This window comes from Acipenser ruthenus, chromosome 13 (genome assembly GCF_902713425.1).
Source record: "Acipenser ruthenus chromosome 13, fAciRut3.2 maternal haplotype, whole genome shotgun sequence".
In the NCBI taxonomy this organism is placed as follows: Eukaryota; Metazoa; Chordata; class Actinopteri; order Acipenseriformes; family Acipenseridae; genus Acipenser; species Acipenser ruthenus.
In genome coordinates, this window is record NC_081201.1 from 13,517,313 (window position 1) to 13,589,401 (window position 72,089).

Below are 72,089 nucleotides of genomic sequence, written 5' to 3' on the forward strand. Positions count from 1 at the left end.
TGAAATGTGTCTGTTTAGAAATTAGAAATTATTTTTACATCAGTTTTAATGTTGTACAATCAAAAAATACTTCGGAAAACTACTTCAGAGATAGTTGTTCAACTGCTCAAATAGTAGACACTGATGGGTAATTTACAAAACAATAAGCCAAAAACATTACTGTAGTCACTGTGATTTGTCTTCATGTTTTAATGTATTTATTCTTAAATGTGTATTGTTTTTTATTTTTACAGATTGACTCTTCAACTGTTCTGCTGATGGATGATGAAACTTTAGCGAGATACTTGCCTGCTCTAGGGGATAGAATGGCTTTGAAAAGTTATTGCACAAAACAAGCTGGCAGTAATTCACATGATGGAAAGTACACCAACCATGTGAGGAAAAACGTGCTTCTTGAAAAACTCAGGAAAAAAATGAAGTTAAAGCAATCATCAGCAGTCAGTTCTGATTCAAGTGATGATGAAAATCATTCACAACACAAGGTAGGAAAATCAATGGTTGGAAACAAATATGCTGCAAAAAGCAACAGGAAAATAGAGTTTGGCTGGATACATAATGGGAGACAAGTCCGTGTTCGTGGTGGGGGTGGTACTAGAAAAATCTCTGTCCCAAAGAACATGGACTGTGAGGGGTTGTTAAAGATCGGGAAAGATCTGTTTTTTCCTGATGGACAGTCAAAAAAAGGGAATGAAAAAGAGTTCATTTTTAAAATCTGTGATTTTAAAGAAAATGTGTTACCACTTGGTGTGACTGTAGGGGATGTGTATGAAAAAGTTAAAATGGGGATTGTTCGTTTCTACTTAGCATCTCTGGATCAAAATAGAGTTGAAACAACTGTGCAAGTGGTAGACAATGTCCCAGAAGAAAGGTCAAGTACTGTAGACTGCAATGTGCCTTTCGATGCTGCTGAGTCTGCACAAGTTCATCTTCCAGAAAAAGTCAGCATGCACCCAGTATCTGAAACATGTACCTCAAATTCTTCCAGAGATGTAAGAAGTGATTCACTGAAAGAAATGCCTGCCAATCACTGTTTTCTAACTGATTCTGCTGCCACTGAATGTGACATTGGCCTCTGCAGCTCTGGAAACATTATAACATCTGCTTTTGTGAGCGTTATATTTTCTTCTGATTCGGAGGTAGAGTTTTATCCATTCAATGTTGAAAGTGAAGTGTGTGATGACACTGTGCCTTGGGTGACACCAGGCATTTCCAATGAATACCAACCAGTTCCTACTTCCCTGAAGCCAATGCTTGAAACCAATAACCCTATTGTTTGTTCTACAGAAGAACACAGACCACCAAACTCACCTGTAAGACAAGAACAATTAATCACCTTCATCACCTCCTCAACACCTGCACCCAGCTCTGCTCTGCAACAGGTGCACCCACTGCCACCAAACTCAACACCTGCACCCAGCTCGCCTCCACTGCAGCTGTCAGATGTGTACTACGTAACTTTACACAGGGTAATCATAGTTCAAGATATGATAGCAGTGTTTAAAGATTCAAGCATTTTGAATGCTTCTCTGAAAATATCCTTTGCTGATGAAGCAGGTGCTGATGCGTCTGGTGTCTCGCGGGATGCATATGCTGCTTTTTGGGCCACTTTTATGCAGAACCGCGCTGAGTTGGTTATGCAGGAGAGCTGGAACGTGTTCCAGCACTGTGTCCGGAATATGGCAAAGAGGAATGGGAATCCTTGGGAAGAATACTAATTAAGAGATACATAGACCATTCCTATTTCCCAATTCAACTCTCACTTGCATTTGTTGTTGCTGTAGTCCATGGAGAGTCCAAAATTACTCTATTAAAATTACAATATTGATTGATTCTTTTTTGAGCTATATTGCTTCATTTGAGAAAGATGTAATAACTGCAGCAATGAATGGTAGCATTGGAGAAGATGATCATGATGAGTTGCTGGAAATTCTGTCTAGAATGGGTTGTCACACAGTTCCATCTCTCGATGACATGAAGGGCACAATTCTGCAAGTAGCCCATAAACAGCTGATACAAGAACCAAAATATGCCTTGGACATTATGTCCAATATAATCCGCAGCACTCTGCAAATGTTTCTAGCTGTAGTAGCATTGTATGAGGCCAAGAAGGTCACAGTAAAAGGAGTACTAAAACTTATTGAAGCCGAGGTTCAGAATGCAGCCCAGAACAAGACATTGAATTTCTTGAAGCAGTTCATCCGCTCTTTGCATGATGAACGACTCCAGAAATTCTTGCGCTTTGTGACGGGAGCAGATATTATGTGTGTTGAGAAAATTGAAGTGTAATTCACTACTCTGAGAGGTCTGGAGCGAAGGCCGATTGCACACACCTGTGGACCGCTTTTAGAGGTGCCATACACCTATAATTCCTATCCAGAATTTAGAAGTGAATTCCAGAATATTTTGGATGGTGATTGTCACAGAATGGACATAATGTGAATGCTTTAATTAAGGTGGCGTGTTCCATTTATAAAGTAGATCTGCAGAGACTTGTGTGCACTTTTTTCTGAGAACTTTACTTGGAATTCAAAAAGCCTATACCTGGATACATCTTCTTTAAGCAGATAGAGATGATGATGCTACAGTACATACATGTGAGTTGGTTAAGAACTGATGAAAGATATCTTAGAATTTTAGCAATTTAAATGCAGCTGATAAACACTGTAAAAGTGTGTTGTTAGAAGCAGCGTGCTGCCTTCTCTTAAAAAGTACCTTTATTGTGCTCATAATCTGCATAGTGCATCAACATTCCCCATTGTTAGCTTTGTTATGAGGAATTCTTCATCTGTGCATAGGAAAACAGTTATACATACAGGATGGATTTTTACAGAACCCCTGAACCACAGAGTGCAAAAGACTAATGGTCCGTATCATCTATATGTGATACCGTAGGTCGGTGGTGCACAACTCTGGCCCTCAAGATTCATTCCAGTCAGGGTTTTTTGTTTGTCAGTTCCTGAATGAGTTAATTGACCCCTAACAGGTATAATTAACTAATTTAGGATCTGCTTGGATTAAAGGTCTGAACTGGAATGGATCTCGAGGGCCAGAGTTGTGCACCACTGTCGTCGGTTCTCATGTGCACTTACATCTCATTACATTAACAGTTGAGTGGAAGATTATCAGTCCACCTCGGAACAAATCTATTCCAATTTAAGAAAGACAGGTGTTAAATTACACGTTATCGTTAAATTACATGGTATGGTTAAATTATGATGGCCTTCCATAGAACAATGTACTATAATGTACCTTATTCTATATACATTGTTCTGTTTTAAATTGGATTGGATATAACTGAAAATGTAAAAAGCATATTGAAAATGAGTTGTCAGCCATTTACATGTTAAAAGCAGGAAACACATATGTCTGGTTTCACAGACCCCAATAAGCACTAATCTTGCATTACCTCATGTTATTTTAGGTAAAGTAACCCAAGATTAGTGCCAATTGGGGTCTGTGAAACCAGCCGTTTATGTAGACTACGTTTCAGTTCATAGTAAGGTGCACTTTTTCACTGTGGTTCAAGGATTGTGTAGGTTGTTTGTACAACACACATATTTTGTGTTTTAATGATGACAGTTGTTGTGATTTAAGTCATCTAGATTTGTGTTGCCATTCTGGGTCCTGTTCACATGGATTAAAACAATAGTAGGCAATACAACATTTATTTAGTAAACATTTCACTATATATTCCTTTTTTTTAAAGGAATGTAGAATTGTTCTTGAAAATGGACAATGTTTAATTTATCACATTTAAGTCTTAAGTAGGGTACAGCTGTGTGAATAAGGGCTTATTGTGTGCCTTATGATGGTTTTATTTATTGTATTATTTTATTTTACAAATGTTTAAATCATTCATTTTCTCTGCCATAAGCATTTAGTAAATTTAGACATGTTTTTTCTTGGTTGTAATTTTTATTTGAAACCCTGCCGGAAGCTACATGTTTTGTAGTCCTTGCTATGATACTGGTTTATGTCAGAGTTCCTCAGGCCAGGGTATGCTACTTCAAATAAGAATTTAAATATATACATTTTTACATCCAACAGGACCAAAAGTTTGGGGTGGATTAGCAACTTTTCATTTCTTCCATTTCTAATACCAGTATCTGCCCCAATGTAAGGTGTATTTTAACTGTTTTTGAGATGTGTTTTAGAATGTGAAAGGGTTAAAATGAAGACAACAGCACCAACAAACTGGTAAAATGTTTTTTTTATATATACTTTTATTTAAAAATGAATGTCACATAAGTATGTTACAGATAACAGTTTTCTTCTGAAGGGCTGTATTTCTGAACATAAGTGGATCTTGAGTTAACAAAAGGGAAAAATCAGACTTACTGTATCATAATTTGGAGGGGGGTTTTCACTGAAGTTGTACTGTGTTTGTTATAAAAGGTGTTCTTTTACATTGCAAATAATAGATAAATGTACCCAACAGCAATTTATAATAATAATGATTAAAAAATACAGATGATAGTGTTTGGTCTGCTTTTAAAATTGATTAACAACAATTTATCACAGCATCTAGTTTTATTTGTGGTTTTGAATCTCAAGTGATCCATAAAACTTTTGTAAAGTAATTAATTTTTTTCCCTTCATTTTCACAGTCTTCAAGAAAAAAATATTTGTGAAAGCTGGTTTTACAAAAACTGATATCCTTACAAACAATTTGGTAAACATCTTCTCATTATTGTTAAATTGCTGTGAGTGGATCAGAAGTAATGTTTTAAAACAAATCACATTTTAAGTGTCCAATTGAAGTTCTAAAACCTTTTGTAAAGAAATACCTTTTACAAGCATACTATATATTATATATATATATATATATAATCTTAATCTTACTATATTTGGATTATAGTTTCACTTTAAAAGGGGTATACATTTTCTGTAATAAAAATCCTCCCTTCAGATTTCAAAGTGTACTTTGGCGTTTCTCAATAAATAAAAGTGTAGCTGAAAATAACATTGTCTCTTTTTATTTGTCAAATCTAATTTGTTTATACCTATGTCTCTATTAAACCATGAGTTGCCCTACGATAGCTATACATTCCAATGGAAACAAATGTTCTACTCAAGCTAACACATTGATTGGAGACATCACTTGTTTTATGTAATCTGAGATTTACAAAAGTACATTTTTCATGTTTTTTAACATTAAATATTAAAAACAATTAAGAAAAAATTTCATTTTCACAATCTTTTAAAAAAGAAATCAACAAACTAAATCACCACTCATCTTTGAGTAAACAGCTGAGATTTCTATCCACTGATCTTTTACAAAGTATCTAAAGAGGGCAATCCAATTCATTAACTGTTTTAAACCAGTTTAAATCACTTCTGGCATATAAGTCTATTGAAAAACCCATTAAAACTACCCTATTCCCATTCTGCATTGCAGTGTGGAAAGAGGCCATCGTTTTAGCAGCACAAGTCTCTGCAATTCTGGCTCTCAGTGGTGATTCAAACTTAGGTATAAAAAAATTGCACAAAAAAAAATATAAATTTAAATGAATAAAGACCAACAATGGGGAAGATTACAGCAAATTCCAAATTTCCTCTTTCAAAGTTATGTAGAGATGTGTGGCTTGGTCTATATCACCTGGTGGATCAAGTCCACGTTCAACCATCAAAAGGCTGCACAGTTCAAACACTGTTTTGCCGCAGGGATAGTTTTTCCTTGTGAGGCATTCTTCTTCACAATTCAAAATGTCATCGATGCTGCTGGGACAGAGATGATTAGCAACTCCATAGAGATGTGGAAGGGTGTACATTATGAGCGGTCGACCGTGAGGTATAGTTCGGTTTCGCTGAGCACGAATGGGATGGGTGTTCCAAATGTGGGCAACTGTGTTCAGTTCGTCCTGCAGCAAAATAAAATACCGGTATATGTTTTTGTTTAAAACCTTTTTTTTTTTAATCACTACATTTGCAAACATAGTATCCCACTGCCGTGGACCAAAGTACAATACATTTAAGCATTGTATAAAACACATTTATAAAACCATTAACCCGTTAAGTGCCATTGTCCTTATTTGAGGACAGGCTACTTTGTAACTGTTGTAGCGTTAACTCTCTTTACTTTATTACTGTCTAAATTTAACTGCACGCACACGCACACGCGCGCACACACACACAACTACTGTTTACACTAATCAAATCAATCAATCAATTAATGTTTATAACGCCTTTCATGGCAAGACTATAACAAAGCGCTTTACAGAAAACAAATATCAAAATAATAACAATATATCGGGGTAGGTGTAACCTAAAACAGTATGAGAAAAACACATGCTACAATATAGGATACACCCAGGATACTTCAACTATATTATTATTATTATTATTTATTTCTTAGCAGACGCCCTTATCCAGGGCGACTTACAATTGTTAGAAGATATCACATTATTTATTTATTTATTTATTTTTTACATACAATTACCCATTTATACAGTTGGGTTTTTGGTGGAGCAATCTAGGTAAAGTACCTTGCTCAAGGGTACAACAGCAGTGTCCCCCACTGGGGATTGAACCCACAACCCTCTAGTCAAGAGTCCAGAGCCCTAACCACTACTCCACACTGCTGCCCAGTGTGGAGTAGTATATGCTATGCTATTTTGGAATTTCACATATTTGGGGAAACATGTATCCTATTCCCAATGAAGAAGCCGTATTCTTTGCATTTAACTATGAACAAGGTGAAATAGAGTATTGTACGATGCATGATGTTTCTATTTTTATCAATGCAGAGCCCATTTAAATAGACTTGTGATACAACATCAGCACATTTCAGGACTATGAAATATTGTTATATTAGAACCATAAAAAACTATTACTAACCTGTAATAGTTTCATGAAACAAAACTGGATCAGAGACTTGTCAAGAAAATCCCCTGTGAACTGATCCTCTTCCTTCAACTCTTGGAAAAGGTTCATCCACAACTGGGCGTTTTCTTTCCTCACAAAACCCCAGAAACTTTCAATTCTTTGATTATGGTTACTTGAACCATATACAAAACTTCCGTGTCCAGCAAAACGATCAATGGCATAGCGACGGAGAAATCGCTGCATTTGTTCCACATGGATGTTTCCGTTCCACGATCTGCACAGACTCTTTTTGGACAGCCAGCTCTTGCTTTTACAAAAAATGTGCTGCTATTACTCTCGGGTCACTATTAGTTGAGTACACCTCAAGCCAGATGACACTACGTGAAAAGCCATCCACGCATTCATTTATACAGAGACCATAAGGCTTAAGCTTGTCGTAAGAATCAAGGTGCCACATAAAATTTGGACCAGGGTTATTGTATACTCGTCGCCTAAGCCTCCGATGACTTCGGTGCATCACACCAACTGGGTCAATAATTTTTAACAAAAGCCTTACGGTTTCTCGTTTCACAACAAACCCACGCTGTATGCATTTCAAATGCATTAACCGATATCCAAGGAGTTGTCCTGATATCTCGGTTTCCTCCACTATGTAAATCGCAACATCGACAATATCTGAGTAATGTTTTCGGCGATACAGTCTCTTCTTCTGCAGTGTTGCCTGGAGTGTTCTGAGGCTTACAGTAAGGCCATGTCCAATGGAAAGAAGTTCTAGAATTTCTCTTTGCTGAAGTCCTAAACTGAAGTACAGCGATGTCAGATTGTACAGTTCACCCGCCATCTTCACCAACCAGTTTAGTTACCACCTTTCGTTGTTATTAATCAGGCTGTAGAGACCGCTCCCACCTCCCTCACTCACTGTTACAGCACTGGATTGTAGCACTGCATTCTTGCACTAGCCACCTATATCCACCACTAAGAGATTACCACGTACGTATGTGAAACTTATCACGTACGTACGTGAAACTATCTCGTATGTACGTGAAACTATCACGTACGTACGTGAAACTATCTCGTACGTACGTGAAACTATCACGTACGTACGAGATAATCTGTGTGTGTTTTTTTTTTCATCTGCGGTTCAAAATCGCTTCCGTAGCGATTTTGTTTGTTTTCGCTGTGCTCATGGTGAGACGTAATTGTAAGTGACTCTGCAGCTTATGCATAGTTCACACACCCTAGTCTCTGTAAGTCGCCTTGGATACAGAGGCGGGTTTGTCAATTTTGTGGCCCCAATCAAAGCTCAGTTTAGGGGCCCCTCCTTCTCTACCTGTCATCACCATTTTAGCGTTACCACACACATCAGTGTCTGCCACAGTCCTATGTCATTATAAGGGTGGGCTACAGAACCGACAGTGCACTTGAACTAAGGTGTTCTCATGGAAGTTAAATAGGAGAGTGAAAGACATTTTCTTACCTTCTAGTAGCTCTTGCTGCAATCAGAATCTAACCATCCTGGCTTTGACTTCAGCAAAAGCTTTGATTATGTCCTCCATATTCAATGATCTCCGGACTCTCTGCTCAATAGAGATCATTGCTAAACCATTCAGTCTTTCCTGGGACATGGTTGACCGCAAGTACGTTTTAATCAGCTTCAATGAGGAGAAACTCCTCTCACCTGAGGCAACAGTGACGGGCAAAGTCAAGAGTAAAATGCAGGGCAATGCTCAAATTGCCATACAGCTCCAACAGATTCTCCTTGTAGATGTAATCCAGCATTTCTACTGGAGAAGAAATGTGACCTGGAAAAGCAATGACAGCTGCCCTCACTTCAAGGACCAAGTCCTGGCTGTCAATATCCCCTAGTGTCTGCTCCAGGTTCCTGCATGACTCCTCCAGTGTGTCTTCTTGAACGGCTTTCTTCATGTTATCTGCTGAATATAAAAATCCAAACAAAGAAAAAAATTGGTCCACCTGTGTGAACCTCTCACTGACACTATTCAGTGCCATATCAACCAGGGGAAGGAAAAAATCTTTCTTAAAGCGCTGTTCTGGTGTGAATTGAGTTTTCTCTGTGCCCTCATAGAGGAATTGGCGAGTTGTTCTTCTCTGTCTCTCCACTGGGAATGTCATGTCTATCTGCATTTTCTCAGCTATTTCTCTTGCATCTATTTGGGTTGAGGCAAGTCCACCATCCCTGTATTCCTGGAGAAACGGTTTAACACCATCAGTCTCCCTCTTCACTGTCTCAGTTGACACACTGGGGCTTTGCAGGAGTTTGCTGACGCGGTTTACCTGATACAACACATTGTACCAGATCACAACACAGAGAATGAAGCGCCATGTTGTCAGCTCCTTACACAGGCTCTGTGATGAAGACAATGTCTCCCCATCCTTCTTCTCTGTTGCTTGTTCACTGAGTGCAGTTAAAGCCTCCACCACTTCAGGCATTTGGTAGCGAAGTGCTTTCACACTGTCAATGCGGCACTCCCATCTTCTTGTTGACAGACTTTTCACTGTGAGCTTCACATGATTTTGTAGTATTGACCAGCGCTGTACTGAGGAGCTGAAGAGGTTGTAAAGGCACTGAAGATTGCCGAAAAAATTCACAGAGAGTACAGATGACTTGGCTGCATCAGCCACAACAAGGTTTAGTGTGTGACTGCTGCAGGGAACACACATTGCCTTATTGTTCAGTTCCAGCACTCTTTTCTGGACCCCCTGCTTGTGTCCCATCATATTACTTCCATTATCATAGGATTGCCCACGACAGTCTGCAATGTTCAATTTCAAGTGGTTCAGCTGCTCAAGGAGGGTATTGCACAAGCCTTTTCCTGTGGTGTCATCAACACTGATAAACCCAACAAAGTGCTCTGAGATGAAGGCCCCCACAGCTGACTCACGGTTCACAATGCGTAGCACCAGGGACAACTGTTCTGTGTGGCTGATGTCTGGGGTGCAGTCCATTATGACTGAAAAGTATTTGGCCATTATGGGGCTCAAAAAGTTTCTCTGAGTGTCCTCTTAATGCCTGGTTGTGTTCTGCTAAATGGCAAACAATGGCAATTATTCTACTTAACACAGCCCTCCAGTGCTGTACTTCCAGGTCCTGTAATTCCTGACTGGCACTATCAATGGTTTTGCCAGATTTCAGCCGTTCATCCAGCTCTGCATATTGGCACGGTGTGATTTGCCCTTTTCATGCTCGTTTCAAGTGGCTATGAAGATTTATCCATGATCGAAATCCACTGCTGCTAAAAGCATATCTGGTCCCTCTTTCAAACAGCTTGCAGCAGAAACAAAATACAGAATCACTGCTCACTGAGTAAACTAACCACTTACGATGTATTTTCTCTCCGTTTTTCATTTTCTTTTGGTAATTCTCTTCAGTAAAACGATGTGGGACGTTGTCATCGTTTTGTGGGAAGTCAAAATCCTTAATTTGAACTGCCCCCCTTATGATCAACTGACATTTATTTTGGTCGGTAAGCTTGTCTGGCCAAAGCGCTGGGTCGTCCGAGAGAATGACAGTTTCACTCACCACCGGGTCATGTTGTTGTGAGGATTCGGGCGAGGCCTCGGCAAGTTTTGCGGCAGATGGAGCTGCTTCCTCTGAGCTAGTCGCTGTAACGTTATCCGGTAGGTCTGTGCTAACGGTGCTGCTGCAACAAGCTGAGGTGGTAGCATCACGAGGAGGACAAACATTTCCCACCTCCTCCTCATCGGATGATTCCTTTGCAGTGTTACTAGTGAGCTTCTGCAAACTTTCCTGTTGAGTTTTTGATTCTTTTATCTTTTTCGTTTTTGAGCTCCGCTAGGATACGTGCGCTTCATTTTGCTTGATTTAACTGACTGAAGCTGGCCTAGTTACGGTAGCTCAAATGTGTCATGACGTGCGCTGAATGAAATTACCTTTTGTAAATATATAGAAGTGCAGACAGGGTGTGTGTGGTCTATGAAATCAAATGTGTATATTATTTTACTTCATCTGAGAAAATAAGGATTTTGTTGCAATTCAGGCAGTAATGTAACACTGCTACTAGGCAGCAGGGGGCCCCACGCAATTGCGTGGTTTGCGTGTTGGGAAACCACGCCCCTGCTTGGATAAAGGCGTCTGCTAAATAAGCAAATAATAATAATCACACTGATTTCACGTAAACACTCAAGACATTTGTCTTGATTAAAGTTAGCAAGACTCATTAACATTGAATGTAAACTTTAGTATTAGGTTGACTTTCGTGTTGACTTTTTGTTTCCATTTACTTTGAATGTCAAGTGTCTGCCCCTTTGTGTCCCAGTGCATTTATTTAGTTATTTCTTTCCATGTTTCTTTTGTTAAGGCTTTTTGTCCATGCGAATTGTTAAATAATAGTTCCATTTTTTTATGTAACTAACAGGTGCACAGTTCTGCAGATGCCATCGTTCGCTCTAATATTTGCCAACTACCGGCATTTCTATCTGTTCACTTGCCAGAAGGAAGTTCTAAATCATGAATTTCGGTGTTGCCAATCCATTTATATTCTCTACCTTCTCCTCCCTCCTAAACCATCCCCCCCTCCTCCTCCCTCCTCTATCTCCCCTGATGACTTTGCCTCCTTCTTCTCTTCTAAAATTTCAGATATCCGCAAACTCTTTAACACCTCTCCCTCCCCCGCACCCCCTCCCGCTCCAACTCCTACACCCATTGCAACCCCTACTAACTCACCCTCCTTCTCCACCTTCTTGCCCCTCTCAGACTCTGACCTCTCCTCCCTGCTCCAGGGTCACAAACCCACCACGTGTGCCTTGGACCCCCTCCCCACTCACCTCTTTCAAGCTGCTGCTCCTGCTCTACTCCCCTTCATCTCCTACCTCCTCAACACCTCTCTACTTTCTGGTATCTTCCCCTCTGCCTTCAAAAAAGCCTCTATCACTCCCCTCCTCAAAAAACCTACCCTCGACCCCACCTTCCTCCAGAGCTACCGTCCTGTCTCCCTCCTACCCTTCCTCTCCAAAACCCTCGAGCGGACTGTACACCGCCAGCTCTCTGCTTTCCTGTCCAACCACTCTCTGCTTGACCCTCTCCAATCTGGCTTCCGCTCTGCTCACTCTACTGAAACCGCCCTCCTGTCTGTCACCAACTCACTTAAATGTGCCCGAGCTGCCTCTCTCTCCTCTGTCCTAATTCTCCTCGACCTCTCTGCTGCCTTTGACACTGTTGATCACTCTACTCTACTATCATCTCTTGCTGACCTGGGGATCTCTGGCACTGCTCTGGCCTGGTTCTCCTCCTACCTCTCCAACCGCACTTACCAGGTAACCTGGCGTGGAGCAACCTCCACACCTCACCCTCTCTTAACTGGAGTCCCCCAAGGGTCAGTCTTGGGTCCTCTCCTGTTCTCTCTCTACACCCGCTCCCTGGCCCCCTCATCGCATCCTATGGTTTCTCATACCATTTCTATGCTGATGATGCTCAGATTTTCCTCTCCTTCCCCACCTCTGACTCCACCATCTCCTCCCGTATCTCTACCTGTCTGTCTGCTATTTCCTCCTGGATGCACTCGCATCACCTCAAACTCAACCTCTCTAAATCTGACCTCCTTTTCTTTCCCTCCTCCTCCCCCTCCTCTGATCTCTCCATCTCTGTTCCTCTGGAATCTACCACACTCTCTCCCTCTTCCTCAGCTAAGAACCTTGGAGTCACCCTGGACCCCTGCCTCTCTTATTCCCAGCACATCTCCACTCTGGCACGCACTTGCCGATTCTTCCTGAGCAACATCCGAAGAATCCGACCCTTCCTCACCAACTATGCTACCCAGCTCCTGGTCCAGGCCCTGGTACTCTCCCGCCTAGACTACTGCAACTCCCTCCTGGCTGGCCTCCCTGCGTCCGCCACCCGTCCGCTCCAGCTCATCCAGAACTCTGCTGCCCGCCTGGTGTTCTCTCTGCCTCGCTTCGCCCACGCTACTCCACTACTCCGCTCGCTCCACTGGCTCCCGATCACCGCTCGCATCCAGTTCAAGACTCTTGTACTAGCCTACAGATGCCTTGACCAGTCTGCACCCAGCTACCTCCAGACCCTCATCTCTCCCTACACCCCCACTCGACCTCTCCGCTCCGCCTGCACTAGAAGACTAGCTCTACCACCGCTACGCTCCCCTGCCTCCAAAGCCCGCTCCTTCTCCACCCTTGCTCCGCAGTGGTGGAATGACCTTCCTACAGATGTCAGGACTGCCCAGTCCCTGACCACATTCCGGCGCCTCCTTAAGACTCACCTCTTCAAAGAGCACCTGTAGAACTCCTCTGTTTGTATCCTGGGACACTATCACCCTTCATGTAAATGTGCTTTATTTTGCTCTTATCAGCCCATATTTTACTGCATTTAATCCTGTACTTCAGAATACTGTAATCTGCCAAGTTTTTAACCTGTAGTACTTTGTATTTAATCACATCCTGATGTAACTATCACTATTTAATCATATCCTGATGTAACTATCACTATTACCTGCTGTATTATTGAATTGTGGTTTGTCAAACTTGTACTTTGCTTGAACAAAAGTTATTGTATTTCTTGCTCTTATTGTATTACTTGTATTGTAACGCTTGAAATGTTTTTGCTTACAATTGTAAGTCGCCCTGGATAAGGGCGTCTGCTAAGAAATAAATAATAATAATAATAATAATAATAATAATAATAATAATTTATAATGATATGCAAATTCCAGTATCTCCTGTATAATGAGCTGTAATTGATGCCGTTCGTAACCTTGCAGTGATATTACCAGAGCTAGGACAGAGGCTACGAATTCGCAGCATTTACCAACAGGTAACCAATATTAGTACATAGAGACCCGTAAGATTTAAAAACACCCTCTTATTGCAATTATTATTTATTTATTTATTTATTTATTTATTTTAACGTGGGAAAACACTGGGTAGTTTTCTACCTACACTTATCAATGTACATTTATTTTAGTCAAAATCCTGAATCTATCCAGCGTTTGTAAAGCTTTATTAATTCAAATTGAACGCAGCAAGCCTAATTACTACTACTGTGTTTTTATGGGGACATGACATACTTTTGCTAGCAACAGGACCCTCTTTATTATGATGTAGATAACTTCATGAGATGAAAAACATTGAGAGCGATGAAATGGAGGTTTGATGAAAACTAAGATTGCAAACAGTCCAGAACTGACACCCAAAACCATACAACCAACACAAAAGAAACTACCCTACCTAATTAAGCAAAAACATGTAACTAGATAATAAACTAAAGCAGCAGTCAACAAGAAAAACAAAGGCTAAATAATAATATATAACTAACAGTATAAAGATTAGGTTACAAAAGGTAGACACTTTCCCACCAGGGTGCTAGCTACAGGAGAAAAAAAAACACACCACCATCCCCCTTCAATCACAGAATAAGAGACATGTGAAGATTGACTGTGTGAGAGGATTGGTGGATGAAAATTTGAATGGACCAATGGGGTGAGAGCAAGAAAAAAAATGGCTACTGGGAAATGTAGTTTATAGGTTGGCCTGGCCAGGCTACTGCCTTTACTTAGAGACAGGTGGGTGAAAATTACACCCACATTATGTAGCAACAGTGCTACAATATATTATATACTTTTTTAATTGCAATTTAATGCAATAAACAGTGGTCAACTATTTATTAGTTTATGACATTTTACTTTAAATAGCTGTTTAAAACAAAGCTTAGTGTCATTTAATATGTTTTTACAGTATCAATTTTATCAGTTTGAATTTGAAACACAAAATAAATGCACTAGGTAAAAGGTATCTATTTAGGTTACTTTAAAAAGAAGAAAGATTTATTACCATTTAACATTTGCTGGTAAAATTAATATATGGAGCACAGTAGAAAGTACAAAAGTAAAAAATGTGAAGACAGAAAAATAAAGGTGCGTTTACACTTGCGTTCCGGAACCCTTCCGATAGGATTCCAGTACAAAGTATTCTGAAACAGCACGTTTACACTTGCATAAAACAGCAGGGGGTACTTCTCTCAGGGCAGGCGTGTGAGCATGCGTTGTAAGCCAAAGAGGCAGTGACATTGTGCCGTAATTACATCATCGAGCACCATATTTTCAAGAGATTGTTACGAATCTACTTGTCCCATCACCGTCCCACAAAATACAAAAACAAATAGAAGTTAACTGAGGCTGTAACTAGTTTTCTAAAAGATGTAGCTGCTGTTTTGTAGAAGTCACTACCCCCTTTCACTGCCCTGGTGGCAGCTACATGTTGTTGTACATTTGCTCCCATTTCACACCGCACATTTCTTCTGTTCCATTGTTATTTTCATGGTTAAGACTGGTGCCATCATTAAATTAAAGTTAATGTGCCATCTAAACATAAAATGAAATATCAAAAAGTACAAGCTGAAAAGTTTAAGCCAAGTTTACAGTTTGTCATTTGACTTACAACTTCAGACTCTGTTTTTAGTAAATGTCAGGTGGCCATTGCTACACTGAGTAGACAAATGCAAGCGAAACTGACTCAATCTCCTGTTGTACAACCAGGGAAAAGGTCAGTTGAACTGGTTGTATATGCCAACAAACATATGCAACCAGTATAAAGCACAATTGTATTAAGAGAATAAAACAGAACCACATAAAATATTTATGATCAACCTTTTAATCGTAATGGATAAACAAATAGTGTAAATCTAACAAGGATGCAACAGCGTGTCCTTTGACAATCCAAAACTTTTTGTATCCGTTCTCTTGGAAATATTTCTTTGACACAGAATCGGCTTGAAGGTCAGCAAGCTCATCTTCACAGCCGAGGTATTCCACGTCCTCGAGACTGCAAATGTAAGGGTCCATCACCCACAATTCCTTTGATAAGTATTCGTCAACATCGGCAAAACGGGATTTAATTTCCTCCCGAAGCATGTTCATGTGCCGGGTAAACTCAGTGCGTAAAGACGCAGGCACAGTGCCACCAGACTGTTTCATCAGCAGTGGAAATTGTTGTAGCTCCCCTTTTGACATTTTTCCAACTCTGTACTCCAGTTTCCGCACAAAAGCGTCGAGAGCGTCTTTGCACTGCATGACGTTTGATTCAGGACCCTGCATCCGCTTGTTTGTCTCATTGTAGAGAGTGAATGTATCCGCTAGGTATGCCGTTTTGATCCAAAACGCATCAGTCAGCTGTTCGCACAGTGGTCGATTGTGATCTTGCAAGAATTCTTTTATTTTTTCCTGCAGTTCCATAAAACGCACAAGCACTTGTCCACGCGACAACCAGCGTACCTCTGTGTGTAACAGCAGTGTTTGATGCGCTTCATCCTCACACAGCTGGGCAAACAGTCTCTTGTTAGTAGGGCAAGCCTTAATGAAGTTGGCAACTTTAACAACAGTTGCCATGGTGTTACTAAGGTCTTCCGAAAGTTTTTTACTGGCCAATGCTTGGCGATGTAGAATGCAGTGGAAAATTGCGCACCCCGGGGCTTTTTCCTTCAATCGGCTGTTAAATCCCTTGTTTTTGCCCATCAACCCTGCAGCCCCATCAGTGCAGCATGCAACAATATTCTCGTAGGGCAGATTGTTGGACGAGAGATAAGAGTCCATAGCTATAAAAATATCTTGGCCTGTTGTTGTTGTGGCTAGATTGGTAGACATAAGAATGTCTTGTTTCAAGTCATCACCGTCAATATATTGCACATAAACGATGACCACGGATTCGTCTGACACTGTTGTTGTTTCATCCAACTGAATGGCAAAGGGAACATTCCTAAGCTTCTTGTGCAGCTGGTTTTGGCAATCCACAGCTATTTTATCAATTCTGTCTTTGACAGTGTTGTCAGAGAGTGGGACGGTTCTCACTTTATCCACCACCTGTGGGCCACACAGCCTCTCTACAATTTTCAGGCAGGCGGGTTTGATTAGCTGCTCTCCAATATTGTGCGGCTTTTTAGCCTTGGCAATTAATAGCGAACACTCAAATGACGCCTCCGTGGCTCTGTGTAAATCACTGCCTGCTCTTTCAAATGCTTTTCTGATGTCTGTGGATCTTTTTGATAGTGCCAACTGCTTCTTCCTCTCAAAAAATCCTGACCTTCACCAATAGTCTCCTGGTGTTTTGTTTCCTGGTGTCGTTGCATTTTGCTTGGCTTCATGCTGTCATTAGCTAGCTTCTCACCATAAATGACACATTCTGGCCGAGTCCTGTCCTGTCCTTCAATAAAACCGAAGTTAAGATAACTCTCGAGATATAGCCTTACTTTCTTTTTTGATGATGAGTCATCAGCACTTTTACGTTTCTTAGACATGTTGTTTTATTCATAAAATAGTAATGTTCTGACTGCAGGAAAAACGAGCTGCTAGCTTAAACTGATTCCAGATTGGGAACCACTGGTCTAGATCATTTTGAATGACCTTTGCTGCTGCAACAGTGTTTGCCACTCCTCCTATTTTTGTGTTGTCTGCAAATTTAACAAGTTTGCTTACTATACCAGAATCTAAATTATTAATGAAGATGAGGAATAGCAGAGGACCAAATACTAATCCCTGTGGTACACCACTGGTTACCTCGCTCCATTTTGAGGTTTCTCCTCTAATCAGTACTTTCTGTTTTCTACATGTTAACCACTCCCTAATCCATGTGCATGCATTTCCTTGAATACCTACTGCGTTCAGTTTGAGAATTAATCTTTTATGCAGGACTTTGTCAAAAGCTTTCTGGAAATCTAAATAAGCCATGTTGTATGCTTTGCAATTATCTATTGTCAATGTTGCATCCTCAAAAAAATCAAGCAGGTTAGTTAGACATGATCTCCCTTTCCTAAAACCATGCTGACTGTCTCCCAGGATATTGTTACCATATAGGTAATTTTCCATTTTAGATCATCTTATAGTTTCTATAAGTTTATATATAATAGAAGTCAGGCTTATTGGTCTGTAGTTACCTGGTTCGGTTTTGTCTCCCTTTTTGTGGATGGGGTATTATGTTTGCAATTTTCCAGTCTGTCGGTACAACCCCTGTGTCAAGAGACTGTTACATGATCTTGGTTAGCGGTTTGTAAATAACTTATTTTTTTCTTTGAGTACTATTGGGAGGATCTCATCTGGCCCAGGGGATTTGTTTATTTTAAGAGCTCCTAGTCCCTTTAACACTTCTACCTCTGTTATCCTAAAGTTATTTAAAATTGGATAGGAACAGGTTGACATGTGGGGCATGTTGTCCCTGTCCTCCTTTGTAAAAATCTGTGAAAAGTAATCATTTAATATATTTGCTATTTTTTTTTCTTCATCTATGATCATGCCATTTGTGTCTCTTAGACATTTAACCTCCTCTTTGAATGTTCTCTTGCTGTTATAATATGGCCTTTCTAACTTCCTTTTTGACTTGTGTTTGCAGTTCCAAGTACTGTTTCTATGTACTTTGTTTTTGGTCCTTTTTAAACTCTCTGAAAAGTGCCTATTTTTTTTTTTTTATTGATCTATTAAACCATTTTGTTTTAGATTTAGATGTATCTACTTTTGGGATGTAATTGTTTTGCTCCTCTGGTACTACATTTTTTAAAAAACAGCCATCCTTTTTCTGTGGATGTTTCTATTTTACTCCAATCTACTTCTGTTAGTCTCTGTTTCATACCTTCATAGTTTGCTTTTCTAAAATTGTAAACCTTAGCTTTAGTCATTACCTTTGGGGTTTTAAAAATCACTTCAAATGAGACCATGTTGTGGTCTGAGTTTGTCAATGGCTCTCTGACCTCTGTTTTATTTATTCTGTCTTTGTTATTTGAAACGACTAAATCAAGGCATGCCTCCCCTCTAGTCAGTGCCTTGACAAATTGCGTTAGGAAGCAGTCATTTGTCATTTCCACCATTTCAATTTCGTCCGTCGTTCTCCCCACCGTGTTTTCCCATTTTATATGGGGGAAGTTGAAATCCTCCATTAGTATGGCTTCTCCTTTGCTACACGCATTTCTAATGTCATTGTATAACAGATTATTTTGCTCAGCATCTGAATTTGGCGGTCTATAGCATGCTCCTATTATTATGCCCTTTGAATTTTTGTCCATTATTCTGACCCATATTGATTTGTCGTTGTTTTCTTTGTCCAGATTTAACACCTGGGCTTTGTTTGTTTCTGCGTTGTGCTGCTGGCTCCGCCCCTCCCCTCGTGTCTCAGAACGGTTGGGAATTTGAATCAGCTGCTCCAAGTTTCAGCTCGTTATCAGAAAAAGACACGCAGCTGTTAGACTTTAAGCTGCAGTGTTTTCTGATTAAAGCAATTCAAGATGTAATTTAAAGATGTAATTCCTCCTTACTGATTCTAACTGTGATGTACTTGTCCACTCATACTTCTCCCACGCTGTCGCAGTGAACACAAATTTATATTGTTAATGTGTATATATTGCTATCAGAAAATGTGCAGCTGTTCCTAATAGTATTTAACGTACAGTTTGGCTCCAAATTTTTGAAGCAGCTTCAGTTTATTTGTTGTAATGGGAAATAAGATTTCTGTATTTAAAAGAATGAAATACAGTATTCCTTTTCAGGTATAAAAATGTAGCTTGAACATTTTATACATTTAATAGAATGACTAATAAATCAATATCATGCATATCTTTCTGCTGTGCTGTCTCTCATTAAAACCGCATGTATATTACATGTTAAATTGTATGCAAAACAGTATATAGTGTGTGTTGTTGCCGGGCCCCAAACTGTTGTGACGACAGTACTGATTGATGATAGGATTTTGATTGGCATAATCGATTGAAGGTAAAGATGCTGATCGACTTAAAAGGATTTTCTTAATATGTAAATTAATAAGTAATTGGTTACCAAATGTGTGATCACTGTTAAGTGGACTCCACTGTAGACTGTCACATATGAAACCTTCCAATAATACAGGTACTCAGAGTACCAGTTTGTACTTAATAATAAGGTCACATATGGATGTTATATGTCTGCCTGATAATAGGGATACATACACAGAGTGTCTACCAAATGATGGTTTCAGAGTAAAAAAAAACTTGGAGACAGCAATAGGGGGACACTTTGATTATGTCTTTACCCTTTTAAACTTTTAAAACGTTATATTAGAGATGTTATTTAAAAATATACACAACTGTCTCCTTTAGGTCTATATTTCACTCTCAGCCTCCATAATGAAGGTTACAGCATTTTATATATATATATATATATATATATATATATATATATATATATATATATATATATATATATATATATACACTACCGGTCAAAAGTTTTAGAACACCCCCATTTTTCCAGTTTTTATTGAAATTTAAGCAGTTCAAGTCCAGTGAATAACCTGAAATGGTACAAAGGTAGGCGGTAAACTGCCAGAGGTTAAAAAAAAAAGTTTAGGTTACCAAAAACTGAAAAATAATGTGCATTTCAGAGTTATACAAAAAAGCCTTTTTTAGGGAACAAGTAATGGGTTAACAACTTACAGCTGTTCTGCAGCAATGGAAGTAAATTAAGCCTTGAAAGTTGATGCTAACAATTCCTACAAGTGTCCCAACTTTTGTTGATTACTTACAAACCCTCTGTCTGTATAAAAGCAGTGTTGGAACAGACTGTGTTACTACACCCTCTTAAGCATTATTTGGACAGTATTGTACTGCAGGAAGTAGTATATTGCTCTAATAATGGCGAGAAAAAGGCAATTAACAAAGGAAGACAGACAGACCATTATAACCCTTAAAAGTGTAGGTCTTTCCTTTAGAGAAATTGCAAAGAAATCCAAGGTGTCAGTAAGAACAGTTTCCTACACCATCAAAAGGCACTTGGAAACTGGAGGAAACTCTGACAGGAAGAGGTCTGGCAGACTCAAAGCCACAACAGAATCAGAAGACAAGTTTCTGAGAGTCAACAGCTTGCGTGATAGGCGGCTCACAGGACAACAGCTTCAAGCACAGCTTAACACTGGTCGAAGTAAGCAATTCTCAGTTTCAACTGTGAAGAGAAGACTTCGAGCAGCAGGTTTGACAGGTCGAGTGGCAGTAAGAAAGCCATTGCTAAGATGGCAAAATAAGAAAAAGAGGCTTGCCTGGGCCATGAAGCACCGCCAGTGGACTACTGAAGACTGGAAGAAGGTTTTATGGACCGATGAATCAAAATTTGAAATCTTCGGTTCATCACGCAGGGTATTTGTACGCCGTCGAGTAGGCGAAAGGATGGTTCCTCGGTGTGTGACACCAACTGTCAAACATGGAGAAGGAAGCGTGATGGTCTGGGGCTCTTTTGCTGGATCCAGAGTCGGCGACTTGCACAGAGTGAGTGGCACCCTGAACCAAAACTGCTACCACAGCATTTTGCAGCGTCATGCAATACCCTCTGGTATACGCCTGGTTGGTCAGGGGTTCATCCTACAGCAAGATAATGACCCAAAACATACCTCCAGGCTATGTCACAACTACCTTAGAAGAAAAGAACAAGACGGTAGGCTTCAAATCATGGAATGGCCAGCACAGTCTCCAGACTTAAACCCCATCGAGCTGGTTTGGGATGAACTGGACAGAAGGGTGAAAGCAAAGCAAGCTACAAGTGCAACACATTTGTGGGAACTTCTGCAGCAGTGTTGGGAAGAACTTTCCGAACAATATTTGATTTCCATTGTAGAAAGAATGCCACGAGTGTGTTCGGCTGTTATATCTGCAAAAGGTGGCTACTTTGATGAGTCAAAAATTTAGATTACATTTTGTTAAACAAAACTATTCCATGATTTCTTTTTTATCTCCAATTGTTTATTTGTTATATGCTTTAATTTCAGAGTACATTGAGACACTAAACTGCGTAAATTTCAATAAAAACTGGAAAAATGGAGGTGTTCTAAAACTTTTGACCGGTAGTGTATATATATATATATATATATATATATATATATAAATTAATCCAGCACAAGAAAATCAGTAAATTGGCTTGATCTCACACAGCATTCAGGAAGCAGTACAGCAGCAAAACCACCCAAGTTGTTTTTTTTTTATTGTTCAAAAGCAGTAGCTTAGAAAATACTTTTTCTAACAAACACACACAGCAACCACACCCTTCTCTCTCCTCACCGCAAACCTGACTCTCCCCTTATAAACAGTCAGGTGCATCTAATAAAGAAATAGCCAAATGGTCTAATGAGACAATGATAATCAATTAGATAGAACCAGGTCATTGCTATAAGGACCGTTAAAAATTAACATGATAAATAGGAGAACAGATGCAAAGATAAATACTAATGTGTTGTGTATGGCAAACAGAATATATGAAGATTTTAATAACTTTCAGCATTTACAGCAAAACCATAAAAAAGTTGCATTTGTAACTTTAAACTGCTTAATAAGCTTTCAATTAAACATTGATAACCTGGTCATGTTTTCTGCCATCCAATTAAGTATAGCAGGCGGAACATTTCTTAATGCTAATGCTGCACTGTGTAGTGGTTCATTTTTGTTCAGGATGTCCAGGATTAGTGTGCGTCATCATTGTTGTGTGAGGGTGAGTTTGAAGAGGCATTTGACTGTCGGTGATGATAGAATAGATATAAGAACATAAGAAAGTTTAGAAACGAGAGGAGGCCATTCAGCCCATCTTGCTCGTTTGGTTGTTAGTAGCTTATTGATCCCAGAATCTCATCAAGCAGCTTCTTGAAGGATCCCAGGGTGTCAGCTTCAACAACATTACTGGGGAGTTGGTTCCAGACCCTCACAATTCTCTGTGTAAAAAAGTGCCTCCTATTTTCTGTTCTGAATGCCCCTTTATCTAATCTCCATTTGTGACCCCTGGTCCTTGTTTCTTTTTTCAGGTCAAAGAAGTCCCCTGGGTTGACATTGTCTATACCTTTTAGGATTTTGAATTGTTTTGATGTGGTCTCCCTTATGTTTTTTTTGTTTTCTCCCCCCTTCCTTTCTAGTTTAAATGCTTCTGGACCTCCTGAAGGATCCTTTCTCTGAGTAGATTGGTTTCCTTTCTGTTTAAGTGCAGTCCGTCCCACCTGTATAGATAGTCCTTGTTGTAGAATGTGCTCCAATGTTCAAGAAAGGTGAAGCCTTCCTGTGTGCACCACGATTTCAGCCATGCATTTTGATTTTGTATTTCCCGCTGTCCATATGGTCCTTTGCAAGGCGCCGGCAGTATCCCAGAAAATACCACAGTTTTGGTCTTGTCTTTTAATTTCCTTCCTAGCTCTCTGAATTTGTTTTGCAGGGATCTTGGCCTGTCTCTTCCAATGTTGTTTGTACCGATGTGGACGACTACTACCGGGTCGTCTCCTGTTCATTCTAGGAGCCTGTCCACATTCTCAGTGATGTGCTTGACTGAGGCTCCTGGAAGGCAGCACACTGTTGTAGTAAGGGGGTCCAAACTGCAAACAAAACTTGCTGTGTTTCTCAATATGGAGTCCCCAACAATCATGACCTCCCTTCTTTTTGCTGCCTGGCCAGCACTGTTTATAGGGTTCTGGATGTTGTTTCTTTCATTCTCTTGATGTTGGTTTTGGTCATCTAAATGTTGAAGTGGCTCAAAAATGTCTGGATTTCTGGTGGTTGTGTTTGACGAAGTTTCTTTTTTTCCCTGTTTCTGCTTATCTGAACCCAGCTGTTTTGACTCTCTTCCAACTCCCTGGTGGCTTTCAGTCTGCTAGGGGTGCAGACTTCCATGAATTGTGGGTGTGTCTGCTCCTCAAGCTCCTGTTGCTGTCTCATTTCCTCCAGCTCCTTCTCTAGCAGACTTACTCGTTGAAGCAAGTCCTGGATCGTGTGGCACTTTACACAAACTTGGTTGAGCTCTGTTGGGTTTTCTCGTATTTCCCACATCATGCAGTTGTCACAGATTACTGGCTTGAAGACCTTTTTTTTTTTTTAGTTTAGTGTAGCTTCTGCAGCTGTCAACCTGCTTTCAACTATGTTGTACTTGTCCACTTGTACTTCTCCCATGATGTCTAAACCAGATTGAACATTTTCCAACCATTTAGTAAAGAAAGCGCATCCATTGGAGAATGCGGGTATCGATCCTGCTACTTCTCGCATGCTAAGCGAGCGCTCTACCATTTGAGCTAATTCCCCACATTTGACAAAGTATGACACATGGCTGCCCAGAGCTAGGTGAAAATGATTCTCTTATTTTTATTGATGTTGATTTAGACAGTTGTCGTAGGTTTCGTTCTTTCTTTTTGTCCTCATTACCAGTAAAAATCTTTTGTTCTCAAGTAAGACCAGGGCCCTGTTTCAGAAAGCAGGTTTAACAAACTCTGAGTTTAAACCTGAACTCTGGGTTGACTAATTGAGTTGTCAAACTCAGAGTTTTTGGTTTCAGAACAGGTGATAACAATGAGTTCAATCAACTCTGAGTTAAGTTAACCCTGAGTAAAGCGCGTGCATGAGGAGATAAAAAGCCCTCATCAAAGGAACGCAGATAACCTGATTCGTCATGGCAACAGGAGAAAAAAGGGCTTGAACCTTCTACTTCTTCCCAGAGAAGATAGAAATATTAATGAATGCGTATGCAGAATAAGAGTATATATTTAAGAAAAAAAGCAATACCGTAGCAGCAGCAAAAGAACGTGAGCTGACCGAGTCAATGCGTGAGTATTAATTGAAAAAAAGAAAAGTTTTATCTCGAGTGTTCCACTTATTCAACATTTATTATATATATATATGTGTGTGTGTGTGTGTGTGTGTGTGTGTGTGTGTGTGTGTGTGCGCGCGTGTTTAATATTTATGCAGGTGCAACCCAACCGGCACAAAACGTACTTGGCAGCAACTGAAGATGAAATATAAAAATATACTTCAAACAGGTAAGGTATAATTTCATTACAAGCAATTGTTATGTTGTTTAGCCTACCCTACCTAATTAAACCGCATTCAGTGGCTACATTCAACATGTGATATATTTAAGTAGTTAGTGAAATTTTCTAAGCAAAAATAAAAGTACATTTTTCAGCCATCCCAACACTGCCAGTATTTAATATTGTCTATTTGAAAGTAACACCTAAATGCCTTTATACATACAAGTCTCCAAATTTGTGCTTACTGGACATGTTCAAATTTGACCTCCATAGCCAATAGAAAAAAGGCTGAGGGCCGAAAAACAGGTGGGGGTCCACCACCACTCACAGAGGCTGAAGAGATGGCCCTCAGTCAAAACAGTGGGCGACCTATTGCTGAAGGCATCTCTGGAGGAAGCTCATCTGACCCAACCACCCCCCAGGACACAAGGGCCTACATAAGAGGTTAGTTATTCAAATTAGTGATATATGTACATTCATCCTTTTGCCAGTGTTAGCTCAGTGACGCCCACCCATCCATTTTAGACACAACTTGGCACACTGATTTTCTTGTAGTGGTACAATTCTTTGCAATTGACTGCTGTTACTCTTTCAGACATCATAATCTATTTTAAGGTGACTCGAGAGTTATATATTTGAAAAATTGTGATGTGGCCTACACACTGTTGTAAAAACAAAATTCAAATTAGGTGGGGCACTTTTCTGGGTAAAGTTATAATTTAACTGTCTAATCTTCTTCATCTTCTACCAGTTACTGATGGTGTAACCTGTCTGGTGGAGCCTTCTGCCATAACAGACCTCCATGCAGTTGTAAGTACTCTTAATACTCCACAGATGTTTCATAATGGGTTAAAGGAGAACACAAAAATTGTTAATTTTCATTACAGGAGGATGATGATGAAGACACCTTGTCAGCTGCCACAGAGAGGGAAGATACAGAGAGACCTATTGAGGTTCACACCTTAAAAGTAACATCTAACAGTTGATGATAGTGTTGTACCATAATAAAACTTGCACATTCTTTTTCTCTAAGAGCGAAAAAGATGCTGGAAATTACAGTGAGGAAGAGGGTCCATCCACCTCCACAGCACAACTTACCTCAGTAAGATGTTGTTCAGCATTGGCCCATGACTTACAATGAAACTAAGTCGACCTGGCACTGTGAAATTCAATGTCATTTTTTTGTGTTCCTATAGCTCCCTGTGAAACAGCTGTACAAGGTGTACTTAAATAAACAAATTGAAAAATGTAATTTAGAAATGGACCACATAAGGCTGCAGATGCGAAAGGCAAAACTAGAAATACAACTGCTGGAACATCAGTTAAAGGTGGGTGAGATGCCCACAGGTGGATGATGTTACTTGTTTGAACAACATAAAAAATATTAACTACTGTACTGCATTTGTACTTGCAGGAAATTAAGAAGACTTCATAAAAAGAAAGGCATATTGTCTTTATTTGACACTGGGGAGGTGATGGGTCAGTCAGAAATGATGGTAGCATATTGTGTCTCTGACTGCTCTTCCATCTCGTGCGTCAGCAGGGTGGTTAGGATCATTATCAGGATCGTTCACTGGTTGAGTAGGACATTGTTCTCCTCTTAATTGTGGCAATGTTGTGGAGAATCACACATGCCACAATAATGTCACATGCCCTTTCTGGGGTGACCCTGAGCCTACGAAGGCACTGGAACCGGGCCTTGAGCATCCCAATGGTCATCTCTACCCTGGCTCGTGTCCTGCAGTGAGCCAAGTTATAACGTTGCTGTGGGCCAGGCTCAGGATCAGAGTAAGGGGTCAGCAAATAGGGCTGGCAGAGGTACCCCCTCTGTCACCGAGCAGGTAACCATCGAACTCTCCTATGATAATACGAGGATACAGTTTAAATTTTCAGTTGCAATAGCAGGAAACAAAATATTGATTATAATAGGATATAGCTATATATATAAACTCACCACAGGCAAATCTAGCACTCAGTGTACACTCACGAAACATTCGCGAGTCATGCACAGACCCAGGCCACTTTGCTTCCACGTTGCTGATGATGTGGGCTGCATCACATATGATCTTCACAATGCAGAACAGTAATTAGCTGCAGTAGCTGTATTGTGAAGTATCTTTCATTTGGAATGCTAAAGGCTACTATTTACGCCTACCTGCACATTAATGCTGTGGAAAGACTTCCTATTCACATAATCTCCTTCATTTACTGAAGGAGCTATGATAGGAATATGAGTGCCATCTATGCAGCCAATCACACCTGGAAACCCTAAAATATATCAAATTAACTGATTAGTGCTTCAAGTCTCAAAGCTTCATACTAAATAAATTAATTATTGCTTAGACTGATACCTGCAATTCTGTGGAATTCTTCTTTGATGAGTCTTATATGTCTGTGACTTGGGAACACCACAAAAGTGTACAGTAAAACGTTTCAGTGCTAGAGTCACATTTCTGACAGCCCGACAGATGGTTGCCTTGGAAATATGCTCAGCGTCACCGATGTTATATAGAAAACTCCCGTTGGCAAAAAAATGAAGTGCAACACAAAGAATTTGTTCTGAACTGAGAGCATGTCCACGATGTGTCATATGAACGATATGAGGGCTGAGAATATTGTTCAGATGAATGATCGATTGAGCAGAAAAACGGTAACGTAAACAGATGATCATCAGGGAATGATAAAACATCCAAGCGGGGTCTGATCACCCTCTCCTGACGGAGATTTCTGCAGAGTATTTGTGTTTCAATATCAACTGGCTCTTCAAGAAAAGGACACGCCATGTCTGACTCCTCCTTCAGTCTGCAGGCTTCAGCTAAAGAGGAGAAACTCAGGGTTAGTTGAAGAAAACCTGCTAGCGAGCAGGTTAGCTTCACGGAGTATGTTGCCATAGTAACTGACTCAGAGTTAAGCTGAACTGGCTTCGTGAAACCGAAAACCCAGAGTTTCCTTCAACTCTGAGTCAACTAACTCTGAGTTTTCACTAAACCCGCTTTCTGAAACAGGGATTGAACATTTTGCAACCATTTAGTAAAGAAAGAGCATCCATTGGAGAATGCAGGTATCGATCCCGCTATTTCTCGCATGCTAATCGAGCGCTCTACCATTTGAGCTAATTCCCCACACTTGACAATATATGACACGTTGCTGCCCAGAGCTAGGTGAAAATGATTCTCTTATTTTTTGATGTTTCAGACAGTTGCCATAGGTTTCATTATTTCTTTTTGTCCTCATTACCAGTAAAAAAACTTTTGTTCTCAAGTAAGACCAGATTGAACATTTTCAACCATTTAATAGAGAAAGAGCATCCATTGGAGAATGCGGGTATTGATCCCGCTACTTCTTGCATGCTGAGTGAGCGCTCTACCATTTGAGCTAATTCCCCACACCTGACAACGTATGACACGTGGCTGCCCAGAGCTAGGCGAAAATGATTCTCTCATTTTTATTGATGTTTCAGAGAGTTGTTGCCGTAGGTTTCGTTCGTTCTTTTTGTCCTCATTACTAGTAAAACCAGGTGGGAAAAAAAAATGTATTGTCCTTCGAGCCAGAATTGAACCAACAACCTAAGGATGCCAATGTGTTATACTACAGTCCTCCACTCTACCAGCTCAGTTATCGAAGGAAGTATTGGAGGGTGGTTCTTTGAGGACAATACACAACTCAGCATAAGGCTAGCAAGCTCAGCTGATTGCAGCAGTCAATAGCTGCCACCACTACTGTTCTTGTTGGTGAGTGCGCATTAACAGTGCTTCCAGAACACAGGGGCCAGTGGCACAATGGATAGTCTTACTACACATCACCAGGTTGTAGGTTCGATTCCTGCCTGGCTCGCGACATTTGTTGTATGCGTGTTTTCCCTCGGCTTTGGAAATTTGAAGGGCAGGGTTGATAAATAGCTACCCCCAGGTGTCTCTGCTTCCTTAGCGCAGTAGGTAGCATGTCAGTCTCATAATCTGAATTTTGAATGACCTTTGCTGCTGATGTAGATTAGGAATAGCAGAGGACCTAATGCTGACCTGAAACGAGCAGTTGTCTCAGAAATGAACGGGGTCAATTTCATCAAACTGGTGGGCAACTATCAATTAGGGGTGTAGCTCAGTGGTAGAGTGCATGCTTTGCATGTATGAGGGCCCGGGTGCAATCCCTGGCATCTCTAAGCCCTTTTTTCTTCCCCCTTCACTAAAATCATATTTTGTGATCAGAAGCAAACTCACACACCTCCTTTCAGGCATTTTCAAATATTCATTCACTCATTCATTCATTCATTCATTCAATCTATCTGTCTTTTGACTTGTAAATATATACATAAATATAGGTATGTCTGCGTGTGCGGATATTATTTTATTGCTATTTTCTATCAATCTCACACTTGATGAACATTGTCCTTGAAGCAAAACCTATTGGAATAAGCTGACTGAGAAAAAGGAAGTGCTCCAGGTGAGCCTTAAACTCACAACCTCAGCATTGCTCTGTAGACATATTTCTATATAATTATCACGCACTAACCGATTGTGCCACTGGAGCCGGCTGACAAACTTTGGAAATCCCTCTAAATGGAAGGCAGATCTTGGGACTGTGCAACAAAGCCCTTCACTACAGCAAGCCAGGAAGCAAATCACAGGAAGCAGCAGGGGGCTGTGGCATAGTTGGTTAAAATGCCTGTCTGTTAAACAGGAGATCCTGTGTTCAAATCCCAGCAGCACCTCAATGTTCTTGATTTGTTCATTAAAAACAACCACAAAAGAAAATTATTTGAATTTTAAAGTGTAAACGAAGGAGAAAATCTTGCGAGACTGCTGGAACTCAGCCACAACCTTTCAGTCACGCCACACAGCTCAGCACGGTCCAACGTGCTATCTGTAGTGCCACAGAGCTCAACGCAGGTCAAAGCTGCACGGAAGGAGAGCCGAGGCCACAGAGGAAAAAGTGCCAAAAGCCGACAAGGAGGGGATTCAAACCCACGTGTGCAGAGCACAATGGATTAGCAGTCCATCACCTTCACCACTCGGCCACCTTGTCTACCTGCCTGCATAGCAAATTAAAACGAAAACAAAAAACAAAACAGGGAACACTTCCAAAATTGCTGTTCGGTCCCAGGAAAAAAGGCGCTTTACTACTGCCGCCTTGAAAGCAAGGGCTCCTTGCCCCACTAAACAGCTCCGTTTCTGCTTTACTGCTGCACGCATCCACCTCCTCCCCCAACGAGCGCAAGGCCTTCTGGGTACACTGCGTGCGCAGAGCAGGCTGTCCATTAGTTAGGCAGGCCTGCCTACCTGCCTGCCTCATTTGGGGGAAAAAATAAAACCCAGAAAAAGGGAGAGGGAGAGGCTGGCTCTCTCTCCTGTCTGTCTCTCTTTTTTGAGACCTTTCTTGTGCACCGTTCCCGGAGGTACTGCAATACCGGGTCGATGCGTGGAGTGGACTGAGCAAGCCCCAGTTCCATCTCCTGCTTCCAAAAATCAATTTAATATAGACGGTCCCCCATGGGGGACGTATCAGATATTAAACTGATAAGAACAGATTGCTTTTTGCATAAATGTTTTATTCAACACCAATATTTACATTAAAGTAAATAATAAAACAAATACAATACATACACAAAAAACTACAACAAACCAAAGAAACAATACATTTACATATATGCAAATCATTACATTTTCCTGCCAAAATTCAAATTCTTTCAGGAGCCTGCACTCCTTTTTTCTCCACACCTTCCTTTGTCACTGGTACACTGGGTTTCTTCCTCACTGATTCCCCCTTGATCCGCTGCTGCTGTCACTGCTGGAGCCGCATTTGCAGTACTGTTAGCTTTACCTCCATCCTCTTCAGCGGTCTCCTGTTCTTTTCCAGCACGGCTCTCTCCACCAGCAGTTCTCTGCGGACACTTAGAATACAAATGATTACTTCCTCCACACAGATTTATGCTTTATGTCCCATCTGCTTACATTTTCGATAAACCTCCGGCTGACCAGCATAATACAGGTATCCTCTATTCGCGCCAATGAAAAAGGAGGAAGGCAGATGTCTCACACCCTCAAACCCCTCTTTACTAGGCCGGAACCTCGACCAGACCTTCCATGTCCCAAATTAAAATTCCAAATTCATTCAGACTTTTAATTGGCAGTCTAACTACATTACAAAATTGACTTGAAGTCACCACCTCAGCAGCAGGGACATATGGATTATACAGATGAACCTTAACCAGTCTCACTTCTTGCAAAAATAAAGGATGAAATTCAAAAAGAGAATAAGGCAACACATAATGCAATAAGAACATAAGAACATAAGAACATAAGAAAGTTTACAAACGAGAGGAGGCCATTTAGCCCATCTAGCTCGTTTGGTTGTTAGTAGCTTATTGATCCCAGAATCTCATCAAGCAGCTTCTTGAAGGATCCCAGGGTGTCAGCTTCAACAACATTAGTGGGGAGTTGGTTCCAGACCCTCACAATTCTCTGTGTAAAAAAGTGCCTCCTATTTTCTGTTCTGAATGCCCCTTTATCTAATCTCCATTTGTGACCCCTGGTCCTTGTTTCTTTTTTCAGGTCAAAAAAGTCCCCTGGGTCGACATTGTCTATACCTTTTAGGATTTTGAATGTTTGAATCAGATCGCCGCGTAGTCTTCTTTGTTCAAGACTGAATAGATTCAATTCTTTTAGCCTGTCTGCATACGACATGCCTTTTAAACCCGGGATAATTGTGGTTGCTCTTCTTTGCACTCTTTCTAGAGCAGTAATATCCTTTTTGTAACGAGGTGACCAGAACTGAACACAATATTCTAGGTGAGGTCTTACTAATGCATTGTAAAGTTTTAAAATTACTTCCCTTGATTTAAATTCAACACTTCTCACAATATATCCGAGCATCTTGCTGGTCTTTTTTTATAGCTTCCCCACATTGTCTAGATGAAGACATTTCTGAGTCAACATAAACTCCTAGGTCTTTTTCATAGCTTCCTTCTTCAATTTCACTATCTCCCATATGATATTTATAATGCACATTTTTACTGCCTGCGTGCAGTACTTTACACTTTTCTCTATTAAATGTCATTTGCCATGTGTCTGCCCAGTTCTGAATGCTGTCTAGATCATTTTGAATGACCTATTGAATTTTGAATGACCTATTGAAACCTTGCGCCAAACGATTCTCGTTCTCATTGGTCAGTTTCCCTAGTTACACCGCGTGTACCTCCAGAATTGGATCCAACATCTGTTTATGATCCGACTCCAGTGAATTTGGGTCCGGTCCCATTTTTTGTTCTCATTCGTGAACCCAGCCCCTGCAGCAGTCCAGTATATTATTTAGTGGACGGTTCGGTACTGTACATACTCAAAGATGAAACGAAGAAACCAATCCGTAATGCATTTCTTTCAGAAGAAGCCAACTATGGGTAACAATGTTTAGTGATTATATTTCTTATATTAATATTTTTTTTTTCTGCTGACAGTCCTGTGCAATATGATGTATAGCTGTTTTCATAAATCTGTGTTTTTCTTGCGCAATGGCAACGCCTTCCCTCTCCCTCGATATAACGATTCATAGCTGTAGCACTTTTCATGTATTGTATTTGATTATTACATGTAGTACTTAATATACTTCATAAGGTGTAGTTGAGTTCAATTTTAGGGACACATTATGAGTCAGTGTAAAATAATATTTAGTGAGCGTTCAAGGCCCTAGCCAGCTAAGGCACCCGAGGCACGGCCTCAGTAAAAAATCATAGTAATAATATTTATCCAGGCTCTTTTACACGTTGCTGTGCCGCAAAATAAAATGCATTTTAATCCCTCGTTGTGTGCGTACATGAATCCCCAAGTCCTGCTGATATCTATACTGTGCTTTTCAACATCTTCACTGTCTCTTTACTTATGATGTTTGATTGATGTGAGTAGTAGGCTACTGTCTTTCAATTTGATGTTGTTATTTATTTATTTTTCTCTATTTTTTTCTGACGATGTACGCCTTTAAATATGTTTTAACACCCCGATGAACTTTTAAGCTTCTTTCTACTCTAGCGAATTTTAAGTAGTGCTCTTATAATGCAAACACATAATTAATCATCGCAATCATTACTCATTTTATATGACTAGTTTGGCGAGGGTGAAGTCTTTATTTTATGAAACAGTCAGTGTAGTTACAACCCCCAAGCAGCGAAGGTAAAGCGATCATCACTGTCGTTTTTGGAATGTATAGGTAAAAAAAAAATAGTTGTGTTTATTTTGTCATTATCATTTTTCCATGATTAACTTATGAAACTGAGGTGGTTTAATGACTAATTACAACATTAAAGGCAAACGAACCGCTCAAAAAGTAAACCCGACAACCAGAAACCTTAACTATCCGTTCTGGTGTATTTAGAAGAATTTGACGTTTCCATTTGAAGTAAGTGGGTTACTTCAGGCTTGATATTCAGACAGTGCGTGTTTGACTGGTAGTGGTTGAGTTGTGGGTTTTGTCGAGTTCAGGGCTGTGTGGTTTGCAAGGAGCCTGGCAGCGGATCACATTAAAGAAGTAAAATGCATATTTATGAGTATAAATCAGAACACGGCCAAATAGCCAATCAAATTGACTGGTCAGCCGAAAAGCTTGAGCTGCAACCCTCTGAACTGCACATTGGTTATGATGTGCTGACAACTCACGCAGCTGAACATTAATAGCTATGAGATACTGCACCCCCTCAGAAAAGGTGTTTTCATAGCTGTGAGATACTGCACCCTCTCAGAAAAGGTGTTTTCATAGCTATGAGATACTGCACCCCTCAGAAAAGGTGTTTTCATAGCTATGAGATACTGCACCCCCTCAGAAAAGGTGTTTTCATAGCTATGAGATACTGCACCCCCTCAGAAAAGGTGTTTTCATAGCTATGAGAAACTGCACCCCCTCAGAAAAGGTGTTTTCATAGCTATGAGATACTGCACCCCTCAGAAAAGGTGTTTTCATAGCTATGAGAAACTGCACCCCCTCAGAAAAGGTGTTTTCATAGCTATGAGATACTGCACCCCCTCAGAAAAGGTTTAAAACACCTTTTATTTTTTTGAAGAATGCTGTAAATAAATGAACAATTGATACACATTCCAGCAAACAAATATTAAAATATCAAATTCAACAGAAAATAGATATAACCCGTATTCACAAAAGTAAAAATTTGTGCACAATACAACAATCTACAATGACATAGTTTAAGGCACGCAGGAGCTGCAATACCTATTGTTTACAATAGTTATTTATACATCCAATGGTTTCAAATGCACATGTATGTATTTTAATAACATTTTACCTGACGTTGCAATATATTCATATAGTGTTACTCTGAGGTTGGATAAACCGCAGTTAAACCTACTGCTGGATGGACTGACTGCAACATGAGTTAAATTAAGCCACTGCTGGCACGCTGAAATCCCTTTTTGTCCGGTCTTTTTGAAGACTCATTTCCAGATTTAAAACTCAATTAAAACCGGTTTAAATAGAATGTTGCAATGCACCATCAAGTGGACAAAAATCTGCCACGCTGCAATTAACCTACTTTTTTTTCATCGTCTCTCCTGTCTCCATTCCCCCTGTCTCTGTGGAATACAAATACAGTAAATAGAGGCAGAGGTGCTTTTTTATTTTCTTTTTTTAAATGTAATCGCTGGCAACACTAGTAAACCTGATGCTTTATTCTAATCATACTGAATAGCTAATGAAATACATGTATATTAGTACTACTGTCTTACGTACCTAGTTTGCTTTTAACTATTGTCCTGTTTTTTAAAGTATTAATTTGTTTTGTCAAACATGCAGTTTGCGTTAGTCCATTGTAAAAAAAAGTAAACAAACACAGAGAATGATTACTCAACCATTAAATAACAATAACAATCCCCCCCCCTCAAAAAAAGGCGTAAAAATCCAGTCACACGTGAACTTTAGTTGTCTGCCATGGAGATCACGTGAATTGTTCGCATTACTAATAGTGTGAAAAAACAGGAAGTGGAACAACCTATTTGTTAATAAAACAACATATTTTATTAAACGTAAACAGCTAAATGTGAATATCAATATAATATAAAGTCGGGGTGCACAATTGCACGGGCTGCAGTTTCTCATAGGTATAGCTATGCTAAAGTGAATCCCCTGTACGTCACATAACGTGCGCTTGCGTGGTAAAGACAGCGGCGCTGAAGGCCCGCACTGTCTCATGGGGTGCAGTTTCCAATGCTACACCGTATTCCAATCAAAATGACTACTTTCAAGATTAAATATTTCCTTCTGATATATTCCCAGTTGCATTTGTGGAACAAAACAAAGGATTGTTGTCTCCAGGTACATGAGTTTGCATCTTGACAAATCCACTATCATAGCAATCTCTGTCTCCTAGTCAGTCTACAAACAAAGGCTTGAAATAAAAAAAATAAAAAACACGTGTGCTAGGAGGAGGAGGCGGCATGTCTTGTTTGCTGCATTTACAAAAATAATAGAATATCTTACGTTATATAAAAAAAGACATGTATTGTAATGCATGGGTCACATTGACCTACGTGGCGGTTCTAGGTAGAACTGTTTATAACTTTATAATTTTTGCAATTCTGGCGATCAAACGCCGTCAGGATATTTAATTCATATATTTAGGAAAAGTCAAGAATGGATACACACATACGACTTACAACGGAAGAGTAATTAACATTTTAAGTGCAAAATGGGTCACAATGACCCGCATGGTGGTTCTAGTTTTCATAAATTGGTGTTTTTCTTGCACAATGGCAATGCCTTCCCCCTCCCCCTCCCCCGATATAACGATTCACAGCTGTAGCACTTTTCATGTATTGTATTTGATGCCATGGGCTGGAAGAATTGGATGTAATTCTATTTATAAATTCACTGTTTGGCAACAGCAGTTTTAAAAAAAAAAAAAGTTATTTTGTAAAGTTATTTTTCATTAGAGAAAAAAATCCAAGGAAGTACTGTTTTAATACCGTTGATTTTTTTTTATAAATGGTTTTCAGCATCTGTAAACAGCTTGTTCGGTGGTAACAACGCACTGGATTGTGAAGTAAACTGCAGCTACGTTCCAGCATGAATGTGACAGTGCGGCGCCTCGCTCAACCTTGACCTCTGTACACCAGAAGCAGTTTAATGTATTATTTACGTGAATTTAAAGCAACATTGTCTGGGTTGATGATTATATATGATAAGGGTATTGGTTTGGTTCTCAAACAAACAGAAAAAAATCCTTTTTGCCCCGCCCCTAGTGTAAAACCAAAAATTCTCCGACAGCATGGAGACAATCCGTGTTCTCCGCAGCAGACAGATTCTTGGGGTCCCTGTTCATGACGAGAAAGTTTATCTGAGTGCATCCTTTCCATATGTTTGATTGCTCTCGCAGCAGTATGGGGAAATGGCCTGAATGGCCTTGCCCTGCTAAATGTCCACAGAGACATGACCCAGGAGGAAGTGTTACAGCGTTTCGATAGATCAGGCCATAGGAGGATTGGCAAACTCTATTTAAAGTAAATCCTTCTAAATCAGTGTTTTTAATTGTGGCATCATACAGTCCCAGCAGTCCGATCAGTCTTAGCACTAGTATCAGCAATCTTACCAGTTCCAGCAGTGTCAGCACTAGTGTTACCAGTCCCAGCAGTGTCAGCATCAGTCTTACCAGTCCCAGCAGTGTCAGCACCAGTCTTACCAGTCCCAGCAGTGTCAGCACCAGTCTTACCAGTCCCAGCAGTGTCAGCACCAGTCCCAGCAGTGTCAGCACCAGTCCCAGCAGTGTCAGCATCAGTCTCACCAGTCCCAGCAGTGTCAGCACCAGTCTTACCAGTCCCAGCAGTGTCAGCACCAGTCTTACCAGTCCCAGCAGTGTCAGCACCAGTCTTACCAGTCCCAGCAGTAGCAGCACCAGTCTTACCAGTCCCAGCAGTGTCAGCACCAGTCTTACCAGTCCCAGCAGTGTCAGCACTAGTCTTACCAGTCCCAGCAGTGTCAGCACCAGTCTTACCAGTCCCAGCAGTGTCAGCACCAGTCCCAGCAGTGTCAGCATCAGTCTTACCAGTCCCAGCAGTGTCAGCACAAGTCTTACCAGTCCCAGCAGTGTCAGCACCAGTCTTACCAGTCCCAGCAGTAGCAGCACCACTCTTACCAGTCCCAGCAGTGTTAGCACCAGTCTTACCAGTCCCTGCAGTGTCAGCACCAGTCTTACCAGTCCCAGCAGTAGCAGCACCAGTCTTACCAGTTCCAGCAGTGTCAGCACTAGTGTTACCAGTCCCAGCAGTGTCAGCACCAGTCCCAGCAGTGTGAGCACCAGTCTTACCAGTCCCAGCAGTGTCAGCTCCAGTCTTACCAGTTCTATCCGTAGCATCAGTGCCACCAGTCTCAGCATTAACTTCAGTAGCAGTGAACCAAATGTGTGTCTCTCAATGAAGGTATAAACCCATCTACTTATTCATATTTATAAGTTCTGTTCTTCTTGTCCTTTTAATATCACATATTTCTAACAGTGTGAAGAGAGTCATTTTAGGTTGGTGTTGTTTTTGCTGGGAGATTTGTTCAAAAAAATATGTGTCATGAAATGTCAAACATCATCCAAGACAGGTTACTGGGTAAAAAGAGTTAGTGACTTATATTGCTTTGCAGTTTGCATTAATAGTCTCCAGGCTTCATGAACAGGATATACAGGGTATTTTTTTTAGACAAAAATTCAATTCAATTCAAAAAATCTATTCCTATCTACGCCCCTGCTTAATGAATATTGTGTACAATATCCTGACCGACGACTGAAGTCTCCGCAGCAGGACGAAGCGGCCCGTCTGCCTTACCTTCCAGTGACCCAGGAGAGGGGCGGACCTCAGACTCCGAATAATAGTGCAAGTTAGTTCTGTTCAGCTATCTCTAGTTTTGTTCTGTGCATTTTATTTGTACTTGTAAATTTGTGCTATAAAAGTCTGTTTAATACACTTTTATATACTGTGGTTTCTGCAGTTTATTTGAGACCATTTTTAAATGTGTAGGATCTTTATCTATACGTATAGCTCCGCTGTGACCAAACGTTATTTCAATTAGAATGTTGGTAGCCATGGTTTTGTTGCATGTTGAATATGATAGAGGGGTTTCGCTAAATGAGACATTTCTCAATGGCAAAAAAAGTTTGTTTTTTTTAAAGCATAAAGGTCGATTTCACCCATTCACTGCTTTAATGGAAACATAAAGATCGAAAAAACCTGGTAAATTCTTTAATCAAAGTTAATCAAACAAAACGAGTGCGATATTACATGTATGGAATGAAAATGTATCTTGCGACAAAGCTGTTATCACAATATGGAATGGTAACGTAAGCCTATAGAAAATGTACATTTTATAGTTTTTGTTTCAATATGGTCCATATTCATAAAGCATTTTCAACCAAAATCAAAAATAAGCATTTGAACTGCCTATAGGGACTGTTAAATTAGCACATGAAAGATGTATCTGACACTACTTATTTGTGTTATTTTCCAATAAGAAAAAAAGGTAAATGCTTGTGGATGGCAGTAGTGGTGACGTCAGGCCAGAAGCAGGAAGAATAACAGAGAGGGGCAAAAGACGCGGTGTGCGCCGTTTATTTAAATAACAAAAACACAAAAACACCCTGCTCACAGAGCCAGGCTGGGCAGTTGCTGTCACTGTTCCTAGAATGTTTTAGTTTCATTTTTAATCCACTCGCTCTCCCGTACTCTCCTCTGTACTCCCACCCAGAGCAGGGAGAACTGCAGGCTTTTATATTAGTGACCGAAGGATTAACTAGCTATCGATTATCTGATAATCCCTTGGTCACATTCTGCATGGGTTTTTAATGTGGATGGGGCTTCCCATCCACGCTGCAACACAAATAAAAAAAAACCATACGGCTACGCCATCAATACATTTACAAATAAATAAATCATAAAACACAAATACAAAATAATACAAATGAGACACAGAGGCAGAGGGGGAGATCCCGTTCTAAAAATAAATAAACAAATACCTGTTACAGTGCTTTATAAATATGACCCTACAGTATGTTTTCTCCAGATCTTTTGGAAAACCTGTGAGCCACGGACATTTTGTATTCTACTGAAAAAGGCAAATGTTTTATTTTTATTTTTTATTCACTGTTTTTTTTACCATTGATTCAGGCAAGTTGCTTATATATCGACCTGAAAAAAGAAACATCGACCTCCCACCGATCTGTTCTCATTAGTTCCCGACCAGATAGATGGTCACAATTTCCACATATTTTCATAATCACTATAATTGTCATTAAAATCAATTCCACACTCCTGCAGCAAAAACACACCCACATCCAAACTTTGCAGATATGATAGAACAGACACACACCTCACATCCCTTTTGATACTTCTAACATTGATAGATGCAAAAGACAGAGCCATCAATATCAGGAAAATTATTATTTTTTTGCCATCCATCATTTTTATTTAACAGGGCTTCTTCATGCTTAACGTATTTGCCAGATTATCCACCAGCTCCTTCTCTAAAAAGTCTCCCATATTCTGGTCTTTCTCTGTAAAAGTTCATACCAATTGGGGGAAAGGGGGATTGGAGACACAGCCCCACCACATCCCCACCTGCCCCTCCCAATCCAGAAGCACCAGGAGAAGAAAACAGAGAAATCTCCACCTCCCGACTCATCCCTCCAGAATCTGAAAATAAATTGTTAATATGCTCCTCTTCCTCTCCACCTCTTTCACCCTTCTTTTTTCCCTTTCCCTGCAATGTTCCATTTCTCGTCTGGTTTCCTTGTTTCTTTAGCCTTCTCCACCTCCACCTCTCCTTCTCCTCTTCACGTCCATCCTCTGTGTCTCTCTCTTTTCCTCTTTTTACACCCTTTCCACATACCTGCTTATCCACCACATTCGCATGCCCCGCCTCCTCATTTGGCACCCTGGCACTGCTAGACCCCTCCCCTTAGTCAATTAGCTCTCCTCCAATCCTAGCCACTGGCGTCAAATTCAAATCTCCATCACTAACTGCTTCTGACTCAGAAGACTTTGGTGTTTTACAATCTCTGCCAAAATGTCCTGCCGGAAGACAGTTTGTTCAGAAAACATTTGGGCACACTGCTGCAACATGTCCCTTCTGCCCACGCCTTCTGCATGTCCATAGCAGTGTAACGATCAGGGAATCAACAATAATATAATCGTCAGCAAAATCCAAAGGAGTAAGCTCAGGACACAGAATTTTCAATAAACAAACAAGCAGGTGTATTGTACCAGACAAACACAGGCATGAACACCAATATATTGCAGAAACTTATAAATTCCATCACCAGCAGCCAGCACAAAATAGAACTAATTCATGTTTTTCTTCTTCCTTATGTAACTGAATAACAGCAAACTCAGTTCTACCTAAAGAAACAACACATAATATATAGATTATATACAAGGAAAGTTTATTACAGTCAGCACTCGCATATCCAACCCTCTCACATTACTCAAATCCTCCTGCCTGTGTTCTAAATCGAATGGCATATTTTCTGTTCCCATTCCACATTCCATCATAGTCTATATCTTTTGTTCCAACATTCAATACATCACAGTATACATCACTGTGTTTGCTTAGAAAAAAGTTCTTACCCTACTTATAAATAGTGTAGCTGTATCCTTGTATTCCAGGCACTTATTCCAGTCTTCTTGACATAGATAGTCTCCCATAAAAGTCACTTTGAAAGTATTCCGTAGAGGAAAGCCCCAAAAGCTATATATCTGCTCCACCGTAAGGACACAAAACCCCAAATTATTTATTTTGCTAACATCCTTCTTCCCATGCTGAACTGCACCCCATTTTTTTCTTTCCCAACCAAAAGAATGGTATTCAAAAGTCATGCAACACACTTGATCACTGCCGAGAGGCAGAGAAGCGATACCCACAATGGTTTTGCCCAAATGCCCCGTGTATGCCTGCCCGCCAGAGTCGCCAGGATATTCGTAGTTGCTTCTTTGAGGGAGGAAAAAAAGGTGCCAGGCGCAAATGTGTATAAGTTTGCACTGTATTTTTTTATTGTGAAAAAACAAATTACTAGCACAACCCCATCACCCCGGGATCCCTTACCGCGTGACACCTTTACAGCCACAGACCACCACCGCGAGCCCTGTTACAGCGCAGAGTGCACACAACTTTGTAGCTATACTTGCTGCCTGCCCGAGATGCATTCAGGGTCTGAAGTTATTGTGAAGTAGCTGCATGGTTTGTTTCAAGTTATTGTTATTATTTATTATTTTTTATTTTTTTACACATTACCTTAACAAGTTGCTCTTCTTCATTAAAGACGTATTTTCCATGCAGAGTTCCAATAAAGGACACTTCAGAAGCAATTCATGCTCAAAGCACTTTTAAAAAAAAATTATTATTATTACTTGGCATACAGTACCAAAATAAATACAGTCAAAACAAAGTGAAATGACATTCTGCTTCCCTCTCTAACAAGCATAGTTCCAGTGTCACAACTGCTCGGTTGGAAAATAAAACTTAAAAAATACATTATTATTAATAATAATAATAATAATAATAATAATAATAATAATAATAATAATAATAATAATAATAATAATAATAATAATAATAATAATAATCCTGACTTCTTTTCAAATAAACATGGTTCCTCTTTTTTGTGCTACTTTACGATATGCTATGGTAAATTAACATTAGGCATTGACAAACCCCGGTGAAGTTAGGTTGATATTGGACATTGGATATTCAGGTGGATATTCACACAAAACACTAATAATTCACCCAGTGAAAGATGTTATGCTAAGGATTAATTTAAGCCATGTCTCGTTGATTGTGTGCATAACTAAGCAGGAAAATAAGTTGTCAGAATATATGTTGAAGGCTGCAGATTTGTATTATGGACTTGTGAGGTAAGCATAGAATCATATATTGTGCACTGTAAGACAATGCTGGACAGTTAATAGTTAATGTAGAGTAGACAGAAAACAGACAGTATCCTCTGTGTTCATAGCCCTTTTCGTGTATTCTTATTAAATAGCAGAAAAGGGGATTTGAAACTGTGTGTAACATCATGATCTTTCAAAATAATGAGACATTTATGTTTTTGTTTTAATTTTTTTTGCAAGTGCACAAGTTTGCATATGAGCTTGCAAAAACATACAGTTGCAAGTACCCTCCATCATGGAATGGAACTGAAATGGCTGGTCCAGACTGGTTTACTGCATATTTGAAGAGGCATCCTAAACTTACCATTAGGAGTCCGCAAGCGGGCAACACGTTTCAACCACACACGTGTCTATGTGCTTCAAAAACCTAGGGGATGTTTTAGGAAGAAACACGTTTGATGCCTGGATATCTGGAATGTTGATGAAACTGGGATCACAACAGTCCAAACACCTGACAAAATTGTGGCCAAACGCAGAATTAAACAAGTTGGTGCAATGGCATCTGCAGAGCATGGTGTTCTTGTTTCCATGGCACTTGCAGTGAATGCATTAGGCAATATCGACCATTTTTTTGAGAGATGGGCCCACAGGCTGTATTGGAACAGCAAATGGGTCAGGCTGGATGCAAGAAGAAGACTTTATGGTCTTTATCCGACACTTCGCAAAACACACCAGATTTTCTCCTGAAACAAAGGTCCTGCTAGACAACCATGACTCTCACCTGTCAATCCAGTGCACTGATTTCTGTAAGAACAATGGCATTGTTCTCCTGTCATTTCCCCCACACTGTTCCCATGAATTGCAGCCTCTCGATCGTAGTGTTTATGGGACATTAAAGGGTCAGCTCATGCATTGACAGCTGGATGAAGACAAATCCAGGAAAAACAATGACAATCTACGATATTCCAGGAATTGTGAAGACTGCTCTTCCCTTAGCTGGTACACCCAAAAATATTCAGGAGGGCGTCAAGTGTACGGGAATCTGGCTTTTCATCCAGGATATTTTTGAAGAATGTGACTTTGCACCATCTTTTGTCACTGATCGGCCACTTCCACCTGCTTCACTTTAGGAAGAAAACACTTCTCCTAACACAGGTCACCTCTCCAACCACACCTCAGGTCACCTCTCCAACTACACCTCAGGTCAGCTGTCCAACCACACGTCAGGTCACCTCTCCAACCACACGTCAGGTCACCTCTCCAACCACACGTCAGGTCACCTCTCCAACCACACGTCAGATCACCTCTCCAACCACAACTCAGGTCACCTCTCCAACCACACCTCAAGTCACCTCTCCAGCCACACGTCAGGTCACCTCTCCAGAGGCAAGTACATCAGGCTATAATCAAGCTCTCCAAAAGGAGACACAAGAAGAAGCTTTCTCTCCAATCACCGTCCGCCCGTTCCCCAAAGCAGACCCAAGGCAAGTCAAAACAAAGGGAGAAAGAGGAAAGTAACAGCAATTCTCACTGACACACCTGTAAAATTAGCCATGGAAGCTGAAAAAAGAAGTCTGTGGGTCAGAAGGCAAAAAGAAAAATTGATTTGGCAGATAAAAAAAAAAACTGGAAAGAAAACGGTTGTATAGTGTGCCTTGAAGATTATACTTTATCCCGACCCAAGGAAGTATGGGTTCAGAGCTGGTCCTGCAAGTTTTGGGCCCACGAAGTTTGCACTGAAGGAGGCAAGTTATGTATATGTCACAATTGTGAATCAGAGTGAAATAGTTATTTTGAAAAGCCCTAGTTTTCAAAGTATTAAGTTTTGAAAGTAGGTCTGCTTTCAGCTAGTACAAAGCACTACATATTATAAGTGATTCAATGTAGATACAAAATAAATGTTTTAAAATTGTTCTTGTTACAAAAAAAAACATTGACAATATTTCAATAAGGTTTGAGTTATTCAATTAGAATGTATGACAATTGTTCTTGTTACACTGTTGAACATTGTTTGAGTATTAAAGATATATATATTATTGAATAAAGATATCCAGTTTTTAAATGAAATACAACGTGTTGTTGTTTATTTGTTATTAAATAAAATATACAAAATGTTACATCTGACCCCGACCACTGTTACAACTGCCCCCGGCCATGGGGTCAATTGTAACATCGGACTCCTTGCATTTGAAGCAATACTGTGGTCTTTACATTACCTCTACAAACATGACAATGGTGATAATTGGTAACAGACAGGTGTAAGTTGTTTGTATCAAAAAATGGGAAAACTAGCTCAAATGGTCTTGGAGTTATGATGCAAAATGTAAAAACTGTTACAACTGTCCCCATTCTCCCCTGTGTATGCTTATTTTCCGTGTTCCTAACTAGAGATTGCTAACTCGCAAATCAATTAGGTGAAATAACAGTTATTTGCGAGTTTCTATGTAGGAGCTATGAACCATTATATGGCGTAACCTACTGTACAATGTAAATTGAAATGCTTATTTTCCACGTTCATAACTAGAGATTGCTTACTCGCAAATCAACGAGACATGGCTTAAATTACTCCTTAGCATAACATCTTTCATTGGGTGAAATATTAGTGTTTTGCGCGAATATCCACCTGAATATCCAATGTCCAATATCAACCTAACTTCACCGGGGTATTGAACCCCCAAATAACAACAACAATGTTAAAAAAAACAAATATCTCTGAAGATTTCTATTTAACGGCTAACTTTAGCCTACCCTCAGTTATGATCATTCTGTGCTTCAGTGTGTAATTCAGCTGGTCAAGAATACTACATTTCTAGCTTTGGTAGCCTCCGTGCTGGTCTCAATCGCTATGGAAACGGCACTGACATAAACCGCAATGTTAGCATTGTTAGCGACTAAGCATTCAAAAATGTCAATAATGTATTTTTGTCAATAATGAAAAGACACAGAAAAGCAGGCAAAGACACCGCAGTTCAGAATCCAGGCATTGCTACTGCTGACCTGGAGAAGCTACAAAACTCAGCTGCTCCTTCCAGCACCACACCCTCTGGACTGTGCAGAAAGTCTGGCTGGATATTCACATACACATGGCCAGGCGTGGCAGAGAAGGGCAGCGTCTTTTTAAACCTCACAGCTTTGCTGTCACTACAGATGAAAATGGACTGGAATTTGTATCCTTAAACTACAACAAAGAGACAAAAAATCACAACGCTTTGAAAGACATAAATAAAGAGAGCCACCGTGCGTGTATGTATGCCATGCCTGGTAATCCCCTTTGACCCATATTGAGTTTTAAAAAATATATCACCAAAATCAGTTTTTTCCTTCACCCTTGCCAAATTCCTTTATGCCACTTAAATGATGAAGCTATCTGGTATCCTCTAAAACCGATGGGAGTGAATCACCTCGCTTCAGTGATGCCTCGTTTATCACTGGAAGCAGCGCTGTTTCGTCGTTATACGAACCACAGCACAAGAAGCACTGCTGTGCACCTACTTAGCGAAGCTGGCTTGGAGGCGAGAGAAATAATGTCAGTTACTGGTCACAGAGCAGAATCCAGTTAAGAAGCTATTGGACTGCTTCGGATGAAAACAGAAAGCAGTGGACTTCAGTTCATTCCACACCTTATGACCGTCCGTCTTCATCTGCAACTCCTCCCACAAAACGTAAGGATAAAAAGGAGAAAACTCTTTCTACAGCCCTTCATAGTGGAGGTTTCACTAATTCATCACGTTTTCCTTTTTCAATGGAACATTTTACAATAAATGGAAATGTGGAAAACATCCAGTTTAATGTTTCCGGCAAATAGAATCTTGTCTGACGGACTATTTTTTCTCAAAAGTGGAAGAATATATATTAAAATTGTTGGGTTTTTTTAATAAAAAAATCATTTGTTTTTTCTATGTTTTATTGTGTCTGTTTTATAAGCAGAATAACACACTCCAGAGCTTGTGGGCTGTGTTGTATTAACATACGACTGTTGATATGTTTGTTGATACTCAGCTTTGCTTCGTGCCTCCAGCCCAACCACAGCCGTATGTTAATGCAACACACCCCATGCCCTGTCCTATTATATAGGGTGACTTACAAGATATTACATTATTTTTACATACAATTACCCATTTATAAAGTTGTTTTTTTACTGGAACAATCTAGGTAAAGTACCTTGCTCAAGGGTACAGCAGCAGTGTCCCCCACCTGGACTTGAACCCACAACCCTCCGGTCAAGAGTCTAGAGCCCTAACCACTACTCCACACTGCTGCCCTTACATATATACAGTTGTCATCAAAAGTTTACATATCCTCTATTTGCAACAATGTTATTTACCAATGTATTAAATGTAAATATTGTTTGATACACTATATTTACACAGCAATGATAGCTCTTGGTAATTAAAAATCTGGTGAATAAACTGAGTTAAGGCCAGGGTACCTATATCCATAAATTAACTCCATTGACTTTCATAGAGTTGGAGTCATACATATTGTTATTGTGACTTTTAACACCTAAAACCTTTCTCTGGTTCTTTTTTACAGTTTGGAAAAAAAATGAACACTTGTCATCTTTCTTTTTCCCTTCCACAAAAATTCTTCACTTTTTTCTAATCTACTTTTCATGTCTTTTTTCAATTTCCCATACAGTTCTATATTCACCCTCTCCCCTCATTTAACTCATTTGCAAACTATCAATTTCATATTTCTTCCTTTTCCCAACCTGTTTACTGAATAAAATATAGCCTATAATCCTGCCTGTCCTTTTCAATACAATCAGTCCTGTGATCAAGTGACGTCTATCTGTCTGCATTCTTTGAGTGCTTGAAAAACATGCCTCTGAGTCATAGGTACCCCCCTGTGTATAGCATTGCAAGTTCAGGCACAAAACAGTGGCGATCGGAACCGATGGCAAAAAAAGCCTGAGACTGTGTGTGACAGGGAGGCTGAGGGTGGTGGCGTCAGGCCAGAAACAGGAACTACAAGCAGGCAGTACTGGGGTGAAAATGTGCACTGTGGCGCCGTGTTTATTTACAACAAAAATAAAATAAATATTTAAACACAAAACACTGCTCACAGAGCAAAAATAAAAAGGGTTAACAAAAACAAATCTCGCACACAAAAAACTGACACCAACTAAACAAGTACAGTGCTGGTGCTTCCAGCCCTCGCAGGAATCGTTTTCTTACTTTCTGTTTACTTTGAGATTCTCCACTCGCTCTCGTTCTCCACTTCCTGAACACCCACCTCGAACAGGGATTCATTCATTAACTCGGGACATAGTCACCTTCTGCACGGGGTTTATTGTGGATGTGGCTTCCCTATACATGCTGCCAAACAATAATAAACATAGCTTTTCACCATCATATTTATACATAAAATAAATCATAATACTAATACAAAATAATTGCCCTGTCACACAGTGGAATACTACAATGCCACATGTTCGGTGTGGATGTGCTGGACCAGATGGCACGACAGTATTCAGTCAAAGGCAGGTCTCGTCGGTGGCCTGTGGTTGTATTTTATAACATTTTGGACCTGGCAGCCATCAATGCATATGTTTTGTACAAGGAATGTACCCAGGACAACTGCAACAGGAGGGACTTCATCTTGCAGTTAGCCATGGAGCTTCAGCAAGCAAATATGGATCAGAAAAGTGCAGAGACAGATGCCCCTTCTGGCAGTGCTGCAGCCGCTACACCCACACGCAAGAGGAAACCGTGCTAGGTTGCAAAATGCAATGACAACAAAACTTTGGATGTGTGCACTGGTTGTGGAAGGGCAGTGTGCGGTAAATGCTCAGGGAAAGTGGAGGAGCGTGTATGGACTGTACAAGTTAGAAAGCTGCCAGGTATGTAGGCTAAATAAATATGTTATGTAAATAGTTTTATTGTATTATAGTTATTTATGTTTTGAAGTAGTGCATTACATACTATTTGATGTTATTTTTACAGACAAATAAAATGTTTATACAATTTAGTATGTAAAGAGACCCGTTACAAAATAGTTAGGCCCTACTACTTTATTTTAGTTATGTTTTATTTAACTTTTGTACTGCTCCTTTTGAAAAAAAAAATATGTTATGTTTTGTTTTCCATTTAAATATGGTGTTTCTGCTACGCAAATGTTTGATTTGATGTTCATAAATAAACTTTTTAGTTTTATACGATCGTTTTGTCTTTCATTATCATATTACACCTGTTTAAAAAGCTACCGGTTAAAATGACCGGTGTGGAGCTTCTAGGTCGTTTGAAATTCCGGCGCTTCAAGTGTTAAGTGGATTTCTGAAAAATCTTTTACATTCACATTAACATCCTCCAGATCATCCAGTGAAGTGTTAAAATCCCCCCAAATAATGTTCCTATTTGTAGATACCAACTCAGGTAAGATTTTAAACACCTCTAGCCTAGTACTCTTAATGGTTGGTGCATACACATTTATTAACCTAAAATTCTCTTTATGCAATATTATATCTACATACATAACCCTACCCGGTATAATAATCCTGGTTTATTTTCTAATACAATCCGCACTGTTAAACAGCATTCCTACCCGCCCGCTGTAGCATTAGCTACACCCCTGCAGCATGAGAAGCTTGCTGCCTGCCAGACTTAACTGATTGGCAGGAAACCTGGCCAGGTTATCAGAGTTTAATTGAAAGCTTATTAAGCAGTTTAAAGTTACAAATGCAACGTTATCTATGGTTTCGTGGTAAATGCTGAACGTTTTTTAAATCTTCATATATTCTGTTTGCCATACACAACACATTAGTATTTATCTTTGCATCTGTTCTCCTATTTATCATGTTAATTGTTTTTAACGGTCCTTATAGCAATGACCTGGTTCTATCTAATTGATTATCATTGTCTCATTAGACCATTTGGCTATTTCTTTATTACACGCACCTGACTGTTTATAAGGGGAGAGTCAGGTTTGTGTTGAGGAGAGAGAAGGGTGTGGTTGCTGTGTGTGTTTGTTAGAAAAAGTATTTTCTAAAACAAAAAAACACAACTACACTCACGAAAGATATCTTTATAAAAATTGGAATCAATTCTACAATTAACTTCTTCAGCTGAGTTTGAAATTCACCTTAGTGAATGAATAGATATTTATTTAATGTTCTTTGCAGGCTGTGGATTACTGGCCATTGCCTCACCAAGCTGTTCCTACTTTACCCTGGGATTTAAAAGGATCATTTCTCTGAGCTGCCTTTCCATTGGGGAATTGTTTGTTGGAAGGATTTTTCCAAACCCAGGTGGTTTTGCTGTTGTACTGTTTCCTGAATGCTGGGTAAGATTAAGTAAATTTACTCATTTTTGTTCAGCTTTTTAAAATTAAATATTTCTGTGGTTTTTCCTTTATCACCTGAATTTTGTATATACACTTGTTCTGGACAAATAGTTTTTGTTTTATTGGGGTTCAACTAGCACCTCCTACAGAAGGCTCAGTTATTGGGGTTCAATGAGCACCTCTCGCAGAAGGCTCAGTTTAATTAGTTTTTTGTTTCTTTTATTGGGGTTCAATGAGCGCCTCCTATAGAAGGCTCAGTTATTGGGAATCAATTAGCACCTCGCAGAAGGCTCAGTTTTTTATTGGGGTTCAATGAGCACCTCTCACAGAAGGCTCAGTTTAATTTAGTTTTTTGTTTCTTTTATTGGGGTTCAATGAGCGCCTCTCACAGAAGGCTCAGTTTAATTTAGTTTTTTGTTTCTTTTATTGGGGTTCAATGAGCGCCTCTCACAGAAGGCTCAGTTTAATTTAGTTTTTTGTTTTGGGGTTCAATGAGCAACTCTTACAGAAGGCTCAGTTTAATTTAGTTTTTTGTTTCTTTTATTGGGGTTCAATGAGCGCCTCTCACAGAAGGCTCAGTTTAATTTAGTTTTTTGTTTCTTTTATTGGGGTTCAATGAGCGCCTCTCACAGAAGGCTCAGTTTAATTTAGTTTCTTTTTTTGGGGTTCAACGAGCGCCTCTCATAGAAGGCTCAGTTTAGTTTGTTTTTTTATTGGGGTTCAATGAGCGCCTCTCATAGAAGGCTCAGTTTAATTTAGTTTTTTGTTTCTTTTATTGGGGTTCAAAGAGCACCTCTTACAGAAGGCTCAGTTATTGGGAATCAATTGGCACCTCGCAGAAGGCTCAGTTTTTTTGGGGTTCAATGAGCACCTCTTGCAGAAGGCTCAGTTTTATTGGGGTTCAACGAGCACCTCCTACAGAAGGCTCAGTTACTGGGATTCAATTAGCACCTCACAGAAGGCTCCGTTTTTTATTGGGGTTCAACGAGCACCTCTCACAGAAGGCTCAGTTTAATTAGTTTTTTGTTTCTTTTATTGGGGTTCAATGAGCGCCTCTCACAGAAGGCTCAGTTTAGTTTGTTTTTGTTTTGGGGTTCAATGAGCACCTCTTGCAGAAGGCTCAGTTATTGGGAATCAATTAGCACCTCCTACAGAAGGCTCAGTTACTGGGATTCAATTAGCACCTCACAGAAGGCTCCATTTTTTATTGGGGTTCAACGAGCACCTCTCACAGAAGGCTCAGTTTAATTTAGTTTTTTGTTTCTTTTATTGGGGTTTAATGAGCGCCTCTCGCAGAAGGCTCAGTTTAGTTTGTTTTTTTATTGGGGTTCAACGAGCGCCTCTCATAGAAGGCTCAGTTTAATTTAGTTTTTTGTTTCTTTTATTGGGGTTCAACGAGCACCTCTTACAGAAGGCTCAGTTATTGGGAATCAATTATCACCTCGCAGAAGGCTCAGTTTTTTTGGGATTCAATTAGCACCTCACAGAAGGCTCCGTTTTTTATTGGGGTTCAACGAGCACCTCTCACAGAAGGCTCAGTTTAATTAGTTTTTTGTTTCTTTTATTGGGGTTCAATGAGCGCCTCTCACAGAAGGCTCAGTTTAGTTTGTTTTTGTTTTGGGGTTCAACGAGCACCTCTCACAGAAGGCTCAGTTTAATTAGTTTTTTGTTTCTTTTATTGGGGTTCAACGAGCGCCTCTCATAGAAGGCTCAGTTTAGTTTGTTTTTGTTTTGGGGTTCAATGAGCACCTCTTGCAGAAGGCTCAGTTACTGGGATTCAATTAGCACCTCACAGAAGGCTCCGTTTTTTTATTGGGGTTCAACGAGCACCTCTCACAGAAGGCTCAGTTTAATTTAGTTTTTTGTTTCTTTTATTGGGGTTCAATGAGCACCTCTCGCAGAAGGCTCAGTTTAGTTTGTTTTTGTTTTGGGGTTCAATGAGCACCTCTTGCAGAAGGCTCAGTTATTGGGAATCAATTAGCACCTCGCAGAAGGCTCAGTTTTCTGGGGGTTCAATGAGCACCTCTCGCAGAAGGCTCAGTTTAATTAGTTTTTTGTTTCTTTTATTGGGGTTCAACGAGCACCTCTCGCAGAAGGCTCAGTTTAGTTTGTTTTTGTTTTGGGGATCAATGAGCACCTCTCACAGAAGGCTCAGTTTAATTAGTTTTTTGTTTCTTTTATTGGGGTTCAATGAGCACATCTTACAGAAGGCTCAGTTATTGGGAATCAATTGGCACCTCGCAGAAGGCTCAGTTTTATTGAGGTTCAATTAGCACCTCTCGCAGAAGGCTCAGTTTAGTTTGTTTTTGTTTTGGGGATCAATGAGCACCTCTCACAGAAGGCTCAGTTTTATTGGGGTTCAACGAGCACCTCCTACAGAAGGCTCAGTTACTGGGATTCAATTAGCACCTCACAGAAGGCTCCGTTTTTTATTGGGGTTCAATGAGCACCTCTCACAGAAGGCTCAGTTTAATTAGTTTTTTGTTTCTTTTATTGGGGTTCAATGAGCACCTCTTACAGAAGGCTCAGTTTATTTTTTTATGCCCTGTGCATGGCCAGTTTAGTCCAGGGGACACTTTTTGGATATTTTAGTCTCATTGCTCTACAATTGTTTCCCAGTATTTTTTCTTTTCTTTCTTTGTGTTTGATTACCACAATGCATATTTATTGTAATGAGTACTGACTTTCCCAGCGTTTTTTCTTGGATCTGGCACTCTGCTCGCCTACCTTTAATATATGGCTTCTTGTAGGTAGGAATATAATTGACAGGTAATTAGTTATTTTCATTGTGCTTTTAGAGTTGATTGTTACTGACTGATGGTGTCTACGGGGACGGTTCAGAATTTCAGTACTAATTTGTGTTTGTGGTGCAGTCTAGAAATGCTAGCAGTCTTGTTTAGCTGTGCTTGGTTAAAAGCCAATTTAATACATTAAAAATGTCCAATCCAGAGGAAGGCTCACCTGATGCATGATGCTGTGGATTTCTCAAATATTACTATAGTACCTTGTGTAACTAGAAGAGAACTTGTTGCAGAGATTGCCTCTTTACTGTATGACTTGTATATCACCATGACCATTGGCAGTGATTTAGAAGGTGGGGAGGAGTTTACTGCTGTCCTTTCAGAGATAGAAACAATAAGACTCCATTCTGCAATTAACTACTTGTTTAGATACCATGGAGGGATAAGGAAAATTAGCCCAAGAAAGTGTTATCGACAGAAAGGAGCCGCTTAAACACTATATAGACCAAAGATTTGAACATGTGCAAATATCCATTGTCACAGCTGTAGCAGAACTGGAATACAAAATGGTCAATTGTTTAAGAAGGGATGAACAATGGCAGAGCAAGCTCATGCAACATGTTAGATCTGCTAGTACACCTAGAATGTCTGATTCTGCTCCCATATTTTCTCGTAGAATTGTTCTTGTTTGGTGTTTCCTGAATTGACACAGAAGATAATATAAGAACATAAAGTTTACAAATGAGAGGACGCCGTTCGGCCCATCTTGCTCGTTTGGTTGTTAGTAGCTTAATGATCCCAGTGTGTCAGTTTCAACAACATTATTGTGGAGTTGGTTCCAGACCCTCGCAATTCTCTGTGGGGGGGAAAAAAGTGCCTCCTATCTTCTGTTCTGAATGCCCCTTTATCTAATCTCCATTTGTGACCCCTGGACCTTTTCTTTTTTTCAGGTCGAAAATGTCCCCTGGGTCGACATTGTCAATACCTTTTAGAATTCTGAATGCTTGAATCAGATCACCGCATAGTCTTCTTTGTTCAAGTCTGAATAGATTCAATTATTTTAGCCTGTCTGCATACAACATGCTTTTTAAACCCGGGATAATTCTGGTCGCTCTTCTTTGCAATATCCTTTTTGTAACAAGGTGACCAGAACTGAACACAATATTCTAGGTGAGGTCTTACTAATGCATTGTAACGTTTTAACATTACTTCCCTTGATTTAAATTCAACACTTCTCATAATATATCCGAGCATCTTGTTGGCCTTTTTTATAGCTTCCCCCACATTGTCTAGATGAAGACATTTCTGAGTCAACATAAACTCCTAGGTCTTTTTCATAGATTCCTTCAATTTCAGTATCTCCCATCTGATATTTATAATGCACATTTATTGCCTGAGTGCAGTACCTTACTTTTCTCTCTTTTAAATGTCATTTGCCATGTGTCTGCCCAGTTCTGAATGCTGTCTAGATCATTTTGAATGACCTTTGCTGCTGCAACAGTGTTTGCCACTCCTCCTATTTTTGTGTCGTCTGCAAATTTAACAAGTTTGCTTACTATACCAGAATCTAAATCATTAATGTAGATTAGGAATAGCAGAGGACTTAATACTGATCCCTGAGGTACACCACTGGTTACCTCGCTCCATTTTGAGGTTTCTCCTCTAATCAGTGCTTTCTGTTTTCTACATGTTAACCACTCTCTAATCCATGTGCATGCATTTCCTTGAATCCCTACTGTGTTCATTTATCTTTTATGCGGGACTTTGTCAAAAGCTTTGTGGAAATCTAAATAAATGTCATATGCTTTGCAATTATCCATTGTCGATGTTGCATCTTCAAAAAAATCAAGCAAGATAGACACGATCTCCCTTTCCTAAAACCATGCTGACTGTCACCCAGGATACTGTTACCATATAGGTAATTTTCCATTTTGGATCTTATTATAGTTTCCATAAGTTTATATGTAATAGTTAAGCTTTTTGGTCTGTAGTTACCTAGTTGGGTTTTGTCTCTCTTTGTGGATCGTTATTATGTTTGCAATTCTCCAGTCTGTCAGTACAACCCTTGTATCAAGTATAATATAATGACATGTTAGGGTTCATAGAACAGTGTGAATTTCCTAGCCCTTGCCCTATGGGGGATCCTGAGAGTGGCTATTCTGTCGTCTGTCTTGAAAGGTTCAGCTAGAAGCTAGTGGATAGCTGAGAGGGGAAATATACGTAGCTGAAATGATTTTTGTGAAGCCTTGTCTTGCTGCTTCTACCCATTGATTACACTATAACACAATTTTTGTTCCTGGGTAGTAAGAGTTATTTCCGAATTGCTTATGCCTCAAAAGTATAGAAAATGACTATTCCCCACAAACTTTGCTTTTGTGACCAGGGCAGTGATTTTGAAATTTACCTATTTCCAATGAGAAAACGGGCAAATTTGTGTCTTTTCGTTCAGAAAAAAACATATGAATCCAAATTAACATGTATTTATACTAAAGTAATACAAAAATGACTACAAAAGATTTAGAAGCGAGTAGTTTTTTGAGATTTACAATTATACTGTAAATCACTTTCACAAATCAGCCCCCAAATGTAGTCTCCCATCATGTTCTCGTTATACTGTCCTTCGTAGCAGTGTTAAAAGTCCAGTATATCCTGGTGGAAGCGCTTGCCTTGCTCCTCGGAGTACGCTCCCATGTTCTTCTTGAATTTATCAAGATGAGCATCAAGGATATGGACTTTGAGGGACATCCTACAGCACATTGTGCCGTAGTTCTTCACCAGAGTCTCAACCAGCTCCACATAGTTTTCGGCCTTGTGATTGCCCAGGAAGCCCCGAACCACTGAAACAAAGCTGTTCCAAGCTGCTTTCTCCTTACTAGTGAGCTTCTTGGGGAATTCATTGCACTCCAGGATCTTCTTTATCTGTGGTCCGATGAAGACACCGGCTTTGACCTTTGCCTCAGACAGCTTAGGGAAGAAGTCTTGAAGGTACTTGAAGGCTGCCGACTCCTTATCTAGAGCTCTGACAAATTGTTTCATAAGGCCCAATTTGATGTGCAGTGGTGGCATCAGCACCTTCCGGGGGTCCACCAGTGGCTCTCACTTGACGTTGTTCATCCCCACAGAGAACTCGGTCCGCTGTGGCCAGTTCCGCCTGTGGTAGTGTGCCTTGGTGTCCCTGCTGTCCCAAAGACAAAGATAGCAGGGAAACTTGGTAAAACCGCCTTGGAGACGCATCAAAATGGTGGCATTCCTGAAGTCTCCTATGACCTTGATGCCATCTCAGAAAAATGCAGATATGTATCAACTTAGGCAGCTGGAACTAAACTGAACTGGTGGGCTTAACCCTTTGCGGTCCATTGTCGGACTGGGTCCGACATTGCAATTATTCCTCACAGGTCCTTTGTCGGACTGGGTCCGACATCATTATAGCAACGCAATAAACGGGTGTTTAGTCGTTTTTTCTCCGGAAAAAGCCGAGAAAACCATTCAATTGCCGAGTGGGAGCGACAGGAGCCGAGACAAGTCGGGGGGAAAAAAAAAAAAAAAAAAGGCGTATTTCATGAATAGTCATACATGGTATCAGGTATCAGATAATGGGCGTCCATAGTAAACAAGCTGGCTAAGTGCGTCAGCGCACTGAGACTATCATGGACATTTGCAGAGCTTTTTTCAGATGTTATAGTAATAAAATAATGACTTGGATCGCATTATTGAGGAGTTTGGTGATAAAACGAGTGATCTGGAGATGATCGATCGGTATGTACGACTATTATTATTATTATTATTTATTTCTTACATAGCTGAAAGCTATAGCAAACAAAAGGCTGGGGCGGGGCTGGAGATGCCTAGTGTGTGCTTTGTTGATATGCAGGGCCATTTAAACCTGTTTGACTGTGAAAAAAAATACTTTTAAACAGCGCGTATAAAATTAACTGCGCGTGTGAAAATAAATTAGACCTGGCGTGCCTGACGCGCGATTAATAAATGGACCGCAAAGGGTTAAGGCCCCTGTATTTATACTACTATTTATATTACTGGAAAGTTCTAGAAGTTACTCCAAGTTTACTCAGCACTGAATCTATCTGGAATGTTCTGGAAAATAGGTACATTTCAAAATATCACTGTCCTAATCACAAAAGCAAAGTTTGTGGGGAATAATAGCTATTTTCTATACTTTTGAGGCATAAGCAATTAGAAAATAACACTTACTACCCAGGAACAAAAAAAAAAATAAAAATTGTTACACGGTGTTATTTGTCAGCAATAAGGAATATGGTACAGACCCCATGGCAATGCATAAAGGATGGTTATAGGGCTTTATGTCTTAAATGTAAGTCTGATATTGCGGAAGTGCTTCAACATTGAATAACTGTCATCCAAAGCTTGCTAGTTTCTGTATAGACTGACGAGCTAGTGAGAATTGGCACGCTGGTGGAAATGGATTGGGCAGCACAGAAAGAGTACTGGTCAAAAGTTAACCAGGCTAATAAACTGCAAAAACACTTGTCTTTGCTGCCGTTTCCCATTGAAGTGAGAGGAATTAAAGGAGAAGCTGTACTGGATGTATGTTCACACTCATGCAATTACAGCTCTGGCAGAAGTTTAATCTCTCTCATGAGAAGCTGCTGCCATGTCCTGAACAAACATTTGTGTTAGCAGACAGGAAGTCATGTGGTGCTAGAGGCAAAACCCAGCTAGCATACCTATGGAATGACACCTGCTGGTCTATGGAGACGTATATTCTGAATGATGAACACCTTGCTTTCCCTCTTGATATTAGGACTTGATTTTTTTAACCGACAGGAACACACATTAATCTGGAGGATAACAGGTATGGAGTGAGGCAAAAGGAAGGGTATGTTGTCACATGCAGTTGTACCTGTAATTTAGATATCTGAAAATTTGCATGAAATCTTTTTTTTTTTTTTTTTTTACCACTGGAGAAAACAGATGGAGGCAGATTACCAAGTCAATTTTCACTACAAGTCCTTCAAACGCTCCTCTAGAAGGCCACCAAAGGTCAATTTGTTAACTCGTGTCCCACAAGGGGTTTCAAAGATTGGGGGGGGGGGGGGGGCAATTTTCGATGCTTTCATCCTGAAGCCTTTTTGTGGGGTCATTAAATCACAGTAAAGTAGGTAAATAGTAGCAGAGCTGCATATAGAAGGTCAGTTACATTGTTTGCACACCTAAACAATTTGAAAGTGATATATTTTCTTTAGCGGGAACATGCACTTAATCACTCAGGAATTTGACAATTGGACAATGTTGCCCTTGGCAACACAGAAATACTAAAGTGGTGGTACTTGCCACCTGTTATGTACCCCATTTTATTATGCATTTGCTCTTTTTTTCTGGACTCCTTTACAAAGTAGCTCTGCAACTTTTTTTTTTTCCACTTCCTTGGCCGCATCCCATCCCCCCTCCTGCAATCTTAATAAACTCCTGAAATTTATTCTGTGCTTTTTTAAACCACTCCTTTTTACTAATGTAGCTAATTGCATCCCACCCTCTTGAGAAACTTTAATCTTCTCAAAACTTTGACCTCCACCCCACAATGTTTCAAGCTCCTCCTTGTTCTCTTTAGTTATTAATCGTGTTTTAATTTCCACACTCCTCTCTCATTAGGGCACTCTGGTGTATAAATCTCTGAGCAGATAGCTCTGATCAGAAATATACTGGCTACATAACTTGAATCTTTCCAGATGCAAATCAGTAGTCTAGACTTTGCTGAACCACCGGGGCGAGCCCCTGGAAATGTGGATATGTCCCCCCCACCCCCTTCCTTTCATCATCCACTAGCTTTGAATCCTTTTAAAACTACATTTTTAATGACCAATCCATCTCCATGACTGTCTGCTTTCAGATGACCGTTTTTACAGTAGTTAAATATATTGGCAAGAACTAAAATAAATCCTTCCCTTCATTCTTACTTGGCTTCCCAGACACATTTATAACTCTTAGGTACAATATTAAACATTGCATCAGTAACCAATAATCTCCCATTTATAATGTCTTCTCTCTCCTTTTTTTTTTTTTTATTCCTTTTTAAATAACACTGCTACCCCAGAAGACTTGCAGTTGTTCCCTCATGACCATATTTAAGGGCCATATGGCCACCATTTCGACTAACAAGGTATTGCACACTCCTGTAATGGCATGATCTGAGCATCTAAGGAAACCAAAAAGGTACAGACTAACACATCTGTCAATACTCTTAAGATGTCATATCCATTGGGCACTTAACCCTAGAATGCAGCCCTGGTCTAAGAGACTCTGCATAGTTTTTGTTGTGCAATAATTGCGTTATAGATGCATTATGTTGCCATGACCCTCCTTCTGTTCTACAATTTAGTGACAAATGTTGCTGTAAAAAATAGGAAAAAACGTACATTCTTATTACTAATTGTCCCGTTATCTGGTCCAGCAGACTCCAATTATTTTACTGTTGACTATAATTTCCACCGCCTGCTTTCCTTGTCATTAAACACTGTGACTCTCTCAGCATGTGCTGCTGATGATTTAGCTTATGTCAGTCAGCTACAGATGTTCATTTTCTGTAAGAATCCTGTGCTAGTGAGGAGAGTGATTTATCATAGTCTTCTGAAGAGGAACCCGACTATAATGTCCAACAGACCATTCAAACCCGCTGCAGTGGCACGTACTAGAGCAAAAACCAGGCGAGACCCAACATAATGAGGAGCCCACTGGGTCCTGCACCTGGAAGAACAACTATCACCCACTCGGCTCTGTTTGTACCAACCTTGAAGGACAAAGAACAGCAGCAAGGAAGGATGCTTCTGAAAACAAGCTTCTGGCTTTTCTGGGTCTTTCCCTTTTAGCGGGATATGAAAAAACTGACATTTGCACTCTGGAGCTCTTTGGAGATCAACTCTCAAACCCAATGTATCGAGCCACAATGTCTGTCGAAAGATTTGAAGATAGTCGTTTTTTTCGGAGGTTTGACAACAAGACTTCAGCTTTCACTTCTTTGGGGCGGCTCTCCACAAATCTTCTAAATGCTCCTCTACATGAAAATCTTCAGTAAAATACTCTTATTGAGATTTTACATATTTACAATTTACACCCATTCTTTTTTCATTCATGTTACATTTCTTTTAAAGATGACATTCATGCATACATACATTTTGTTTTAAAAGCATTTAAAAACACCAAGACAATTGTGCTTTGTACAAAGTTAAAACAGACACAGATTAAAATCAACATGATAAAATCTGTGCTGCTTTAAAAGTGACTGGAAAAAGAACAATCTAAAAAAAAAACAGTGCTTGTGAGGGCTGGGGAGTGCTCTCTTAAAAAGGTTCAAAGGTGAACATTAAAACAGAACAATAAAACTATAGAACTAAAAGGGACAGGGGCAAAGGGACAGTGTATAAAACTGTTAATTCTAAAATTTTAAAACCCTTAATGTACATTTAATAGTTGACATTAAAAAATCTTTTAGAAGCTTAAAAACAAAACAATCAAATAAATCAAATAAAACTCCATAAAACTGAAACAAAAAGACTACATAAAACCAGGGCACCGTTCAAAAACGGTCATGCCAGCTAAAAAGGGCGGAATGTTGGCATGACAAAATAAATAAGGCTTAGCGGTGCCCTGTAGTCCTGCTCCTAGGAGCTAGCGGTTCCAGTCTTTTCCTTCATTCCATCTTCATGTCCTGGAGTCAAACGAACCTCCAATCCGCGCAGGCCTTGTCCTTCCCGAGGGTCTGGATGTCCAGAATTACAAAGTCTTTGATAAGAGTTTGTGCCCTTCTGGTCGTAGTGATGGTGTCTAGCTCCTGCTTGTGGTAGACACAGACGTTACGGCCCTCCCACAGGATCTGCTTGACAACATTGATGACACGCCAAACGCACTTAGCTGTGCTGGTAGCGATTCCTCCCGCAGGCCCATAGAGCACAGTCTCAGCGGTCATCTTGGCCGTGTCAGCAAACCTGTTTAGGAAGACAGAGACAGAGAGCCAGACACTGCCAGCCACATCACACTCCCAGAAGATATGGGCTGGTGTTTCTCTCTTGCGGCACTTTGCATAGGGGCATGTTTCTACTTGGGCTAGTCCCCTCCTGAACATGAACGCTCGAGTGGGGAGTGCACTGTGGACGGTGTTCCATGCTATATCCTTCTGGACATTACTGAGGCAGCTGTGAGACACATTCTCCCAGATTTTTTGGCTTTGGGTGAGGGAGAAAGTAGCTACTTTTTCAATTTCCTGGGAACCGGCAAGATATTTAGTTACAGCCTTGTATTCCCAGGAGGCCAATTTTGCTTTATCTAAGCCCAATTTATATATAGTGTCCCTTAAGATTCTATAATACAATGGGGGGTCCCAGGAGTACGGCACGGTGTTATCAATAGTGCAGAGGCCCAAGGCCCTGAGACAGGTGGCAAAATAGAAACGATTCATGTAACATCTAACATACCTTCCTGTCCAGGGCCTGGATGTTCTGGATAGTTTGCGTGAGCCCCTGCACTCGGGTGAGCTGCACAACGTCCGTGACCCCCTTACCTCCCTTCTTGTCGGCTTTACTCAAGGTGGCTCGCTTTACCCTCTCCATCTTGCTGCCCCAGATAAAGCGGTGGATAATGCGGTCCACCACTTTTTTGGTGGTCCTGTCTGGGGGAAAGATTTTTCCTACATAAGAGAGGATGGGGAACAGTATAGACTTGGTTATTCATACTCTACCCGTCATTGTTAAGGATCTTGTGCTCCATCCGCCAATCTTTTTACGGACCTGGTTAATGGCCGCCGTCCAGCTCTGGGCCCCCAGCTATTGTTCTCGAAAATGAGGCCCAGAATCTTGATTTTGTCCTTTTTGACAGGGTACATGTCTGACAGTTCCCTATCTACCTGCCAATTTTTAGACACGTAGACTTCGCTCTTGGACTTATTAATCACTGCCCCGGTCGCCGTGCAGTACTTCTCAAGGATATTACTAATCCGAGGTACCGACGATGTGTTGGTGCAAATGAGTGACACATCGTCCATATATGCTGTTGTTTTGACCTGGACCCCGTTGGATCCAGGCAGCTGGAAACCAGTTATATTGGTATCCCTACGAATTGCCTGCAGGAGGGGTTCGATGCACACAACATATAGCAGTGGGGATAGTGGGCAACCCTGTCTGACCCCTGACTGGATAGATATTTTACCAGTCAGGTGCCTGTTCACCAAGACTCGGGTACTAATGTTTGTATAGATGGTTTTAACCCACTCCCTAAGTCCAGGAGCGAATTTCATCTGGTCCATCACTTTGTACATATATTCATGGCTTACCCTATCGAACGCCTTCTCCTGGTCAAGGTTGAACAGGCAGAGGGGATGGTTCCGTTCTCTAGAATAAGCCAGAATGTCCCTTGTTAACATTAAAATATCGGTGATGGACCTCCCTGGGACGCCACAAGCCTGGTCGGGGCCAATGACCAAAGGGAGGTGTACTTGTAGCCGGAGCATCAGAGCTTTGGCTAGTATCTTGTAATCCACGCAAAGGAGGCTGATTGGGCGCCAATTCCGTAGATCTTTAACTTCCCCTTTCTTAAGGAGAGTAATTACACTCTCCCGCATAGAAGGGCCCAACCGCTTCTCCCTGTAGACCGCTCTGTAGACCTCCGCTAAATGGACTTTTAGCGTGTCCCAAAAAAGATGGTAATACTCACCCGGGATGCCATCTGGACCTGGCGTCTTACCGGTGTTCATGGTCTTAACCGCCTGGGTGAGCTCCTCCAGCGTGAGTTCTGGGTCCTTCTCCTCCTCCTCGTCGTCCCGCACCTCTATCAGGGTGTCATCTGTAGCTTTGGTGTTATATAGGTCCCTATAGAAGTTCTCTACCACTTTTTTCACTCCCTCACTATCCTCTACTATCCTCCCCCTGCTGTCGAGCATGGAGGACATCAAGTGCCGCTTCTTCCTCGTTTTCTGGAAGAAGCGAGTACACTTTTCGTCTTCCTCCATTTTTTGCACTTTTGCATTGTGCATGACCTTTCGTTGTTCCTCCCTACAAAGCACTGAAAGATCTAGCTTGGTCTGGGCTATCTCGTCGCTTACAGGGAACCCCCGAAGCTGAAGCAGGCTCAGACGCTGGAGAGCAGCATTCAGGTGTTTATATTTGGCCCTCCTTTCTTTTGCTTTCCTCTTGCCTGCTGCTATGAAATAACCCTTAGTTCTGATTTTGACCATCTCCCACCACTCTATAGGGGAGTTGAATAGGTCACGCAAAGTGGTCCACTCAACAAGCCTGCTCTTATAGGCTGCAGCTATGGAGGGGTCGTCGAGTAAGGAGGTGTTTAATTTCCAGACCCCTGACCCCATCTGAAGAGAAGCCAGAGTGTGGCTTTACTGGCAGCCCAGCCCTTCCGGCCGGCCCAAAGGCCTTCTCCTCTACCCGGCGGCAAGGCCAAACAAAACCAAACAAAACAGGGAACTCTTCCCAAAACGCAAGTGCCGTTTGGTCCCGGCAAAGGGGCGCTTTGCTGCTGCTGCCGCCTTGAAAGCGAGGGCTCCTTGCCCCACTAAACAGCTCCGGTTCTGCTTTATCGCTGCGATCGTCGTCCTCCTCCTCCCACGAGTGCAAGGCCTTCTGGGTACACTGGCCTGCTGCGTGAGCAGAGCAGGCTGTCCATCAGTTAGGCAGACCTGCCTGCCTGCCTTATTTGAAACAAACAAAAAAAAAACACAACAAAAAGAGCGGGAAAAAATACAACCCAGTAAAAGGGAGAGGGAGAGGCTGTCTCTCTCTCTCTCTCTCTCTCTCTCACTCTTTTTTGACCTTTCTTGTGCACCGTTCCCAGAGGTACTGCAATACCGGGTCGATGCGTGGAGTGGACGGAGCAAGCCCCGGTTCCATCTCCTGCTTCCAAAAATCAATTTAATATAGACGGGTCCCCCTATGGGTGACGTATCAGATATTAAACTGATAAGAACAGATTTTTTTTTATTGAACAACAATACAATTACAATCAAATAGTTACATTTTTACATTACTACAAAGTAACCATACTGCTTTTATAGTGCAATTTACATCTTTCACAACACATAGTACATCAGAGACATCCTATATTTGTAGATCAGTTAAATTCTTCCATTTTTCTCTTGCAGCATGAAAGCCCCATCTATCCACTTCTATTTGGATCCGCCTCTTTACCTGCCCCCGAATCTCTTTTATCACTCTATCAGGGCACATGCTCTTGTTGTTTTTCACCAAGCAGTTCCTGTTTCCCCAAATTTCAAATTTGATCAAACTGATTAGAAACCACAGTATAAAACCCATCTTTTTTTGAGTATTTTCCCAACCCAGCACCATATATAATAAAATCATAATCCAGAACCAAACCTGCACCAATAACCCAAACAGATCCTCTGCCCTCTCCCACACTGATTTAGAAAAGGAACATTCCCACAACATGTGCCTTTGTGTTTCCTCCGATAAACAGCTGTTCCTTGGACAAAAAGGGTTTCTAGTCAGGGAGTGTCTGTGTAGAACTTCCCGCACTGGAACTCGGCTATGTGCACACAACCAATTAAAGTCACTAAATTTATTATCCAAACCTTTCATTTGGATCTCAGCCCAGGCGTTTTGTGGTGTCCGTACAAAAACCGTACATAAAACCTTGAAACAGACTGGCTATACAACATTTTATGTGACAGACACAGATCTTTCTCTTTACAGGCTGGGTTAGCCTTTGACCACACTACAGCATGTTCATACCAGGCGGGCCTGGTCTCTGCCTTAGGAATGCTGTTTGAAATAGGGGCCAGATGATGCATAGATAAGGAAAACCAAAATTTGATAAAATACTGACATTTGTGCGAGACTTCCCCAACCAATGCAACACATAGGTTTGAAAAAAATAAGCAGTCTAGTTTCAGTGGTATGTGCGGCACATCTCTCCCCCCCTCCTTTATAGGTCTGTACATAATATCTCTCCTCACATACTCGTACCTTCCTCCCCACATGAACTGAAACACTATCCTAGTGACCCCCCGTCTCATCCTGCGAGGCAAAGGAAATACATATGCCAGGTAGACCAGTATAGGCAAAACTATGGCTTTTATTACTAGCACTTTACCTTTGAAGGTGAGTCTTCCGCTTTTCCAAAGTGCTAACTGCCTTCCCACCTTTTCTAACCTCTCCTCCCAATTCTTAACCTCTGTCTGCGTGCGATAAAATGTGACCCCAAGAATTTTTATACCCTCTGTGCATAGTTTTAAATCACATTGTGCATCTTCTCTGTTGCTCCAGGTTCATCATCGAAGTTTTATTCTCATTCAAACATGACCCTGAAGCTAACCCAAATCTGTGGACTAACGCTAGAGAGTTTTTTAAACTAAAATCCGACTCCAAAATTAACGTGGAATCATCAGCGTACTGAGAGATTTTTAATACCTCTCCCTTACTACCTGGGATTACCATGCCCCCCACCCTCCTGTCCCCCCGTAGAGCCGCTGCAAAGGTCTCCACAAAAAAGACATAGAGAAGAGGAGAGAGAGGACAACCCTGCCTTACTCCCGATACCTGTCGGACCTCTCTCCCCCAAATTCCCATTCACTCTGAGCCTACTGAAAACCCCATTATACATAATGCCAAACCACCTCAGAAAGTGCTCCCCAAACCCGAAATTCTGCAAGACCTTAAACAAAAACCCATGATGTACCCGGTCGAAAGCCTTTTGCTGATCTAAACTAACTAGCATCAGTGGCAACCTCCTGTCCTCTGCCCAGCCAATCACATCGCGAATCAGCTTTAGGTTCCACTTGGCAGACCTGCCCGGGACTCCACAAGTCTGATCTATGTGTACAATATGAGGCATTGCTCTCCCAAGCCTGCCTGTAAGGACCTTTGCTATTAATTTATAATCGGCATTTAATAAGGTAATAGGCCTCCAGTTCTGCAGATCAGACTTCTCTCCTTTCTTAAATAAGAGTGATAATGCCCGCCTTCATTGATCTCCCTACTTCACCTTGTTTAAAAATAGCCTGTACTACCTCTAAGACATCCTTACCCAACACATTCCAAAACGCCAAATAGAATTCTTTCCCAAGCCCATCAGATCCTGGTACCTTCCTGCTTTTCATCCCTTTCAAGGCTGCTGTCAGCTCTTCTAACAGTATTGGCTTCTCTAAGTCCTCTACTACTTCTTTTGGCACTTGGGACGACACCTGAGCAAGGAAGTGGCTCCCCTCCCCCTCGCTCACATCTCACACCGAAAATAGATCTTCATAAAAGGAGCTAGCACATTCCAGTACCTCAGCAGGGTCCAGTATTTCCCTGTTTGGTTTGTCCAGCAGGCTGGTGATTACCTGCCTACTCTGTCTGTCCCTGATTTGTCTGAAAAAGGAATGAGTGTAAGCTTCAGCATTAAAGACCACTTCTCCTTGCCTCCGGAACAAAAACTGTGTGGCTTTTAGAGTAAAAATGTCTTTCAACTGCTGTTTCACCTCTGCAAAGTACTTCCAGTTAACTGTGTGTCCCCTATTACTTATGTATAATCCTTCCAAAATCGGCTGCAATCTGAAAATCTTTCCTTTCCCTTTTAGCCTTAGCTTTACCAAACTCTTGTGACAACACTTTCACCCTCCTTTTCACCTCCTCCCACCACTCTACCACTGAACTGAAATATGGCTTCAACCCCACCCAAAACTGGTAGTGCCCTAAAAAAAGCTCACAGAACTCGCTCTCCTCAAGTACTTTGTTGTTAAACTTCCAATAGCCTTTGCCAAACAAGGGAGCTTTTACTAATACTTTGAGAGATATTAGGTCATGATCCGAAAACCACATAGGGAGAACAGACCCAGACTGTAACCGAAAGGTTTTGTTTACAAAAAAATAATCTAGCCTGCTACTAGACCCTCTGGAATGCCTCCAAGTGGCCCCCTTCAGTTTTAGTTTTGCAAAGGCATCGACTAATTCAAAATTTGTTAACGGGGATTTCAGATGCTTAAGACTACAATCTGCATCTTGAGCTGCGTCCAAATTAATATTAAAGTCCCCTCCCATCACCACCACCACCCTATTAGTGACCAACAAATCCCCTAACTCAGCAAACAGATCCGCCCTTGCAGACATAAGAGGGTTTGCATATATATTAATAAATCTGAACTGTATCCCCCCACAATCAGCATCCACCATTAAGACCCTCCCCGGTACAGGTGAAACAGTGTATACGATTTCCACATTTTGACCCTTAAAAATAATCCCCACTCCCGACGAATGTACCCCCCCCCACACTCCAGCGGGACTCACCAGCCCCCCATTCTGTACTGAAGGCTTCCACATCCTTCTCATCTTTTAAGGTGTACCTCTTGAAAGAAACAAACCAAAAAATCATATAATCGTAAAGAGGTAAACACAGCTGTCCTTTTCACTTTGTCTCTCAACCCCCTGACATTTACAGACATTAAATTCAGTGCAGCCATTTACATAGGCTAAGAGAAAAAAAAGAAAAACAACCAAAACTAATCACCAGTCAGCTCAAGTCCCTTTTTTGCCTTCCACAGCAGGCATATGTCCTGGTCCGCCTTCTGTAGGACCCTCCTTCTCATGGCTGGGTAGCATTTGCCTAGTAGAGTCATTACCAAGAGCCAGAACTTGCGGGGCTCCCGAGTGGCGCATCCAGTAAAGGCGCTCCTCGCAGGATGTGCTCTATAGCCTGGAGATCGCTGGTTCGAATCCAGGCTATGTCACAGCTGACCGTGGCCGAGAGTTCCTAGGGGGCGGCGCACAATTGGCTGAGCGCTGCCCGGGTAGGGAGGGCTTAGGTCGGCAGGGGAATCCACGGCTCACCGCGCATTAGCGACCCCTGTGGCCGATAGGGCGCCTGTGGCTCTGCAGCGGAGTGCCAGATCTGTGTTGTCCTCCGGCACTATAGGTCTGGTAGCATTGCTGTGGATCTGCAGTGCGAAAAATGATGGCTTGGAAGGAGCACATTTCGGAGGACGCGTGTTCCAGCCTCCGTTTCCTGAGTCGGCGGGGGGGTTGCGAGCAGTGAGCCGGGGATACAGATAATAATTGGGCATGCTAAATTTGGGGTGAAAACTGGGGTAAAAATAATTGGCGACGACTAAATTAAAAAAAGAAAAAAAAGCCAGAACTGGATTTCTTCCAAAGTAGCTCCGAGTTCAGCACTGCCTGTGCTGCATTCACTCCAGTCTCTAGTAACTCCCTCCTCTGACAGTTCTTCTAAAGCTTCCCCCTCCTCTCTTACCAGCAAAGCGCCATAGGGGTTAACAGAAAGAGGGATCCCTGCTACCTTCCGTTTAGTGATAGCCTCTGATTGACTCTTTAATTGTTCATCTACATTTTTTCGTTTCTCCCTGCCTCTCTTCACATCTCTCCAATGTTCCTGGTTGCCAGGAAACGATCTGTTGTAGTCACAGGAGGAAGCCAATACCCTCCAACTAGGTCCGACTACAACGTCCCCCTCCTCCTCCTTCTCCTCCTCCATTTCCTGTAGAGTTTCTGGGACAGTCTCCCCCGCCTCTTGATCAGCTGGTTCTTCCTCTGCCGGGTCCTCACTTCGGACAGCATCTGCATATGTTGTACTCCTCTTTGGGCACTGTTTGAACAGGTGCTCCTCAGAGTTACAGATGCTGCATTTTTTTTGTTTTGTCACAGTCCTTGGTCTCATGATCTGTGCCCTGGCAGTTACGACAGATTATGTTCTCGCAAGTGGTAGCCAGGTGCCCAAAAATACCGCATTTCCTGCAGTACTGGGGCTGTCCGCTGTAAAACAGGTAGCCTCTGTTTGGCCCAATTGTGAAATTGGCCGGCGGGTGCTTAAACCCATCAGAGCTGTCCTTTTCAGGCTTTAAAGTTACCCGAAACTGTCTTTTACCTGTCCATATGCCATGCTTATCTTTAATTGGTACTCCACCAGAAACAGTTTTGCAGTACCGAGATAAGAACAGTTCAATATCAAAGTCACTTACATATGAGTTAAACATGTGAACCGTTATTACTCTGTGGTCTTTGTGCCAAAGTGGCTCCATGCTATAAAAAGACAAAGGTTTTTCTGTTGATTTCTCTTCAAAAGTTTTTAGAAAGATTTCGAAAATGGATCCAGTTTCAAAAGTCATGTCCAAAAATTTTTGGCTTATATTCACCTGAAGGCAGTAGATCTGAGCAGGTACAAAGCGCAGTTGTTCCAGCAACACCTTCTCCACGAACTGATCTCGATCCAAGAAATCTTCCTTGTTCTCTTCTTTCCATCTGAAACGGACGGTATTTCGCAGTCCAGCCCTACATGCTGACTTGTATGAAGATTTCGACGCCATCTTCGTATCGCCTTCTTTTTCTCTGATAGACTAAGCTGCGGTCATGCCAAACACTTGATCTGAGCCAAGAGGCCGAGAAGCGATGTCCACAATGGTTTTGACCAAACACCCCGGGCGCGCCCGCCCGCCGGAGCTGCCGGGGTACTCGCTTCGTGGACTGAGGGGAAAAATGGGAAAAAGAAAAAATAAGGTGCCAGGCTCTAATTATTAACACGGCCACCGCCGCTGCTGTGCTCGTTCTGCTTTTAAACCCATGTCGAGCCCCACCCCGAGGGGCAGGGCTAGCCAAAAATTGCATTGAACTCATAAATGCTCCTCTCCACGGAAATCTTTAGTAAAATACTCTTATTGAGATTTTACATTTTTTACATTTACACCCATTCGTTTTTTTCATTCATTTTACATTTCTTTTAAAGATGACATTCATGCATACAGACATACATTTTGTTTTAAAAGCATTTAAAATACATTTAAAAACACCAAGACAATTGTGCTTTGTACATGGTTAAAACGGACACAGATTAAAATCAACATGAAAAAACCTGTGCTGCTTTAAAAGTGACTGGAAAAAAAGAACCATCTATAAAAAACCAGTGCTTGTGAGGGCCGGGGAGTGCTCTCTAAAAAAGTTCAAAAGTGAACATAACTATAGATCTAAAACAGGGACAGGGGAAAAGGGACAGTGTATAAAACAGTGAGTTAAAATTCTAAAATTTTAAAACACTTAAAATGTAACTTTTAATAGTTAACATTAAAAATCTTTTAGATATATAAACAATCAAATAAAACATTCAAAATAAATCAAATAAAAGTCCATAAAACTGAAACAAAAAGACTACATAAAACCAGGGCACCGTTCAAAAACGGTCATGCCAGCTAAAAAGGGCGGAATGCTGGCATGACAAAATAAATAAAAGGCTTAGCGGTGCCCCGTAGTCCCGCTCCTAGGGGCTAGCGGTTCCAGTTTTTTCCTTCATTCCATCTTCACGTCCTGAAGTCCGGCGATCCTCCACTCCGCGCAGGCCTTGTCCTTCCCGAGGGTCCGGATGTCCAGAATTACAAAGTCCTTGATAAGAGTTTGTGCCCTTCTGGTCGTGGTGATAGTTTCTAGCTCCTGCTTGTGGTAGACACAGTCGTTACGGCCCTCCCACAGGATCTGCTTGACAACATTGATGACACGCCAAATGCACTTAGCTGTGCTGGTAGCGATTCCTCCCGCAGGCCCATAGAGCACAGTCTCAGCAGTCATCTTGGCCATGTCAGCAAACCTGTTTAGGAAGACAGAGACAGAGAGCCAGACACTGCCAGCCACATCACACTCCCAGAAGATACGGGCTGGTGTTAATCTCTTGCGGCACTTTGCATAGGGGCATGTTTCTACTTGGGCTAGTCCCCTCCTGAACATGAATGCTCGAGTGGGGAGTGAACTGTGGACGGTGTTCCATGCTATGTCCTTCTGGACATTACTGAGGCAGCTGTGAGACACATTCTCCCAGATTTTTTGGCTTTGGGTGAGGGAGAAAGTAGCTACTTTTTCAATTTCCTGGGAACCGGCAAGATATTTAGTTACAGCCTTGTATTCCCAGGAGGCCAATTTTGCTTTATCTAAGCCCAATTTATATATAGTGTCCCTTAAGGTTCTATAATACAATAGGGGGGTCCCAGGAGTACGGCACAGTGTTATCAATAGTGCAGAGGTCCAAGGCCCTGAGACAGGTGGCAAAATAGAAACGATTCATGTAACATACCTTCCTGTCCAGGGCCTGGATGTTCTTGATAGTTTGCGTGAGCCCCTGCACTCGGGTGGGCTGCACAACGTCCGGGACCCCCTTGCCTCCCTTCTTGTCGGCTTTACTCAAGGTGGCTCGCTTTATCCTCTCCATCTTGCTGCCCCAGATAAAGCGGTGGATAATGCGGTCCACCACTTTTTTGGTGGTCCTGTCTGGGGGAAAGATTTTTCCTACAAAAGAGAGGATGGGGAACAGTATAGACTTGGTTATTAATACTCTACCCGTCATTGTTAAGGATCTTGTGCTACATCCGCCAATCTTTTTACGGACCTGGTTAATGGCCATCCAGCTCAGGGCCATCCAGCTCAGGGCCCCCCCCCCAAGCTATTGTTCTCAAATGAGGCCCAGAATCTTGATTTTGTCCTTTTTGACAGGGTACATGTCCGACAGTTCCCTATCTACCTGCCAATTTTTAGACACGTAGACTTCGCTCTTGGACTTATTAATCACTGCCCCAGTCGCCATGCAGTACTTCTCAAGGATATTACTAATCCGAGGTACCGACGATGTGTTGGTGCAAATGAGTGACACATTGTCCATATATGCTGTTGTTTTGACCTGGACCCCGTTGGATCCAGGCAGCTGGAAACCAGTTATATTGGTATCCCTACGAATTGCCTGCAGGAGGGGTTTAATGCACATGACACATAGCAGTGGGGATAGTGGGCAACCCTGTCTGACCCCTGACTGGATAGATATTTTACCAGTCAGGTGCCTGTTCACCAAGACTCGGGTACTAATGTTTGTATAGATGGTTTTAACCCACTCCCTAAGTCCAGGAGCGAATTTCATCTGGTCCATCACTTTGTACATATATTCATGGCTTACCCTATCGAACGCCTTCTCCTGGTCAAGGTTGAACAGGCAGAGGGGATGGTTCCGTTCTCTAGAATAAGCCAGAATGTCCCTTGTTAACATTAAAATATCGGTGATGGACCTCCCTGGGACACCACAAGCCTGGTCGGGGCCAATGACCAAAGGGAGGTGTACTTGTAGCCGGAGCATCAGAGCTTTGGCTAGTATCTTGTAATCCACGCAAAGGAGGCTGATTGGGCGCCAATTCCGTAGATCTTTAACTTCCCCTTTCTTATGAAGGAGAGTAATTACACTCTCCCGCATAGAAGGGCCCAACCGCTTCTCCCTGTAGACCGCTCTGTAGACCTCCGCTAAATGGACTTTTAGCGTGTCCCAAAAAAGATGGTAATACTCACCCGGGATGCCATCTGGACCTGGCGTCTTACCGGTGTTCATGGTCTTAACCGCCTGGGTGAGCTCCTCCAGCGTGAGTTCTGGGTCCTTCTCCTCCTCCTCGTCCCGCACTGAGTCAGGCTCCAACTGGCTCAGGAACCACTCTATCAGGGTGTCATCTGTAGCTTTGATGTTATATAGGTCCCTATAGAAGTTCTCTACCACTTTTTTCACTCCCTCACTATCCTCTACTATCCTCCCACTGCTGTCGAGCATGGAGGACATCAAGTGCCGCTTCTCCCTCGTTTTCTGGAAGATGAAGCGGGTACACTTTTCGTCTTCCTCCATTTTTTGCACTTTTGCATTGTGCATGACCTTTCGTTGTTCCTCCCTACAAAGCACTGAAAGATCTAGCTTGGTCTGGGCTATCTCGTCGCTTACAGGGAACCCCCGAAGCTAAAGCAGGCTCAGACGCTGGAGGGCAGCATTCAGGTGTTTATATTTGGCCCTCCTTTCTTTTGCTTTCCTCTTGCCTGCTGCTATGAAATAACCCTTAGTTCCCATTTTGACCATCTCCCACCACTCTATAGGGGAGTTGAATAGGTCACGCAAAGTGGTCCACTCAACAAGCCTGCTCTTATAGGCTGCAGCTATGGAGGGGTCATCGAGTAAGGAGGTGTTTAATTTCCAGACCCCTGACCCCATCTGGGAGGTCTGAGGGACCTGCAATGTTACCTGCAGGAGCCTATGGTCAGAGAAGAAGACGGCCTGGGTGTCTACTGCCGTCTTCGTAAGGGAGCTGGTATGCAGGACGAGATCTATACGGGAGAAGGAGGTCCCAGATGAGCTCACCCAGGTAAAGGGAGGCACCAGGTCCTTACCTGCATCACACAGGGAGAAATCAGATATTACGGAGGACAAAATTCTACTAGAGCGGTCGTTGCGTGGCCTGCTCCGGTCTACGTCCCTCAGAGCACAATTGAAGTCACCTGACACGATGACGGGTACGTTCCCCAGCAGGAGTGGACGCAGCTGTGGAAAAAATTGAACTCTTTCGTTTTGGTTAGTGGGTGCGTAGACATTGACCAGTCTGAGGGGAGTGTTGTTGTATGTCACATCCACGCTCAGAATTCTACCAGGTTCTACCTCCCTGCTGCTGCGGGAGGTAATAAATGGGTTTTTAAACAGGATACCTACTCCGTCGGCTCTGGCTATGTTGGAGCCCGACCAGAAGGAGTCCCCCAGGGTCCAACTCTCCTTCAGGTCCCTATAATCAGGGCTCGACGAAATACCACACTCCTGCAGAAAGATGAGATCTGCTTTCAAGTTAGCTAGATAGTTTAGTACATCAAATCTTTTTTGT

General features: G+C 41.2%; 1 long non-coding RNA gene, 3 other non-coding genes and 2 pseudogenes across 4 annotated transcripts; 2 read left to right on the forward strand and 4 right to left on the reverse strand.

Annotated features, from left to right (window-relative positions):
* Window positions 1-24,906: 24,906 nt before the first annotated feature.
* LOC131740148 (uncharacterized) lies at window positions 24,907-25,998 on the forward strand. The gene is made up of 3 exons (XR_009330779.1): window positions 24,907-25,029; window positions 25,337-25,395; window positions 25,473-25,998. It is a non-coding gene; the product is annotated as an uncharacterized LOC131740148 (long non-coding RNA).
* Window positions 25,999-26,069: 71 nt separating this feature from the next.
* Window positions 26,070-27,368, reverse strand: LOC117968275 (putative nuclease HARBI1; annotated as a pseudogene).
* A 1,304-nt stretch (window positions 27,369-28,672) lies between these two features.
* Window positions 28,673-28,744, forward strand: trnaa-ugc (transfer RNA alanine (anticodon UGC)). Its single transcript has one exon. It is a non-coding gene; the product is annotated as a tRNA-Ala (tRNA).
* A 781-nt stretch (window positions 28,745-29,525) lies between these two features.
* Window positions 29,526-29,607, reverse strand: trnas-gcu (transfer RNA serine (anticodon GCU)). The gene has a single exon. It is a non-coding gene; the product is annotated as a tRNA-Ser (tRNA).
* A 348-nt stretch (window positions 29,608-29,955) lies between these two features.
* Window positions 29,956-30,131, reverse strand: LOC117968276 (U2 spliceosomal RNA; annotated as a pseudogene).
* A 32,115-nt stretch (window positions 30,132-62,246) lies between these two features.
* On the reverse strand, window positions 62,247-62,429 carry LOC117972010 (U2 spliceosomal RNA). Its single transcript, XR_004663283.2, has one exon. It is a non-coding gene; the product is annotated as a U2 spliceosomal RNA (small nuclear RNA).
* Window positions 62,430-72,089: the final 9,660 nt, after the last annotated feature.